Source organism: Silurus meridionalis, chromosome 21, assembly GCF_014805685.1.
Source record: "Silurus meridionalis isolate SWU-2019-XX chromosome 21, ASM1480568v1, whole genome shotgun sequence".
NCBI lineage: Eukaryota > Metazoa > Chordata > Actinopteri > Siluriformes > Siluridae > Silurus > Silurus meridionalis.
In genome coordinates this window covers 17,434,751-17,506,839 of record NC_060904.1, presented here as the reverse complement: position 1 = coordinate 17,506,839, position 72,089 = coordinate 17,434,751, and the positions used below count along the sequence as shown (strand labels likewise).

The 72,089-nt window shown below is 41.2% G+C and overlaps 3 protein-coding genes across 4 annotated transcripts; all 3 read left to right on the top strand.

Moving 5' to 3' along the window:
• The first annotated feature begins 3,527 nt into the window (after positions 1–3,527).
• mtmr11 (myotubularin related protein 11) lies at positions 3,528–26,412 on the top strand. Its single transcript, XM_046877610.1, has 17 exons — positions 3,528–3,935; positions 10,976–11,045; positions 15,482–15,618; positions 15,829–15,898; positions 15,979–16,118; positions 16,909–16,993; positions 17,387–17,534; positions 18,216–18,303; positions 18,401–18,489; positions 19,047–19,171; positions 19,517–19,595; positions 20,536–20,606; positions 21,415–21,587; positions 21,722–21,892; positions 22,090–22,305; positions 24,424–24,705; positions 25,247–26,412. Exons 1-17 carry the CDS (start codon positions 3,882–3,884, stop codon positions 25,655–25,657), a joined length of 2,409 nt encoding a protein of 802 aa, XP_046733566.1. The 5' UTR covers positions 3,528–3,881; the 3' UTR covers positions 25,658–26,412.
• Positions 26,413–35,143: 8,731 nt separating this feature from the next.
• sv2a (synaptic vesicle glycoprotein 2A) lies at positions 35,144–68,409 on the top strand. The gene is made up of 13 exons (XM_046833702.1): positions 35,144–35,299; positions 48,621–49,328; positions 56,545–56,725; positions 56,898–57,049; positions 58,184–58,321; positions 58,477–58,565; positions 58,912–59,022; positions 59,455–59,543; positions 59,868–60,032; positions 60,248–60,381; positions 62,244–62,447; positions 62,519–62,678; positions 64,073–68,409. Exons 2-13 carry the CDS (start codon positions 48,728–48,730, stop codon positions 64,254–64,256), a joined length of 2,208 nt encoding a protein of 735 aa, XP_046689658.1. The 5' UTR covers positions 35,144–35,299; positions 48,621–48,727; the 3' UTR covers positions 64,257–68,409.
• A 1,574-nt stretch (positions 68,410–69,983) lies between these two features.
• bola1 (bolA family member 1) lies at positions 69,984–71,762 on the top strand. 2 transcript variants are annotated; one of them, XM_046833701.1, is made up of 2 exons: positions 69,984–70,125; positions 71,142–71,762. In XM_046833701.1, the coding sequence occupies exon 2, from the start codon at positions 71,177–71,179 to the stop codon at positions 71,633–71,635; it is 459 nt and encodes a 152-aa protein (XP_046689657.1). In that variant the 5' UTR covers positions 69,984–70,125; positions 71,142–71,176; the 3' UTR covers positions 71,636–71,762. The 2 variants fall into 2 exon arrangements, with proteins under 2 accessions (XP_046689657.1, XP_046689656.1); XM_046833700.1 differs by lacking the exon at positions 69,984–70,125 and having other exon boundaries at positions 71,121–71,762.
• The last annotated feature ends 327 nt before the right edge of the window (positions 71,763–72,089 follow it).

Here is a 72,089-nt window from a genome sequence, read left to right as displayed (position 1 = left end):
ATACAGTGGTGTGAAAAGTGTTGGCCCCCTTCCTGATTTCTTTTTTTTTTTTTGCATGTTTGTTGCACTTTAATGTTTCAGATGATCAAACTAATTTAAATATTAATTTCTTATGAAACACTTTTTCACACCACAGCATGTTCACATCTCCTGCCTTGTCAGATGCCTGACTCAGGCTGCCACATACACACTGTACACTTTATACATTACAGTAGTGTAAACTGCTCTGTTTTGTTAAATGATGTACTGTAATATATTAATAGTTTAATACTCCTATACTGATTTCCATTCTTTATAGGCCACGTCTCGACTCCTGAGTGAAGTAGCGAGAACTTTGCATCAGTTTCACCTTCTGAGAGAAGTTTAACAAAAGCAGAAGAAATAGTTGGTTGAAGAAGAAGCAGGTACCAGGGGGAAATCCAGCACCTTTCTCTCGTTCCTTTATGAAAACTCTATAAAGGGGAAGAAATGAAGACGCCTGTGTGAGCGTTTCAATTTCTATTTCATTCTGCTCACTTTGTGTTATTATTAATATTTTATTCTTAATAGTCGTGGCTTTTGAAAATATCGGGATTAATATCGATATCGGCGATATTGGGCTTGCAAACCAGTAGGATCGCAAAGGGGCGGAAAAGTTCGTCGTGAACTTCATCTGGGGAATTTGGGAAACATTCCAAGTTGGAAACTTTTGGGAATTTTTTAATTGTATCATATACAAATATAAATATAAACATTTGTTTGGTCACAAGCTGACATGCATACAAACAGATTTCAAGAATGACATTTTTTTATTTAATTGTTAGTATAATTTATTTTAACACAAATGGATGTAATATTTATGTAATTGATATGAAAACTCGCCAAAAAGGACATTTTTGGGACATTTGGACGTGCAGGATTGTAGAAATGATGTGTATGTTTAGTGCCTGTAGGGGGCGTAGTGCCTCAGTAATCCTGCAGTAAGTGTGTGCATGTGATTAATGAAAGTGCAGGTAGAAATTAAATCTGGTTGTTTTAACTAAAAACTATCCTGCAAGATTTTCAACAACGTTGAAGTTTATTCCCGTTAATTCCCATGAAAAGGTTGCGGTTTGGAAATTCCCAGAGTTTTCCAAACCTACAAACACCTGGTATTGTTTGTTTATATCTCATAAACTGCTGAATTGTTCTAAGTGTAAAAGTTTGCACTGTTGCTGCTGATGTCAAAACTGTTCTGTATTTGTGTCTAAGATTAAAATCCCACCTGTAATCCCTAATCCCGGGTTTAATTCTGCGCTGCTCAGAGGAAACTCGGGTTTGTCCCCCGGATTTAATCGGCCATGATAAATTCTCAGTGAGAGTGTGATAAATTAGTCATACGGGCGCTGATGGTTCGGGGGTCAGTTTTCATTTCTTTTGACTTGGCAGGTATCTGTTTCAGTGCAGAGCTGAAACAGTCTCACAGCAACCAGATCGGATCGAACCTGGACGATCACTGAAGCCGTGCTGCTCCTGAGAACTTGCAGAACTTCTACGTTTCTGGGCTCCAGCTGCAGTGAAACAGTAACGAGGACAGAAGTTAGAAGTTCTGCTGAATTACCTGTAAAGAATCTGAGGTGGGTGAGGGTTTTGGTTTACGCATTAAACATTTCACCGACTTCCCAGTTTGTTTCGAAGTTCACAAGTTCACTCCATGTTGTGCTGGTGTAGGAGAAGAATCAACGATGGGATGGGGTGATGAAGGGGGTGGTGGTGGTGGTGGTGTGATTTAACCGTGCCAATGCGTCTTTATCCCCTTTGTATACAACACCTGTTTACAACTGTTTTTTTTTTATTTCATGTTTTACTTTTTATCCGTTTTTAGTTACAGTTAGTGTAACATTAGAGGGACAGTGCATGTAGGACGTTTTGGAGACAAGGTGAGGGAGGCGAGATTGAGATGTTTGGACATGTGCAGAGGAGGGACATGGGGTATATCAGTAGGAGAATGCTGAGGATGGAGACACCAGGAAGGAGGAAAAGAGGAAGACCAAGAAGGAGGTTAATGGATGTGGTGAGGGAAAACATGCAGGTAGATGAGGTAAAAGAGGCAGATGTAGAGGACAGGGGCTATGGAGATGGATGATCCGCTTTGGAGACCCCTAATGGGAGAAGCCGAAAGCAGAAGAAGAAGAAGAAGTTACAGTTAGTGTTTTCAGGTTTTTGCTTGCATTATGGTGGGTATATAATATTTGGCTCTTCGTACAGGTGAGCGTTCTTATGTTCCTGGATGGTTTCTAGTAGGTTCTGGTTCTAGATGGTGAATCAGGATCAGCTGTCTTCGTTCACGTCCATCGTTGCTGCGCCGAGTCGCTCTGTATTTTTGATTAAAAGTATAAAAGTTTTTAAAAGTATAAAAATGTAAGAAATTCCTCCTTTTCCTGGAAAAACCTTTAAACCAGGCGTCCACAAACACCAGGCCATGGATCAGTTAGTACTGGGGGAAAGTTTGTAAGTTTTATTTTATTTTATTGATGGTCATGGTCTGGAAAAAAAGAGAAAGTCTGTGCCAATTTCCTGCACTTGTTTCCGGTCAGTTCTTTTTTTCTGCTTCAGTAATGGAAGATTGCACTGATTCTGCATGATGCCGAGTTCAGTTACATTTTCATGAACAATAATTAAATAAAAAAATCATATTATATGTTCATTAATCATTAGCATATTAACCTCATCACCCTGGGTTTTTAAAATATATTTTTAGTAGTAACATTTTGAGTTCTAAACCCCGGGGATTCTGGTTTTGGCGGGGATTTGAAATGAAGGAAAATCATGTGTTTTTGTGAGGAAATAAAACACAAACGTATAAATGGTTCACTGTTTTGATCTGTTCTGGTCGACCTGTTCTCATGAGGTCCAGCTTTTCTTAAAAGGTCCGCCTCTAAGTGTATCTGTGATTATTTGAGCTTGTGCAGTTTGCTACAGATGCGGGTTGCGAGCTCTGACTAGTGACGCTCTCTGATGTGAAAATGCGGTGTTATTGTACGCCTGCTAGACGGCTCCGGTGTCACCAACTCAAAATTTGATTGGTTAAAGCAACTGCTCCATTCTCATGCAGTTGAAGCTCCAGGTGTCTGCACTGGTGATTCTGAAAGCCTCAAGGCAGAAACTCTAACGTAAACAAACATTATAGGAAGCAGCACATCCGAGAGAAATGCTGTGATATGAAGAGACTATTGGGAATAATATAAAACAGGTTCATGAACAAAAATATACATTAAAGTGTAAGTCAGTGATTCTGATGGATTGTAGGACAGCTGAGAAGGTCTTGCTGGTCCTGACAACCAAGTGGTAGTTAGTTATGGACAATCGTCCGTCTCGCTCCGTGGAAAAATTGGCTTTGGGTGAAACAAAAAAACTTTGATGGAAAAAATGTAAAATATAAAAAGCGGACCGCTGCTTTAAACGATTCCGAAGCGATCGAATCATATAGGTGAATCGACTCGCTTGGGGTTTTTGATGCTCGCGCTCATCAGGCGCGCGCTGGCCCTTTAAGAGCGAGAGGCGCACGAGCCCCCCGTTCATTCCCTCTCCGGTGGCGTTTCGGTAAACATCACCATCAGCAGCAGCAGCAGCAGCGCGCGGATCTTCGGTGTTGTGAAGCCGGAAACCCGCGGAATAATCGCGAGGAACCTTGATGGAGCTTCGAAATAACCGCGTGTCTCTCCGCTGCTCCACCGAGCAGACAAAAGAGACTTAAACCGTTAAAGAGCGGCTGTGCTTCGGCTTAACCCTCCATACACACACACACACACACGCATGGAGCGGAGTGCTACATATTTACACCCAAACCCGTTACATTTTCTCGCCTAACCCCGAGCACAGAGTGTGTGTTCAGCTTGTGAGTGAAGAACCTCCTGAGGAACATGTTGACCGGATCGAAGACCACCTTCAAAGTCCGCCAGATGCCCGAGCTGAAGGTAAGAGTTTTATTTCCGACAAACAGAAAGACCTGAAAAAGCTGAGAAGAGCAATGTGAGTTTTCTATGAGCTCATGATGAGCTCTTCAGAAGACAGTGTTTTGGAGCCAAGGTTTGAGAACAATGATGCTCTGTACTGCAGTGTTTTCAGCAGAAAAGATCTAAATGTCCAGGTTCATGAGTCTGCTGTAAACCTGGGACTGGGATTAGAGCAGGATTTTGGGTGAAATATAAACACAGGCTATAAATTTCAATCTTTTCTACTCTAGAGGCTTGAACGATATATCGTTTATCATGATTTTTTTCTTACGATATTAAACCGAAATTTAAATTTCACACAATCATTTCTGTTTTTTTTTTTTTAAGTTCTCAGCATTCTTATAAAAAAATAAAAATAAAATTGTGTTGGAATAATTGAAGCAAATGGATCATCCAGGTCCGGTCCGGTGTCAGATTGGCTTTAGATTCTAACGTAAAGACAGCTGATGTCGCTCGCTGAGTTTGGCGTCCTCGTATCACGACGTCTCGTTTGAGACGAGACTCATTCCTCAAATTCCTCATGATCGAAGGTTGGCGTCTGCTGTCTTTCGGTTGTGATGGCAACGAATGATTTCTCTTATTTGTGAAAAAAAATCGGAAAAAAAACTTCAAAAGGAAATTATTGAAAGAAATAACTGATTTAAATTTCATTTCAAGAAAAAAACAAAAGAACGTTTATTGTTGGAGAAATATTCGTTTTTTTTAAATGTAAATCGATTTCCTGATTGATTAACGAGGTCCCTACGAGGTCATAAGAAACGCGTCCTGGTGTTCATTTCATTTTCTTTAAAAACGTCCTGTTTGTGTTTCGGAGCTTTATTTGTGTGAGCTGTTATTTACGTTCCCCAGGAGCAAGTCATTACGCTGCTCGAACCCCATGGTTATCTCCGAGTTCCTGCTGCGTCCATCACCGCTTTATTTCCACCCTGTAATCTTCAGTCTCAGGGTTAAACCCAGCCTCAGTTGCTCATTTCAGTTTGTGTGAGTGTGTAAGATTCAACATGTAACATCTCATTCCACAATTAGTCTCCATGTGCTGTTCTAATGAGCTCCACTCTTCTGGGAAGATGTTCCACTAGATTTTGTGGAGAATCATTCAGCCACAGTCTTGTGTTAGTGAAGTCAGGTACTGATGTAGGTGAGGTGAGGAGGCCTGGGATGCAGTCAGCATTCACGTTCATCCCAAAGCTGAAGATCTTCCACTTCAACCCATGTAAAGCAAATCTTCATGGAGCTGGCTGTGTGCACATGATGATCATCATGCTGGAACAGCTTTGAGTCTTCTAGTTTAGATCAGGGAAATATTTATGCTCCAGCATCCTACACTGTTCAACACAATTGTGTTCCTCCTTACAGTTTGGAGAAGAACCCTATATGGCTGAAACAGTCAAGTGTCCCAGTACTTTTGGCCAGATTTTCTCTTGGAAACCCCTCCCCCTCCCTTTCCTGATGCTTGCGTGCAGAACCATGATGGTCTCAACATCTGGCTGTTTCTACGGCAACCGCAGGCATAAAAAAAGGGAGCACATGATGTTGGGTTTTTATGACACGATTATACATACGGTGTTGAAAAGGAATTCCTGTGTGTGTGTTTGTGTGTGTGTGTGTGAGGCATTTTGCAGGTAAGACAGTAAATGAAGGTCACACAGAAGTGAGTTTTCCCCTTTTCCTTTGTCTTCGCTGCCGTATTCTGCCAACTCGAACTGCTCGTCCCATCATTTCCAGCCTGTGCAGTTTCTTGTTCTGCTTTTAGAAACCCAGAAATAGAAATCTGTAGCGATTTTGGCTTTTTAACAGCCCTTTTTATTTAGTTTTCCTGCACTGACAGGAACAAAAATGTGTTCCTCATGAACATAGACTGCTGCTGAGTTTTGGACTGCGATCGGTCTGGAGGTGATTTACATCAGTATTAATATTAAGCAGCAGTGTATGCGCTCACTCTGGTGCTGGATCGTATCTACAGTGACAAAGGGACTTGTTTGGTGGACTTTTTCTCCAAGTATAAAAATGTGAATTCGTTATCTGTTGTAGCAATAAGATTTCAGACATCTTCATGATGGGAATGAGAGCGGTCAGGGCAAAGATGTTTATAGCTGATATTAGAGATTGACCGATTCATCGGTTTTGCCAATTAATCGGCACTGTTAGTTGATTGCCGGATCTATTTGCAAAAATATATACCAGGGGTCCCGCGGGCCTTTTCTAAAAATAGCTGTTTCCTACTTTGTTAAATCATTGTTGATAATTAATATGAGAAATCATTAACATGATTAGTGTCTTCACATAGATGAATATCATTATTTATTAATAATAACATATAATAAAAGGTAAATTGAGCAAATTTGTTATTTCAGATCAAACTGAAAACTGTGTGTATCAAACTGGTAGCCCTTCACATTAATCGCTACCCAAGAAGTAGCTCTCAAAAAGGTTGGTGACCCCTGATCTATACTGATAGTTTTTCCGGGTTGCATTATGTAGTACGCGAGCGGCCTCTAGAGTGTGTTTTTTTTTTTTATTTTTTAAGACCTAAGACTTAGTGCTGCATAAAGAGAGCTATATTATATTTATTATTAATTATAATTTATTAATTAATATATTGGTATGTATTTTATTTAGCACACTATGATTTTTATTTTTTTTAATAATGTTCAGTACTATTTTACATGAAGTGTTTTTTTTTTATTAATATTTTTATTTTATTTTTTATCAATTGTCCATTTTAAAAACGGTTGAATAATCAGTTATCGGCAAGTACGATCCGACCTAGCTATCCATATCGGTAAAATCCACCATCGGTCCACATCTAACTGAACAGCATAAGACAATGTTTTTTATAAAATAAGAAAAAAAGTGTAAATTGTCAGCAGATTGTTGGAAGATATGTTGTTATATCAGAAATAATTATTGATTATTTTTTAATAACTTGCTGACACAGTTGTATTCTTCAGTTGTTGCCTGAATTCTGCTGATCTTAGCTTTTTTTGGAATCGTTTTCTAATTAAAGCAACGTTCTATTCTTTTTTTCAGCTCAGACAAGTTCTATTCGTGCTCATCACACCTTGGTGGTTTAATAAAAGCATCTGCTGGGAAATATTTTAGGTCGTTTTATCGGCTGTGGTCTGAGTAGTTCACACATCGAGCTGCCAGTGATGACAAGCAGCAGGCAAAATAGAACCGAAACCTGAAGTGAAGTACTTGTGAAAAGGAATTGATACTTGGGGGTTTCAGCCTGATCATTTTTTGAGAAGTTCAGGGGAAAAAAAAATAGTCTGATATACCAGATAAAGATTATTGTTTCACTGGTCACTAGTTTCAAATCTGCAGATCTATTTTTAACTCTTACCATGCACATGTCTATGTATATGAACAAGGACATGATTAGCATGTTTTGTCTATGGCTAGGCTACGTTAGTCTCGCTCTCAGCTGGCTCGGTCCTGACTAGTCTAAATCTCATTCACCATAAAGCTACAAGCAAATTAACCAGTCATGTTCTACTAAATACACAGACCAGGCAGGAATTTATGACCTGGATTAATACTTCGGTTTCGGTTCGGTTTTGTCTCAAAGCAGCTTTAGAGAATTTAGGAGTTAAGGTGAACGATGTGTATTTATCCCTGATGAGCAGCAATGGAGACTGTGTAGAATGTATCGCCTGGAATAAACAGAATATCAACATGAAGAAGAACGTCTACCAAAATAACATGAATATAAACACTGTATGGATCAGACAATTTTTTTGACCAAGAGAACCGTTTCAGATTATACGATCTGCTGGGTGAAAGTCTGGACTGATGCATATGGGATTGTCCTTATGTTTGCTTTCTGCTATTGTTCACTGTGTGTGTGTGTGTGTGTGTGTGTGTGTGTGTGTGTGTGTGTGTGTGTGTGTGTGTGTGTGTGTGTAAGTGTTGAATGTTTGGCAAGATTTGCTTTCTTGTGGCCAGAGATCAAGGCTAAGAAAAGCTACTGGTTTAAATATGACACACACACACACACACACACACTCTCCTGTGGACCATAACGTCTGACCTAAAAGCTGGCTTTGACCTTTATTCTGTCTGAATTGTGCTCAAATGAATCTCGTATAGCGACTGGAATGAATGAACGCGTGATGGATTTTGTGTGTAAAAGCTTCAGCCTAGGTGTTTATCCGCTCGAAGATCGACTGTTCGCTCAACATTTAGATGACGGAGAAAAGTACAGTTTACATTGGATCCAGGTGCACCGACAAAACGATCCTTTTCGCTTCGAAAAGCAAAAGCGTGACGCTGGTCGGGACACGCCTTCCACGCCACCTCTCTAAAAGCTTCTGTTACTGTTTATGGGTTCACAGTCTTGGAACTTTCCTCTCGTTCGCCTGCCAGGGACAACAAGCCGAGAGAACAGCCCAGTGAGGGAATAATCCCAGATCAACACCGAGTCGTTTAAGCAGCGTAAACATTCGTCTGGCAAAAGTTTGTGGACACCCGGGATATATATTTGTGCTCTTTTTTTTTTAAACATTCCTTTGCACATTTAGTCCATTTACTATAATAATAAGCTCCACTCTTTCGGGAAGACGATCCACTAGATTTTATGAAGATTTTGTGTAGATTCATTCAGATACAACTGTGTTGGTAAAATCAGGTACTGATGTAGATGAGGTGAGGAGGCCTGGGGTGCAGTCAGCGTTCACATTAATCTCAAAGGTGTTTAGAGTTCCATAGAAGATCTTTGACTCTAAACCATGTAGAGCAGATCTTCATGGACCTGGATTTGTGCACATTGTCCTGCTGGAACAGGTTTGGGTCTCAGTTCAGTTTGGAGAAGAACCACATATTGCTGGACAAGTCAAGTTCTCCTAAAACTTCTGTCCATCCCGTGTCTGTTATTTCTGTTCGGTTTAAAAGTGCACGTTGTTCTGGAGCTCTGAGTGTAAATTCACGCATGAATGATGTCTAACAGTCCCTGGTTTCATTTTTATCAAATGACACAATGTTCATGTGAGGTACCGATGAAGAACAATGGAGCTGCGTGCGGCGATCAAAGCCGAGGTCGTGTCGTTTCAGGAGAACAGAGTGTGGATCGATCCGCCCGGGTTCCTGTCTCGGGAACAAAGCTCGAGAGGAATCTGGTATTTTCTCATACACTAGCAGTACAAGACTCACTTCAGCGTCACCGTTACACAACAAGCAGCAGAGACTTTTTGCTCATTTTATCCCTTCTTTTTTTAATCAAATGATGTCATTTCTGTACACATCTGGAAATTGCTTGTTATAAAATATATAAAATATATCAGTACATTCAGAAAGTTTTCCGACCCCCTTTAATGTGTTGTTTGTTGCAGTCTGATGCTACAATTGTTCAGATTGATTTGTAGAATCAGACTGCAACATGTTCAGATCTCTGTACATTTTTAAAATTGCAGCTGCATAGGTTTTCTCAACCGCAGCTGCATAATAGGAACGAGACTCGTATGTGATGTGGTGTGATATTTTTTTATCACCTCTGTTTGATGTGTAAACATACAGGAAGTATTTTTGTGGTCGGAGGAGTAAAAACTTTTAGACGACATCTTACACACCTCAGTTTCTTCCTTTCTGTCATGTGGAATATTAAGTAATCGATATAAAAAATTGAATAAAAACAACAACTTTGTGCTCTGTAACACTTCCTTCCTGCCTCGTAATCATCTCACCGCTCTGATGATCGATTCCTGAAACACACTGTGCTTTGTGCTTTTCATTCCGAGAGTAATAAAGTGAGCAGTGTGAGCGTATGAGTGTCTGTGTTTATTGTTGTATAAACGTATAAATAAAATTTGAATTTGTATGTCAAGGAAACGAGTCGTCACTGAAGCATCGAGACTCTAAAACTGGAGACTCCTTCCATCAATTAAAAGCTCACCAAATGTTTTACAAATCCACATGAATATTAATAATTACTTTCCGACCAATCAGATTCAAGAATCCAAAAGCAATGGTGTGTAAATGTTGTCTATTGTGGTACGTGACGTAATCTCACACACACACACACACACACACACACACACACACACACACACACGTGTGCTCCTCAGAACAGGTTTTGTTTGAGAGTAGGAATCAGGGCGCAGCTCGGTGCTTTGAACAGCACATGAATGAGTCCATCGTTCTCACGCTGGATGAAGCTCCTATTGTTCTCACTCTCAGTGTGAGATGGAGACCGGGGGAAGAGGAAGACCTTCTCGAGCCTTATAAAAAGAGGCCATTGATCTGTCAGACACACAGACGTCCATTTTTCCCAGTCGAGAAGGGAAAGAGCCGAGCTCACGCCTGTGTGACTCTTTGTTTCCCTCTGCTCAGCTTTTTTGCTTCTTGCTGTTTTTGTGTTGTTGGAATCCTCGGAGGCAGTGGCCTTTTTACCACTAAGTGGAGCCACATGTTCTCAGTTTCAGCGGCTTCTGTGGAACTTCGCCGTAACTCTGCGTTGGCCTGCCAAGAATGAGTCTGGACGCAGAGCAGGAGACAGAAAGAGAACCTGAAACTTTATGTAAACATGAAGTAATGGGGGCGCGGTGTGTCGAGGGTTCGGACCTTCTCTCTGCTCCGAGCATTAAACGTTTATTTATTTATTTTTGTTTACATTTTATGGCATTTGGCAGACGCCCTTATCCAGAGCGACTTACAGCTGAGCAGGGGAGGGTTAAGGGCCTTGCTCAAGGGCCCAGCAGAGCAGCTCGATGGTGGTGGGATTTGAACCTGTGACCTTCTGATCTTGATATAGATAAATAACTAGGTTTATTTATTATGTTTAATGACTATAATATCAGTGATCTGTAGAGAAATCTGTCTGTCACTCCGTTTGATTTGAAGTAAATGAAGCCTGGAAATTATAAATATAATAAATATTATAAATAAATTGATGAAAGGGTTTACATTAGATTTTGATAAAATAATTCTATGATGTAATTTTTTATATGTGTATGATTTGATGGTGTGTGTGTGTGTGTGTGTGTGTGTGTGTGCTGCTCCTACAGGACCGAATCATGAACCAGAGCAGTGTTCGTGCTCGAGGCAGAGAGATGTTTGGTCTGTGCTGTTTACCAGGTGAGACTCCGGTCATCGTCTCGCAGTTCCACCCGTTTACTCACGGCTCATTACTGAACAATGGGAATTAAGCAGGTGGGATTGAGGTGGGGGAGGTGGTCTGAAACGTGAAGTTGTGTACGTGTTTGATTTACAGTACATTTATAGCATTTTGGCAGACACCTTTATACAGAGCAACTTACATTCATGTCATACACTCAGCTGAGCAGCTATGAGGTTAAGGGCCTTGCTCAGGGGCCCAGGAGTGGCAGCTTGTTGTGCCTGGAATGTAAACTCTATGAACTACAGATTCAAAGTCTAATTCCTTATTTACCAGCTACGACCTCAGCTTTCATGGCTTTCGGGGGGGAAAGTCTAACCATTAAAATCAAAATAAATTGTAAAATATGGAATCACTAACTTTCTTAATTAACTTTAAGATATTTTCATCGTGTGTGTGTGTGTGTGTGTGTGTGTGTGTGTGTGTGTGTGTGTGTGTGTGTGTGTGTGTGAGAGAGACAGAATGCACAAGCACCTCACCAGAACAGGAGCTTTAGGAGGAATGCAGGCCGTAGTCCAGACTCTGCTGAGCTAATCTTTAACCTTCAACACGTATTCAGAGACTTCTGCACTGCCAATAATTTACTGCTCACTCACACACACACACACACACACACACACACACACACACACACACACACACACACACACACACGAATACTCTTTCCTCTTCACGTCCATAAATCCTCAGTTGTAATTAGGTTTTATGACTATGGATGGTTATAACTTCTATGTAGGAGGGTTTAGGATGGAATGGTTATATCTGATAAATGCTGCTAAAAGGACTGTGGCTTCTGTAAATATCAGTTTAAGTGAAGGAGGTGTGGCTTCTGTATATGTCAATATAAGTCCTAGTTAAGGAGGCATGGCCTTTCCCCATCAGTTCTAATGAAGGAGGCGTGGTCTTTCCCCATCAGTTCTAATGAAGGAGGTGTGGCCTTTCCCCATCAGTTCTAATGAAGGAGGTGTGGCCTTTCCCCATCAGTTCTAATGAAGGAGGTGTGGCCTTTCCCCATCAGTTCTACTAAAGGAGGTGTGGCCTTTCCCCATCAGTTCTACTAAAGGAGGTGTGGCCTTTCCCCATCAGTTCTAATGAAGGAGGTGTGGCCTTTCCCCATCAGTTCTAATGAAGGAGGTGGCCTTTCCCCATCAGTTCTAATGAAGGAGGTGTGGCCTTTCCCCATCAGTTCTAATGAAGGAGGTGTGGCCTTTTTTTCAGGCCTTCTTATCTCTTAATTTTTTTTTTACTAAAGAAGCGCATATATTATATATACAAACATTTATTTTGAACAAAACTATTATTTGACTGCACCTTTGTTTTTGATTACAATGCTATTAGAAGTAGAGATACACACAGAAATGTCTCTCTCTCTCTCTCTCTCTCTCTCTCTAACTCGCTTTCTCTCACACACTCTGTCGCTTGTGAAAGCGGGAGCGCTCGTATTGCTCAGACATTACAGCAAGTAAAAAGCCAGCCAGCATTTGTCCTTATCTGGTGTAACACAGACGGACAGAAACCCAATCAGCCAGCAGAGCATAACGGATCACGAACGAGCTTTAGGATTTACTCAATACTCCTATTTATTTTTTCTCAAACAAACAACCACACAGGAGTCTGGTCACTTCAAAGAGGTTGTGGCTTGTGTACAGTCATCTGATCCATCTACAAGATCGGACACTCGCTTCGTCTTTTCCTCATCCACTTTCTGTCCATCTTCACCTCCAGATCTTCCAAGGAGTTATTGGAGTTTGCTGCTGCATTTCTGGATGTGCACACAGATCGAGTTCAAGGCTTCCATGTGATGTTCAGCAGATGTGCTGTGAACATTTTAAAAGCTGAACAAACAGGCAGGCTGCAGAGTGAGAACATGCGAGACTGAATGCATGCTAGCTTCTTTTTTAAGTGGAGAGCAGTATAAAGGAGAAAAAGCGAACTAGAAAACGTATGTGCACCATGTGGTGTGGATCAGAGGTCTGAAAACTCTCAGGCCGCCTAATAAAGTAGATAAACCAGTCATTTATTGTTCATCACTCACCACTGGCTTTGAGGATGGACGACTTGAATGTGTCATCCAGGAGCGTTTAAGATCTCAGCGCTCAGTGTTTGCTGAAGTGAATTGCTCAATGATGAGCCACAGTTTCTCTCTGCCATTTTCACAATTTAAGGCTTGTTTCTAATCATCAAGCCCATCGATAATTTCAGGTTTCAGGTTATTTGTGTTGTAGAAGACACTGTAGCTCCTCTTGATGTTTTCACAGAGCATCTCTTCACAGAGAGTTGATGAAAGCATTTGTTTGTCGTGAAAAATGTTTAGATAATCCTAATTCTGTGTCATCGTCCCATTTCCTGGGACAGTATAACCCTCATCTTACAACATTACTGTCACCTGGGGTCAGATTTTGGTATCAATGTTTTTCTGAGCATGTCGAGTATCGAAGCATCCATAGTTTAAACGTTGTGTCATATCCAGTGTGTGCAGATTCCTCCCTCTGCGTTCTTCATTTCCTCCGGGCCGACCTCACATCTGCCTCCCAGGATGGCCAAAGAATGTCTGAGCTTCCTAACAGGCATGAAAGGAAAACTTACGCGAATACATTTTTTCTTTTGAATGCGTCCTCAAAAGCTCTCTGAACCGCTGCATATTTTCCGAACACCTTCAGTCTGGATTTGGGAATGAACCAGCAGATCTTTTTCAGGCTCAACAGATGGTGTGCAACTTTTTGACTTTACTCAGAGGGAGGATTTCTTTTGGTGTGTCTTTTTATAAGGCTGCTGGTTAAAAAAAATTCCTCATAGCAGCGTCATCAAATTAAAGCAAGAAGAAAAAATGAAGGGGAAAATTTTCCTTTGAGGAAGCGAACGCTGAGGTTTTTCCTCCGAGCAGACCTTCAGAGTGACGTTCTGCTCCCGAGGTTGATGTGGACTCCTGATTACAGCCTCTGTCTGCATTACACCGGTGTTTATTTTGCACTTGTTTCTGTTGCATGTGACTCAGACGTTCCGACTGCTTCATCTCACCACCACATCACAGCTGTGTCAAAATGGTGACCTTTGAGACGCATCTTCATCTTAAGGGAGAGGGCGAAGTCAAGAGCGGAGGAACCTCGCTGGAAGAAGGCAGGAGATCAGACCTTCAATGAGCTCAACACCAGAAAATGTCAAAACTTGTACATGATCTGACTTCTGCACTCACCCTAATCGCTAAATTGACACCTGCGAACTTCACCCTCTTCCCAAAGATGAAGATACGGCTCAAAGGTCGCCATTTTGACAGATCCAGCGTGAATCGCAGAAGATGCTCGACACGCTTCAAAACGAAGACTTTAAAAACGCATTCCACAAGACCCTGGGGCGCTGTTCTGCTGTGTAAAGGGGACAATTCTGAAGGTGACAGTGTGGAAAGGTGGATAAATAAAGTACTTTCTTGTAAACAGAACTCGTCCCAAAACTTTTGATACCACCTCGTAAGTGTACGACACTTGAGAAGGAGACTCTCAGGTCTGCAACTTTATCGTCAAAAACAATATGGAGATCCTGAATGGTAGTCAATTCAATTTGCAGCCCACATGAGGGACCATGACGTCTGCATGGCTACCGAAGAATCACGAGGAAACAATGTTTATTACGGGTGAATACATTATTTGATTTTTTTAACCCATTAAAAAAAAACCAAAATATAAATCCTAGAAATATCATTTCAGAGATATCGTGAAGCTAAAATCGAGTCTATAAAAATTCCAGGTCGTCGTGAGATCGATCCCCATGTTCCGGCGCTGGAGAAGTGCCAAAGCTCTGGTGGAAAACTGTAAAGAAGGTTCAGTGAATCCGGGGAAGATTTCGTTTGATGTTTATGTTCCGTTCTTGAGGTCGTAAATAATAATACACGAGGTGGTTTGTTCAGAGGGAATGAACTCTGCTGCGTGTGTATGTGTTGTCCAGCTGGGCAGAGCAGGTTTCTTCTTTCTCCAGCTACGGCCCCATGAGGCGTAGATGAAAGCGCCCGAGACGGCGGGTTTGAACAGGAAGAGGCAGAGCAGCTCAGGGAATGCTCAGCGTAAACACAACCGATTGGAGCGTAATAAGACTTGGTATAAAATAAAAGATGGTGTTTGAGGAAGCGACGGTTTCCAGACCCAAGTCATTGCGCTCTTAACACGCGTTAGAATCTGGTCATGTGACCTACTAACGATCATGATCTTGGAGAATGCTAATTATTTTCATTGTGATCAAAGCATTATTTTGCCCCGGAATGGAGGTGGGGCAGGAAAAAAATCATCTCAGAACAGACCACACCCCCAGTGTTTATTGTTAATTGTGCTGTGTATGTGTGTGTGTGTGTGTGTGTGTGTGTGTGTGTGTGTGTGTGCGTGCGTGTGTGCGTGCGTGTGTGCTTTAGGAGAGTGCGTCCTCCAGAGAGCCATTCTGGTCAGGAAGAAGCTCTCCCCTAAAGAAGGAGGCGGCTGGCTGTCGGGCACGCTCTTCTGCACCCATTTTCGAGTGGCTTTTGTGCCTCAGGACAGCCCAAGATCAGACGTGAGTCGCCTTTCACAAAGAAACGTGTTCGAAGTGCAAACCAGTTTGCATGACTAGCGTGCGTTATGCTAAGCACTTTAACCTTTCTGTTCTTCTCGTTCCACATCCACGATGAAGTATCCGGTTAAGATAACGCTCCAGTGATTAACACTGATCTGTTTTGCCTACAGCATCTCTTCATCTGCTTTCCCCGTTTCCTCTTTTGTGCAGGACAATGCAGATCCTGTGCTTCTCGGAGACCATGACGTCGCTCTGGCCTCCATCGAGAAGGTCGTAGCCGGTAAGAGAGTCAGACATGAAACAGCTCTGATCTCAGAGGCAGAGGCAGATGTTTATGCTCTGGTGTGCTGTGTGTTGCAGTGGGACCATCCCGAACCAAACTGGTCACCCCTAACTCCTCTCTGAAGTTCACTCCCGAGGAGCTGGTGCTGTACTGCAGGGACCTGCGCATCATCTGTTTCCTGTTCGACAGACTCACTCCTGACGCTCAGGCTGTGGAGGTGTGTGTCTGTGAGAGCAGCTGAGCTCAACTAACTCACGCAAAGCTGTTCATCTTTTAATAACAACAACATACAACGTTTATCTGCAGTGTCCGTAGAAGCAAGTGTTTCAAATTCACACCCATGTTTTTGTTAAATACTTAAAAAAGCCTCCGTTGTGGCTGAACGGATTTCCTCAAAATCTAGTGGAACATCTTCTCAGAAGAGTGGAGCAGATGGAGATTAAATGTGGAATGGAATGTTTAAAAGAAGCACATAGCAATCTTATGCTCAGGTGTCCACAAACTTTTGTCTATGTAGTGTATCGAAGAAATATTAATAATAATAATAATAATAATAAAAATTAAAAAAGTAACAATTATTTAAAAATAAATATAATTTTTAATATATTTTATATATATATATATATATATATATATATATATATATATATATATATATATATATATATATATATATGAAATATTCAAATTGTTTTAATAAACAAGCAAATACTTATTTAGTAATATCAATTTTTTATACTTTTATAATAAAGGTATATTTTAGCTTTTATAAAAAGATCATTTCATTTTAATATTCTAGAGTATGTTAGAGTAAATATATGTAATGTCTGCATGAATTATTAAAGATATTAAAATGTATTTATTTATTCTAAAAAAAGCCTTTAATACAGGGTGAATGTGCTCCTTGTTAGACTCTGACTGTGTGTGAAGAAACAAGTTATTAAGGAAGCGAGAGTTAATTAACGCTTGTGACGACGTATTGAGACGTGATTTTTCATTCCCTGTAGATTACGTACAGCATCGCCAAGACGTACCAGCCTCTGAAACCGGGCACCATCCTGTCCTTCCAGAACGCAGCTTTGGGAAGCGTCGGTGAGTAAAAGTCCGGGTGATGATGAAGTTGTTGATGATTAGCAGGGATTCGTTCTCTGGTAAACCGGTTTGAAACAATCAGAACAGGATGTTTTATTCACCCGCCAGTTGGAGCAGCTGCGCTTCCTGAGTGCGCACAGATTGTCCTCTCGATCATCTTCACCCTAACATTTGGTATTCAAATAAAATGGTATGAATGTAAGTGAGACGAGCAGGTCTCCTCTGAGCAGCTTTTCAGCAGATGAATAATGCAGAGTAACATGACCTTCTGGCCTTTTATGCCAAGTGTGTGTGTGTGTGGTCAGGTTCATGCTCGTCGCACTGGTGCCTCTAAATTGTCAACAATCCATCTAATAGATTTCACGCTCAGTCTCTCTTCTTCACCCTTTACAGAGATGAAGCAGTTCCTGAGCAACCGGAGGCGCGACCCGAGCATGAACTGGTACGAGAGTGCAGCCGACTGGGAGCAGGAGCTGGAGCGGACCGGAGCCTCCGGCTGGAGGGTCAGCGCCGTCAATGACCGCTTTGAAATGTCCACCAGGTAACGAGCTAAAAAATTCAGCGTATACAATATAAGATGTGTAACATAATAAACGAGTCGCGTCTTTTCATTTAATTGGCGGCGCGTGTTTGGCGCCATCTGCTGCCAGTTAGGTAAATTGCAATATTACAGTGTGAGTGGTGGCCAGCAATAATAAGGATAATGGCTTAATAAAATACTAAATGTTCAGTACAGAGTCAGGAGAACTTCCAGTAAAGGTGCTTTTTACTGCTTCCACATGTGACAACAGCACAGTGAAATGTATTCCCTGTGATGTTAGATGGATGGGATAAAAGCACAGGGTCAGCACCCCATGGAGCACAAAGGGGTTAGGGGCCTTGCTCAAGGGCCCAAGAGTGGCAGAATGCTACATTTAAATAATGTTAACAGCTGTGTGTTGTTGTTGTTGTTGTTGTTGTTGTTGTTTTTTTAAAAATCTGATTTAAGATGTTTGGGGCATTATTTTAATTTATTATATATGCATAAATCCATGCAGTGTATAAAAAGAGAATGCAGAAGTCACATCATCATTACAATACTAAACATCTCACTGATTTTTCACAGTTCAGTCGAAATATAATCTTTCAGTAATTCTTTTATGATTCTGTTCTGCGAAACTCTTTCTTCTGAAGAACGGATTTTCACCTGTAATGCCTTCATGTTTGTCTTTCTGCTCTCCAGCCTGTCCAGGTTTAACGTGGTTCCTCAGAAGGTCCTTGACACCGAGCTGAAGAAAACGTTCGCCCATTTTAACGAGGGTCGCATCCCGGTGAGTGTTAAAGAGACCTCGTGGGGGGGCTGCAGGATTTTTACAGTATAATGCTGAATGTAGAAGTGCGGCGTTGAACCTGATTTGTTCTCTGCAGCGCTGGTGTTGGCGGCATCCGTGCGGCAGTGACCTGCTACGCATGGCCAGCTTTCAGAACAACATCTATCATGAGAAGGATGATATTCGGTTTGTAGCCTTTTAATGCACCACGTGGACGTGTTGCGATCCTTTGACCTTTGTGTTTTGCTGTTATAATAAGCTCCACTCTTCTGGGAAGTTGCTCCACTTTGTTTACATTCTGGACCCATTTCTGGATGTTTATTTTCATTAAACACCCAGCAGTGGTAGCTTGGTGGTGCTGGGACTTGAACAAATGACCTTCTGATCCAAGGTTCACTGCCTTATCCGCTGAGATGTTCATTAAGATGTTGGCCTGGGGTGCAGTCAGCGTTCACATTCATTCCAAAGGTGTTCAGTTTGGTTTAAGCTCTATAGCAGGAAATCTTCTACATCTTCCAACACATGTAGCACATATCTTAATAGAGTGGGCTTTGTGCTTAGGGGCATTGTCATGCTGGAACACGTTCGGGTCTCCTTGTTCAAGAAAATGTACCGCTACATCCTATACAACTGTGTGCCTCCAAAATATGTGCTAAAATGTTATTGATAAACCACGTATGTTGTAAACGTATGGATCATGTGTTTGATGGTAGTGTGTGTTCTTACGGTGGTGTCCTGGGCAGGAACCTGGAGCTGATCCTGTTTGGTGGACAGACTCAGTGCGTGGTGGTGGATCTCGGGGACGAAATGCCTTCGCCTGCGGACGTGCAGGTCGCACACACACGACTGCGCTCCCTGTGTCTCGGAGGTGAGGAATTTCCCACTCAGGCTAAACCATCTGCAGACAGGCTAGGTCCAGGCTAGGTCCATAACCCCTCACTGATCAGTAGAACAGAGTGCAGAGACAAAATACTGCATGCATGATGAAAAATGTACAGAAAGAATAATCCAGATGTGTACAGAGGATTGGAGGAGTTAACAATATGTCTATCAATATGTTTCCAAGTGTCCAAGAAGTGAAAAGTGATTTCAAGGACCATTACATCTGTTTCTATAGAAACAATAACTTATCATTTAAACAGAAATCCGTGATTTAGAGCTGCACTGTTGTCACAGAGTCTTCAACAGGATTGTGTTGACTTTCCTCTCTCAGATATTTCCTCCTCCGTGTCCGTGCCGGATGATAAGTGGCTTTCCTCTCTGGAAGGAACTCACTGGCTGGATTACATCAGGTAGGTGCGAGTTTCAGCGTTCAGCCGTGACTCTGCGCTAACCTCAGTCTCCCCGCGTCCCAGAAATGACTTCCTGTAATGAATTTCTCCCCGGAGTTCATCGGCGTTTGTCGCTAACCGAATTACGAAATGAAAAGCCAAATGGCTCCTGACAGAACCGTTTTCCAATCACGTGATGAGACTCGTTATATTACACACGGACGAACTGAACTAAACGAGCTGATGGGATTCTCTTTCAGTATCTTTAATGACCAAGCAGAAAGTAGAGTAAACGTTTAATTAACATCCAATAAACTATTAAAAATGGCATAAAAACATCTCTATAATCATGAATATGCAAATTAGGCACCACCTTAATTTACATATACAGCATTTGGCAGACGCCCCTTATTCAAACCGACTTATTTATTTATCTCAATCATACAACTGAGCAGCTCTGGGGTTTAGGGCCTTGCTCAGGGGCCCAAGAGTAGGATTTGAACTTACAACCTCGCACAGGGATGTACAAAAAGTGCAATATAAGACAAAATTACAGAGTGGTCTGGATGAGGTTATTAGATCAGTCGATCCTATAGATATACATTTAGATTGTAATATTGATAATGTACAGAATATTGATGACAACCAGGATTACGTTTGTTAGCTACATTGTTTCCTACAACATGAGAGGAAAAGCGTCATCTCGTAATCATAACAAGGCATCTTTAAGGCAAAGCCGGGCAACTTATTGAGTGACATGATATGACATAGCTCCGCCCACAATTATATTATGGTATGTATTATGCTTTAAAATGATTTTCTGTCTAAATGATTTTCCAAACTAGAACCAGTCAAGTGTAGTTGTTAAACGTGTGTGTGTGTGTGTGTGTGTGTGTGTGTGTGTGTGTGTGTGTGTGTGTGTGTGTGTGTGTGTGTGTGTGTGTGTGTGTGTGTGTGTTAGGTGCTGTCTAAGAAAAGCTGCAGAAGTCTCCTGCTTGCTCCAAAGAGGCCAAATAACTGTGGTTCTTCAAGGTACATCATCATTAGTAGATTATTGTTTTCAGATAGCAGAGAAGAGTATACACCCTCTCGTCTCGTCTCGTCTCGTTCTCACTAAATGACTCGACCCCTCTAAAAATGATGATTGGAGATTTCAGAGCTTGATGATGAGCTGTATATAACAAAATCTGAGTCATGTTCCACATCTTGGGTGTCGGGTGTTCCTCCAGAACAATGCTAAGTTAGACCATGCTAATTTTAATATCTTGGCACACTTTAACGCTGACCCTTCGGTTAGCCTTCAGAAATGGCAGTCAGTAAGAAGAGAAACGAGTCAGTTTTGTTCTCAGCTCACTCGTCTCTCACTCTGAAACCTGCTTATTAGATGCTTTATGAAGGAAAAATAAATCTGACATGATGCCCAGTGTGACCACAAGAGGGCGTACGGAACAAATTCATGCTCAAACACAGACATGCACACTTTTATATGCACACATACACAACCATGCACTTACACTCACTCACTCACAGAAATGCACACATGAAGGAACTAATACATGTGTACATATACACACACACACACACACACACACACACACACACACAATTACTATATACACTTACATAAATGCACACAAACACACATGCTCAAATACACTCGTACACATATATACAGGCTGAAGACAAACATTCCATAACTTTAAATGTAAAAGTACAAATACATGCATAAAAATGTAATTTGAGGTAATTTGGGGTCGTCTAAAAGAAAAACTTTGAACTAGGTGCACTGATGTGATTCTCAGTCTTTAACGTTGTGCTGATGGGCGTTGTGTCCCTGCAGAGCCCGAGGACCGGGACATGAACTGTGTGGTGTCCAGTCTTGTGCAGGTGATGTGTGACCCACACTGTCGCACCGTCTCTGGCTTTCAGAGCCTCGTGCAGAAGGAGTGGGTGATGGCGGGGCATCGCTTTCTCAGCCGCATCAACTACCAACGGGACAGCGACAAAGAGGAAGTGAGAAAAACACCCCACCATTACACAACCTCTGCCAGGAGGTTATGGCCTAGCTGTGTTCAAGTTGAGCCCAATGAGACCACTGAGGTCATTTTACAGTAAATACATGAGTGTGATTTGTGACGTGTGTTCAGGCGCCGATCTTCCTGCTTTTCCTGGACTGTGTGTGGCAGCTGTGGGCTCAGTTTCCAGCCCGTTTCCAGTTGACTGAAGCGTACCTGCTGGCTCTCCATGACAGCATGCAGCTGCCTCTGTTTAACACCTTCCTGGCCAACTGCCAGAGAGGTCGATGTCGCAGATCTCAGGTGCACATACACACACACACACACACACACACACACACACTTTAATTCAGGTCACCTACACACCACACAATGTTTTTTATACCACAGCACTGCTGAATTCTGGATTCTGCTTATTCAGACCAAAAGTGTTGATTGATTTTCTATTACAGCAGTGCCGACACTCATGAAGCTGTTGTTTATTATGTGTTTTTTTGCAGAACTTGTCCCCGAGCTACACCCCGGTAAATGGGCTAAGAGTGTTACCCAGAGGCTCGGCTGAGGAGGCGGTGGACCCTCCTTACCCCCCTGTGTGGGACTGGGCTCTGCAGTACAGCAGTCAGAGACTTGCCTTGTTCACCCAGCCCGTGTGCCAACCCGTCTCCCCTGCGGCTGCTCTCAACGGCAACCTCAACACCAACCCTGAGCCCGAGGGGGTGAGTATACAAAAGGGAATGTGGGTGAGGATACAGATGGACATGGGGGGTGGTATATGGGTGGGATTGCAGGTGGATATGGGGGGTATACGGGTGAGGATGTAGAGGGTATGTGGGTGATGATACAGGTGGACATGTAGGGGGTATACGGGTGAGGATGCAGGTGGATATGTAGGGGGTATGTGGGTGAGGATGTAGGGGTATGTGGGTGAGGATGTAGGGGTATGTGGGTAAGGATGTAGGGGTATGTGGGTGATGATACAGGTGGACATGTAGGGGTATACAGGTGAGGATGTAGGGGTATGTGGGTGAGGATGTAGGGGTATGTGGGTGATGATGTAGGGGGTATGTGGATGAGGATGTAGGGGGTATGTTTGTGAGGATGCAGGGGACATGTAGGGGGTATGTGGGTAATGATACAGGTGGACATGTAGGGGTATCTGGGTGAGGATGTAGGGGTATGTGGATGAGGATGTAGGGGTATGTGGGTGATGATGTAAGGGGTATGTGGGTGAGGATGTAGGGGGTATGTGGATGAGGATGTAGGGGTATGTGTGAGGATGCAGGGGACATGTAGGGGGTATGTGGGTAATGATACAGGTGGACATGTAGGGGGTATGTGGATGAGGATGTAGGGGTATGTGGATGATGATGTAGGGGTATGTGGGTGATGATGTAGGGGTATGTGAGGATGTAGGGGTATGTGAGAGAGGATGTAGGGGTATGTGGGTGATGATACAGGTGGACATGTAGGGGTATGTGTGAGGATGCAGGTGGATATGTAGGGGTATGTGGGTAAGGATGTAGGGGTATGTGGGTGATGATACAGGTGGACATGTAGGGGTATACAGGTGAGGATGTAGGGGTATGTGGGTGAGGATGTAGGGGTATGTGGGTGATGATGTAGGGGGTATGTGGATGAGGATGTAGGGGGTATGTTTGTGAGGATGCAGGGGACATGTAGGGGGTATGTGGGTAATGATACAGGTGGACATGTAGGGGTATCTGGGTGAGGATGTAGGGGTATGTGGATGAGGATGTAGGGGTATGTGGGTGATGATGTAAGGGGTATGTGGGTGAGGATGTAGGGGGTATGTGGATGAGGATGTAGGGGTATGTGTGAGGATGCAGGGGACATGTAGGGGGTATGTGGGTAATGATACAGGTGGACATGTAGGGGGTATGTGGATGAGGATGTAGGGGTATGTGGATGATGATGTAGGGGTATGTGGGTGATGATGTAGGGGTATGTGAGGATGTAGGGGTATGTGAGAGAGGATGTAGGGGTATGTGGGTGAGGATGTAGGGGTATGTGGGTGATGATACAGGTGGACATGTAGGGGTATCTGGTGAGGATGTAGGGGTATGTGGATGAGGATGTAGGGGTATGTGGATGATGATGTAGGGGTATGTGGGTGAGGATGTAGGGGTATGTGGGTGATGATGTAGGGGTATGTGGGAGAGGATGTAGGGGTATGTGGGTGAGGATGTAGGGGTATGTGGGTGATGATACAGGTGGACATGTAGGGGTATGTGGGTGAGGATGTAGGGGTATGTGGGTGAGGATGTAGGGGTATGTGGGTGAGGATGTAGGGGTATGTGGATGAGGATGTAGGGGTATGTGGGTGAGGATGTAGGGGTATGTGGATGAGGATGTAGGGGTATGTGGGTGAGGATGCAGGTGGACATGTAGGGGTATGTGGGTAATGATACAGGTGGACATGTAGGGGTATATGGGTGAGGATGTAGGGGTATGTGGATGAGGATGTAGGGGGTATGTGGGTGAGGATGTAGGGGGTATACGGGTAAGGATACAGGTGGACATGTAGGGGTATATGGGTGAAGATGCAAGTGTGGAAGGGGGTATATGGGTGGGTATGTGGAGCTGATCTGGGTCATTATTGCTTGTGTTGAGTCATTGGATGCTAATTACATTTTTTAACTGTCCTAGTTGGGTAAAGGTGAAGTTTTTAAACCAGGCCAGCTTAAAAAAACAACTGTTCCAAATTCAATTCCCTTTTCTAATTAAATTCTCAGCCTGATTTGAGCTCCTCGTTTTCTAGTTCAAGGTGTAAAGTAGCCTCTCAACTCTCTCTCTCTCTCTCTCTCTCTCCTCAGAGTGACAGCGCTGTCGGCTCAGTGTTCCTGCTCTCGCGTGGTGTCTTTTCCTGTCCTTCCAACCTGCTGCCGTGGAGAACCGGAGGAGGTTTGGGTTCCTACAAAAAGAGCCATAACAGAGCTCCATCCTGTGAAGGCCTGCCTGCTCTCGAACGCCTGATCAGAGCCGAACCATTGACCTCCGCCCTCCACGAATCCCACGGGCCTCTGCTGCCTCTGCTCTTGGGGCCCTGCGTGCACATCTGGAGGAGCTGCTACCTAAGAGGGACGCTGCATGCGCAGGTACTCACTTTGTGCTTTTTATAATAGAAATCAACTAAATGACATAGATAAATATGTAGAAAGAGAGCAGTGATTTGGGTTGGTGAGATGGAAATCAGTGTGATGGCTAGATTTAAGGGTTTATATCCTGTTGAAGTTCCAGTTGGAAAGCAGATCTCGCTTTATCAAAATAACATTACAGGTGGATGAAGTTGAATATGTAATTATCCAAAGACAGGTTTTATGAATAAAGTTATTTTAAAATGTCCTTATTATTATTTTATTATTCTTATAATTAATTATATGTATAATGGCATATATTAAGGGATATTTATTTGGATACTGGTATAAAGGGTTAAATTTTCTATAGAGATTGAAGGATATATTATAATACAAAAGGTCACAAATAGAAATGATGTTTAGCATGTACATTTTTGTGTAAGTTTATTAATTAAATGTAATTAAATCTGATTGACAGACATGAGAACATTTCCAATAAACAAATAGTTTCATATAAATTTTTTTGCACATGAGATCATGAGAATCATCTTTCTGTTTTCAGGCTTTCACCTACCCGATGTCATCTAACACGAGGCACCCGGTGGAACAGCTAGCATGGGAGGTGGAGAACCTGCGAGAACGTCTGGCCCAGGCCTCCACGGGCCGTCCTCAGAACCACAAGAGACAAGAGCACCGCCGCCTCGGCTCCAACCTCAACCAAAACGCCAACAATGGCACATTCCTCTTCTCCTCTTCCTCCTCTTCTTCTTCCTCCTCCTCGTCCTCTTCTTCCTCCTCCTCTTCTTGCTCTTCCTCATCCAGGAGCTCTCACCTGGAGAGCCCGAGCCGCATTTCGGGACGTTCTGGCTACAGCGATGGACCCAAACACACGTTCCTGTTCGGTCGCTCCGCCGCGGGTTCTAATGCCAAACTGCCCAAGAGTAGCGGCTCACTGGGGCACAAGCCTCGCTGAGCTTTAGGTAGGAGAACTAAACCATGTACATGGGGATGAAACCTTCTCACAGGACTAAGCGCTAGAAATATTCACTGTACACAAAGCACTCTACATTCCTTCTTTTACTTTACTTTCCATAATCAGCACACATCTGTGGGGTTGGGGGGAGTACAGCATTCCTTTACCTTTTTCTTTAATAGAATATACTAGTAGAGCATAGTGGTGTGGATTGAACAGTGCTTTGCATAAGTATTCGACCCCTTTTACGCTCCACATGGGAAGCATTGTGGTGGCAGCATCATGCATTATGCAGAATCGTGCCATAATCTTTCCATTTCTTCGAAATAAATCATTTGAATATTTTTATAACCAAACGCTGATTCGAACGCCGGTTGGTCCACATGATGCTGCTACAGTAGTGTAGGTTGATTCTGATTCTTAAAGTCGTGTACAGGTGTATTTATTTTCAGATCAACGTAATCACTTGCTCCACAAACTTCATCTTACTGCAGTATTACTGGCCGTTAAGTAAACATTAGTTCCAGGATCTTATAAGGGGGGTGAAAATGTATGCAAGGCACTGTGGCAATAGGCAACAGCATAGTCCTGGTAGTGCACCGTAGCTTTACTTATGGACATAAGGCAGGCATCTCTATTTCTCTGTATATTGTGTTTGTGTTATCATGTCCTCCCTTTTGAAATTAATGAAGTTCATTGCCAAATCTCTGCTTCTGAAGCTCAAAATATGAAAGTAAGTAAAGGGGGATTGTGTAGGATTTATGTTCTTATTGTCACCAATAGGTGGCGACAGTGTGCACGCAACTTTAAGGTCCATTAGGACTTAACCTAAATAACAGTAACAAGCAAGAGGATGAGGTGTGTGTGTGTGTGTGTGTGTGTGTGTGTGTGTGTGTGTGTGTGTGTGTACGACAAGGTACAATGCAAGGGGTGTGTGTAGTATCATACTTTATGTTTACTGCAGAATTAATGAAGAAAACAAATTTTGCATCATGTATATTATTTATAATATTCCCACGTCTGAGCTAACGTTCATTATTGTTTTACCACATATGGGTTAAAGAGAACGAGTCCTATGATCATGCCACGGCTCTGAGAGGGCATGTAAGGACCGTACCATCAGAGACAATTGTAGTTTATTATATTTGTGTATTTTTAAATTTTTTTTTTTTTTTTTTTTCTTTTTTTTCTATATATGTGTTTGTACGTACTGCACAAGTCTCGGGTACTGCTTTAAGGGCGTCTTCGTCTGTGTGTGACTTTCACCAGATTTACAAAAACCTCCATATATTTAATGATCTACAGAGGATTCCAAAAGTCTGATACAATCACTAAAAACAAAATATAAACAATGTTTTATAATTCGGGGGAAAAAGGCAGGAAATGTTCAGAGGTTTTTTTCTTTTTTTTTTTTTACCTTTTCAGGATTTTAGATTTTGCATTGTTTTTTGGTTATTAGTTACATTTTATAATCATGTTAAGTCCTTCAGATTTTCTTTAATCATCTACCACTGCCTGCTACTTACATTATTTGGACAAAAGTATTGGGACACCTGACTTCTCCCTTTTTGAGCCATATGTGGTTCTTCATCAAACCATTAGCACAAATCTGGAGGCTCACGGTTGTACAGGCGTCCTTGGACCCTCGTATGAAATTTTCCCTTCACTTGAACTTCGAGCCCCAAACCTGTTCTAGCATCACGATGCCCCTGTGCACAAAGCAAACTCCAGGAAGATCTGCTTTACATGGAGTTGGAGTAAAAGATCTCGTGCTATAGAGATCTGACCCTTAAGCGTAACAGAAGCTGACTTTACTAACACGCTTGTAGCTGAATGAGCACAAACCTCCACCAGATCTGGTAGAACATCTTCCCAGAACAGTGGAGCTCATTATGCCTTTAAATGAAAACTGAACGTGGAATAGGATGTTCCAAAAAGCACATATGATCAGGTGTCCACACTTTTGTCAGTACAGTGTAGGAAAAGAACGCATGATTGTAGGATTTTCAGTTGCTCTCAGACTTTTGGATTCTTCTGAACATTAAAACTTGATGTGATAAAGACTTGGTATAAAATGGTGCCACCGTGTGTTAATACAGAAGGTTGTGTTTTATCTGACTGTTGATGCGAGTTACTCGTGACTGCACTTGAACTCCAGAAGAAAAGGTACTTGTTGGTGTAAATCGTTACTAACAATGTGTTGTGGAAAATATCAAATATACAGTGCCCATGAAATAAGCGTCTGCCTGAGTTTATTTACTGCCACACCTTTTTTATCAGATGCCTGAACGTCTGCGCCCACAGACGTTCTTCCGCTTTGAGGAAATGCCCGAGTGCTCGTTCCTCCTACTTGATCCTCACACTTTACTGAACCAGGCTGAAAGAGTCGGAGAGTCGGTTTGTTTATGCTCCGGCGGTACAGGAAGGAGAAACTCATTTCCTCTTTTTCTTCTCCAATTTATATCAGCATTGCTCCCAGAACTTCGCTGTGACTGATCCCCGTTTTCTCGCAGATGAATTTTAAAATGGAAAAAAACCCTTGCACGATGCGACATTCGTGACGATTTTATTTCTGTATGAAAATAAACATCTACACCATCACCGTACAAGAAGCAGGAGTTTCATCATCGATATTTCAGTGCAAAATTCACTCAATACTGCGGTCCGGCGCACGGGACACGAAAATAACATCAAAACAGTCAAGAAAAAAGATCATTAACGACCGTTACCATGGCTACCAACACACGCGTTTGTTAACCAATATGATGTACTTTTTATCCGTTTAGAGTTGCGTGTATAATGTATAATGTAATAAGACCGTGTAGTTGCTTTCTAGCAGCTATAAACACTCGTTCCTGCACAGACCTCGCTTTTCTCAACAACAAAAATAAAAAATGGAGAACATGAGTAAAGAATGTGAACTCCTCCATCCTGAAGGTGCCTGAAAAGTTTCTCCAACTGGAGACTCCTTCCATCAATGTTTTTATCCATGTAAATATGGATTGTCCAGTTAAGACCCTGTGAACAAGCTGTTGCTATAGAAACGAAAACGTGTTAAAACGAGCGAATCGACACCAATCAGAACCCGGAATTCATCCGAATTCTTCGAATAATCGGGCGGAAACGTCCAAAGAGATACACGATCTTGTTTTACATGTTCATGGTGAACAGTTACACAAAGTTGTCACGTGTTTGTGGTGAGAAACGTCTCGTAGATGTTCTGAAAATTCTCCACAGATGAATCGATGGTAATTCTACAGAATCAGGTGACTTTGTGTGCAGGAGTTAAGAGTTTTCTCCTCAGCTCGCTGGATATAATACCAGGAATACCAGGATTGCAAGATCATTTCTGCAGTTTGGGAATTCTGAATGGGTTCTTCACAACATCCGTCTGCTGTCCGGTAAAAAAAAACATGTGAACGTTTAGTCTCTCTGGTCGTCTTTCTCCACGATCAGCCGTCTTTGGCTTCCGAGTGGAGAGTAGTCAAAGCCGTGGAGGTGGTGCAGGGACCTGCAGACGGGACAGGGGTATTCAGACAGACCCTCGATGTCCTCAAAAGCCATGTTGACGATGCGGACGGTGCAGGACTCGCAGTACAGGTGGCCACAGGAGAGGCGTCTGAGGCGGGCAGCGTAGGTGATGCAGCACTGGCAGTGAGGCTGAAGGTCCGAGCCTGGAGACAAGCTGCCGGTCAGAGAGCTGCTCTCCACACTCGATGGTTGGCTGGATCCCAGTTTCATGGATGACCTGAGGAGGGAAAATGTGTTGTTGAAACGATAAGGCTTCCTGTAGGTTTTTAGGTGTTGAAGGTTACACAAAGCTCGACTCCTTTGGACCATTGTTAGAGTCTGTACCATAGACACTGTAACTACACACTGAGACGCCGATGTTCCTGAGTTGTGAGGAAGCAGAGGTTGAGGAACTGGAAACCTGAACACCGTTCTTAACCCATTTTAGGAAAAAATATTCAAATTTATATTTATCTCAGGCTTTGAGTCAGGACTAAGATTGTGGTCGAGACAAAATAAGTCAAGACAAGATGAGATCTTGTAGATGAATATGAATCCAGCACTGGGGGTCGAACTGAAACCGGGTTTAAGGTTCAGTAAAGTCAAACTTGGATGAATGTTGGTTTCACAAATCACACCACTGTTTCAACTTGTGATATCAGTGAGGTGGTAAGAGGGTTTTTGCGACGTTTATGGAATAAACATGGCCAAGAACCACCTAAAAACAGGCTCAGGGGATCCATGAACAACCACAGACTAAAGGAGTGACCAGAAACAACCTACATGATCCTGATGCTTGTGTCTCGAAAAGAGAAAACCCGAGCACAGTACAGAGAAGAGAACCCAGGCACAGTTTATTTACAGAGTATTTATTTATTTAGGGGTCCAAGCACCAAGATATGAGCCTTCCAAACAACATGGCCACCACAGTTCTCTCATATCCAGCAGGTAGTTTGGTTTGAGCACTTTGGCATGACGTTTAGTGAAAAAGGTGTGCAGAATTTGAGTTATGGCCATAGATAAGGGGAGGGGTTACTTTTAAATTTTTATTTACATATTTAAATAGCTGTTTTTCAGGAACTGTAATTCTGACTCAGCTGTTTCTTCCTGCACATCTGTACAAGGTGCTGATTTTTAACAATGACGGAGTTCCATGGACACCATCAGCCAATCAGATTTTAGCAATGAACTGTTTTTACAAATCTTGCTGAAAATATTTACCATTTAATAGTTGTCTATATCGTGGGGAAGAATCAAATAGTTTGGGGTGATATTTGTGAAACCTTCTGGGACCCCACAGATCGCAGCTCGTGATTTGTAGATTGTGTATTTGTTTAATTATTTACTTTTATTTTGTGAATTCCAGAGTGTGAGAACGCCTTGTTCTGGAAGGTCTAGTAATTATTATTATTATTATTATTATTATTATTATTATTATTATACAATTTAAGAAAGAATTGTTCCACCATCACCATAGAAACTGCAAGAAAAGGAAAGAAAAAAAAAGACCACGAACACGAAGGGAATAAAGTAACCCCGTTCCAGATATCTCCTTATTCCCCTTCTTCTAGATGTAATGTTTAACATCGGCTACATGTCAGACCTGATGTTGGTGATGATGATAGTGGTGGTGGTGGTGATGATGGAGACCTGAAACTCACCTCTGAGATGAAGCCGGTGTTCCCTTTAAACAGTCAAAGCGAAGTGCGGAGAGAATCCTCCAAAACATGGCCATGCCTTTTTCTCTCATCACAGCGAGTAATCCTCCAGCTGTTCCGACATCCAGATGTGCGCTTACCCTTCGCTCACAGAGTGCGCCATAGAGAAAGAGAGAGGAGGAGGAGGAGGAGGAGGAGGACAGAAGAAAAGCTCAAACCGGGTCGTCGTGAAATCAGTTCACGGATGTAGAGCGAGAAAATTCCGGATTCAACCTTCAAAGGCGCACAGATGACAAGCACAAGTCAATACTGCGTCTCATTCACATCTCTCTCTTTCTCTCACACACACACACACACACACACACACACACACACACACACACACACACACAAATGGTACATTCCAATGATACAACACACACCTGAGAAGTTTCTATCGGTCTTTAAAGGCTCGTGCGTCCACATCCTGCAAACATCGTCATTATTCTCGGGTTTCTAGAGCGCCACCTATAATCATCAAGAGCTGATGGGTAAAAAAAATATATTCTGATCTGATCCTTCATATAGCCCATGTCCTGGAAGATGCGTGCCATGGCAACTCCGCGAAAACGCACCCGCTGTCTGAATTACGCGCTTGGAGACGCGGCCCCCAAATCCATATCTTTTTTGCGCATGAAGCGTCGGATCCTGATTCCGGCCCGAATCTGCGCCGCGGCCCACGCGCACTTATTTATAGCTCCTCGGTCTGCAGAATGTATAGCAGAAGAGGAACCTGTTCCACAGGAGCACTTCGAACATCTCACAATTGTTCCGTCTGGTGCAACCACTGACACCCGAGCTGAGAAATGGCTTCACTTCCTTTCTCCATACTGAGGAGTGCGTGCGTGCGTGCCTGTGTGTGTGCGTGTGCGTGCGTGTGTGTGTGCCTCAGCGTCAGTGCTGAACACTTTTGCCCTAAATGCGTGTGCTAGAAGTGAAGTCATTAATTAATTAATTAATTAATTAGCCGCGTGTGCGCGCGTATCCTGGCGCGCGCGTGTGTTAAAATGTAAGAAAATGAACGGAAATAAGTGGTTACGTTTCTGATAAGTCACGTGATTTCGTCCCCCCTCCGCGCCCTGGAACTGCGCGTGAACTCAGGTAGTGAATTGTGGTACGTGATAAGAGGGCATGTTTTCATTTGCGACGCGTGGTGACGTCGACAATTTGATTTCATGATTGCACTATGTGTGCGTGTGTGTGTGTGTGTGTGTTTGGGGGGTCTGTCCGTGTCCGCGTCTCTGACCGGAAATCCGGAAATGTTCTCAGTAATCTCTTGCACTCTCAGGACCTGTTGTGTTTGTAGTGTTGCTCTAAAATGTGCTCGAGTGTAGCTCGTGCTGAAGGTCAGTATCACGCACACATCCAGAAGGAAGAGTCACATGTTCAAATAAAACAAAGAAGAAAACAGATTGCAAAGTTTTCTGTGCTTCACACGTGACTCACTGATTCCCCCTGAGAACCTGCGAGTCTCGGAGAACCTGAATTCTTCTGGACACATCTCTCTCTCTCTCTCTCTCTCTCTCTCTCTCTTTCTTTGTTCATGCAGTAAAACCTGAATATTATGGTGTTTATCTGAAAAGTGATCTACTTCTGCACACACACACACACACACACACACACACACACACACACACACACACACACTTCTCTCCAAGACATTTGCACTGTGTGTCTGTGTCTGTGTGTGTGTGTGTGTGTGTCTGTGTGTGTGTGTGTGTGTAATTTACACTGATCAGGAATAACATTGACATTCTAACATTCTGAGTGGTGAAGTGAAGAACACTGATGATCTTCATCATGGCACCTGTTAGTGGGTGGATTTATTTATCAGGCAGCAGGTGAATATTTTGTCTTCAAAGGTGATGTTAGAAGCAGGAAAATGATCTTAACGATTTGAGCGAGTTTGACAAATTGTGACGTCTAGACGACTTGGATAGAGCATCTCCAAAACTGCAGCTCTTGTGAGATGTTCCTGGTCTGCAGTGGTCAGAATGTATTAAAAGTGCTGGAACAGTGGTTAATGCTGTGTGCTGTAGCTTTCTGATGTTAGAGAGTCAGACTTACACAATTCCTGTGACCGGTGCCAATAATTTTAGACTCCACAACAATTGTGGAGTGTAACACACACACACACACACACACACACACACACACACACACACACACACACACACACAAACTTGAATTAATTAGGAAGGAAACTTGAGAAAACGAAAAAAAAAACCCCTCAAAGAAATGCAGAAGAACCGGTGATGAAATGGTCGCAATCAGATGATGAAAGAAACTTGTTTCTCAGGTTGTAACGCAATTTTCTCAGCCGAACATCCAATCACATACGATATGCAAATGAGTATGCTAATAAAAAAATCAGAATTATCAGCGAAAACATTTTTCTTTGGAAAAAAAGCCTGCAGTAAAATAGAGTAACGTTTAGTAATTGCGTTTTCTTTATTGGGGTCGCAGCGCCACCTGCTGTTTTCTTCGACTTTATGATCAGATTCGGTTTCATAACATTTCATTATTTCCTACAAATTATACAAAGCTTAAACTCATCTAATCGAGTTATAGTGATATAGTAAAACTGTTGCACTCGGCTGAAGATCTCCAATGTGCCACACAGATCTACTATGTGATTCTAAAGTATTTCCGAGTGTGTTCATTGCAGGTGCTCATTACTGTGTTCCTTCATCACTGTTTTGATCTAAACACCAGATTTGTGTGAAATAACTTCTTTTAAAATCCTGACATCCCTCAGGTGTGTGACACAGCAGTGACATGCATGAAGCCTTATTTAAAACCCAGTCACATCATTTCACAGCCTGTTGCTAAGCAGTGTATGAGAGCATCATCATCATCATCATCATCAGCAGCAGCAGGTTGGAATTGAGCTGAGGAACAGCCACCCATTTCTCTTTTCTACACAAAAGACTCCTTATGAAAGAACCTGATGCGAGGTAAAAACCCAAAAACAGACCAGGGTTTAAGAGCCTTGACTTCACTCATCTTTATCGCTCCTGATTCATAATTCAGTGATGTGAAGTCAGAAGTCAATCACACACACTTTTGATCTGAGGCAGGAGGCAGTGCTGCAGGTTCTGGACACAAATATGTCATTAAACTGAGAGACACATGATTTATTATTGTATTTTTTTTTATCATTGTGGTCATGAAACTGGATAATAAAGAAATATCCACACAAATAAATAAATAAATAAAATTATTATTATTATTATTATTATTATTATTATTATTATTATTATTATCTAAAGGGCATATTTGAGAAAAATATGAGATTGGCTGTATGAGAAAAATCTTATAACACTGGTGGGGCAACAAACAGCCAAATAGTAGTAGAATTATGATGATGATGTTGATGATGATGATGATGATGATGATGATGCTGATTAGGCTTATTATGCTATTCTAACTCGTTATACAATACATCTTCCAGCTCTCATGAATGACCATCTGTCTGTCTGTCTGTCTGTCTGTATGTCTCTCTCTCTCTCTCTCTCTCTCTCTCTCTCTCTCTCTCTCTCTCTCTCTCTCTCTCTCTGTCTCTTTGTCTCTGTTTCTCTTTCCCTCTTTCTCTCTCTCTGTCCCCCTGTCTCTTTACTTGTCTCTGTCTGTCGCACTCTCTCTCTCTATCTCTTTTTATCGGTCTGTCTGTCTGTCTGTCTGTCTGTCTGTCTGTCTGTCTGTCTGTCTGTCTGTCTGCCTGCCTGTCTGTCTGCCTGTCTGTCTGGTTCTCCTTCAGCAGAGTGTTTCTGAAGGAACATCTGATGTGCATGAGACGCGTCTCACCTCCGTGATCAGCCGTGAGCGCGCGACGCAGAGCACACTGCGTAGGGCGCATCATCCGCGTGCACGCGCGCAGACCGGTGACGTTGAGAAACACACACACACACACACACACACACACACACACACACACACACAGAGAATAGCATGATAGCGTGTTCGCATGTTAGAATAACAGCACGTCACTAAGGACAGGACGTGACCATGGCATCACCATCAGCATCGCCATCATCTCCACTACACGAGAACAGCAAACTAGTGTAATCCTGCACTCAGTCCTAAATATTCACATCTACAGAACACAAATTGGTATATAAATAAAATATAGGATGGTGATGATCACATTATCGTGTAAAAAAGTAAAAATAAAAATGGATGTGGATTTATCACGGGTTTTAATCGTATCCCCCCTCTGTTTTGTGGCCGAATGGTACAGTCCTATGTTGGGCAGGCGGAGGGAGGAGGGAAATCTCGGTGTAGTAGGGGAGCGCTGTTCTCCTGTTACACGGGTAAACCGAGGACCCTGGGCATTAAACAGGCATCCCACATTCTGAAGAAAACACTCCTTTTTCCCAAATCAGTCTATCCTCAAGGAGAGAATAACGGAAAGACGACATAAAAAATCATCCAGGTGAGTGTTAATGAGAGGATGGGAAATGATCCTATAGGTATAAGGATGGCTATATATTATATTTTTTATGATATGATATGATATTATTTAAATAATAAAAATCTGCCCTTGAAATGAGAATAGAAAAATAAAAATATTTGGAAATAAAAATAATACTAATTGTCCCTTATGTACTATGGAATGGTCCTGAAAGAGGCGAATCCTCCTGCATGATGTTCTTTATTCTCTAATTCCGCGCGTTGATTCTGCTCTCAGAGCGTCGTGTCTTCTGCATGCACCTTCACACACCTTTGTGATCGAGGGAAAGATTGAAACAGGTTGTTTTATAATGGTATTAATTGGAAACCGGTCTGAGCCTCGCCCCTTCCTTCACCTTCGAGCTGGGGCACAATGTCGAGCTGACAGCCCCGAAATGATGCTCTATTGTCCAGGAGTGATCATAACGGCGTTATAACACGTCATCACACCCGCATTCATTCGCGTGTGTAGCGTGGAGGGAAAATGAGCTTCTTCTTTTTTTTTTTTTTTTTGCTGGTCGTCATGACGCGAGCAATGACCTTGCAGATGATAAAGAAGAAGAAAATGAAGCTGATGGAAATGGCAGGAGAGTGGGATTTTTTTCTCCATGGATGCAAAAAAAAAAAAAAAAGGTTTTGCACCTGTGTGAACAAAAGACACCTGGGTTAGTGATGGAGTGGAGATGTAGAGGTGTGGAGATGGAGTCAGGATGCAGTCACGATTCATGGGCAGTTTGGAGGAGGAATATTTGCCCTGTGCTGTAGTGGCCCAAATGAATGCAGTGCATGTGAATGTTAACTGTTAGCGTCACATCATCATGAAATTGCACCCTGGGATGAAAATACACTGGTTTATCTCACGCTTTTCCATAAAAATGATTACTACAAAGCGAGTGAATCACATTTGCAACTTCATTTCAGAAGATTTTTTTCTGAATTAAACCCAAACGAACCATTAATCGCTCTTAAAGGTCTTCATTGTAAGTTTAAATGGATAATCTGACATTTTTGCATCATCAGTGGTCGATTTAATGCAACCAAAACCAGGTCTCAGGGTGTGAACTGTGCTATGATGCTCGTTTAAAAATCAACCAATAGGAGGCTGACGAGCTCACGGGGCGGATACAAATACACTAGTGTTGATGGTGATCAAAAACTAGACCTGCTAAAGATCCTGTTCCCTGCGAGCTCAGAGTCTTTCTAATTCTGTGAGCCTTTTTTTTTGCATGAGAGGATTCCTAAATCTCTTCGATCGATGGAGGAAAAAACCCGAAATGGAACGTTTGATCGCAGGTCTTCCATCGAGGATCTTTATCCAATAATGTGCTGATTGTGATGGTGGGTCTGTCTGGTGGTCAGGGTCCGAGCAAGCTGAAGAACAAACAGAATATTGTCAGTGTGTGACAGAACAGCTATACACACATACTCGTCTTGATCATTTCCGCATGTTATTGTGAAACCTTTGCTTTATAATCGATTATTTCTCATCAGTAAACCCCAGTCTTCTCACATGTTTGGAGCTGTGTACGTTATCTGTAATCTCTCCTATGGTAGATGCTCTTCTCTTCGCTATGTTTATGGAAAATGTTACATTTCCACACATAGGAACCCTGAATTACCTTACACATGCTCCCACTAAACACTTGTTCCAAACATTGATCTAATGGGCTCTTAGCGAACTGAAGCATCCAGTTGTTCTGCAGCTTCATCCACCTGCTTGGTCCAAACCCCTATTGAGACATTTCACTAATAATCCCAGCTGTGGTGCTCATTTTGATGAGATTCCTTGCCGTCTACTTTCTCCGGGCTGCAGCCCTATCGACAATGTAACCTTGAGAGGAACCCTCGGAGGAACCTTCAGGAAGCCCTGAATGGTGGAACAGTTTTACGGCTAGGGCCGTTCTGGATTTATCACTTGCTCCAGACGGATCCTGGGGATCATGTGACGCGCTTCCAGTCTGGTGTTGATTAAAGCTAATTCTGTCATGCTCTGCGTTCCGTCTGGAGATGTGATCATGTGTGGTAGATCAGATCATTTGAATTGGATTTGTACAGTAGGTAACCACGTGAGATATCAAAAACAGAACCGTGTTTGCTCTTAGAGGTGTGGTTTAGGGCCGTCAGAATGAATCCATAGCTGGATGAAAATGAAGAGGTTCTTTGTTAAATTCACAGCAGCGATTGCGTGATGGTCAACGAACTTGAGAATTGGATATTTGCACCCAACGAGTCCCAACAAAAATCAGTGAGATCTTTCTAGTACCATTGACCTTGATGTGACCTTTTATATGTGTGCTCTGTTTTCAGGTAACAGAAATTGCTGGATGGTTCATTTCAGACCCATAAATTGTCAGTATTTAAAGAATGTTAAAGCAGTTTCATGTTGGTAGAATTTTCTAACACATCAGGAAAAAATCGACAGCAGCAGATTTTGATTAAGGTGGGCGTGGCCTGGGCTGAGTCCTGGGCTTAGTCTTTATGATTACAGCAGCAGATCTTCACCACAAATCTACAGCATCCAGGTGAGATCATTTAACCTTTGGAGCAGGAGGTGATTCAGTAGCACAGAAGCTTCTCGAGCTGTGGTAGAACTATAAGATGAATCGGGCAAAAACAAAAATGCACTGCCCCCTGAAGTGCAGAACGTATCAACACTCTGGAGGAGTTTGTTGTTTGCCGCAGGGCCACGAAAACGTCAAGAAAACGCTGAGCATTTTCAAAGAATCCCAGGAGCTGCTGAGCGTCTTTACAATACCGATGATTTCTTAAAGCATTCTAAACCAGACCCCTGTGTTGATTTCAGAATGAACTCACAAAGAAAAGTTGCTAAACAAAATGTACGTAAAACACAGGGAATAAATCAGTAGCCTGGGCACCATGGATAAGCAGATTACGTGTCCAGGCTATTAGCTGTTATTCATTTTCTCACAGGATTAGTCGGGTCAGTAGGCAGGAAGTCACCAGTGATGTTTTTTTTTCTCCTGTTCAGCAGTCAGAGGAAGATAAAACCCTGCTCATTATTGCCTTTTTATTATTTGTTTTAATACGCTGTGCATTTGACTTTCAAGCCGCTTGATTCCCAAATCCACCGCACACATCAGCACATTTTTATCACACTGATTGTTTTCTGACTGTAAATAATAGACTGTAAATGTAGCGACTGTTTATATTTTAGGGATATTCGTGCTTGTGGAAACGGCGACAAAACCGAGCGCGAAGACGCCACATGAATCCGTGAGAACATGAAGATCTTTACTGTATGATTTGAAGCAGCACTCGGACAATTCGTAGCTGAAACAATAGCGACGTGCGAAGTCTTTTCTGACGATTGACAGAAGAGGTGATAATCAGAAACAGAAAAAAAAGAAAAGGCTAAATTTTTACTAGTAAACTGTATATTATTATTTTATTGCCTAAGCGACGCCATTTTAGAGGAATGTGTTATGATTGTGCAATATGCAGGATGCTGGCGATTTTTCTTTTCTCACAAATTTATTTATAAAAAGACACGAAACATTTGAAATGATGAAATGTTTATTTTACAATATTGTAAAATACATTGAAGATGTTTTCAAAAATATTTTGATTATTTAGGGGGCGGGGTTTGTGCACATACTGTTTATATAACGTCATTTACAACAGAATGTCACAGAAATCATTTCATGAGTCTATTTATTGCTCTGATCTCGATACCTTTTACCGTCCTCGTACCTCCTGTTGTTCTGATCCAGCAGATAATCTGGTCTTCTGATAGCCAGTTTGGTCTCAGAACCACAAGGATTTAAAAAAACAACAACATGCCAGTCTTTATTATTATATATTAACACAAAAAAATTCAGTTCCAGACATATTTCCTCCATCTTTTATTTCCACCCCCACCTGTGCACACACACCTGCCGTCAGCATCGTGCCCAAACACGGGAAAAGCCATTGTGTGTCTTTGTTTAGAAGGTAAATAACTGCTGTGAAGGCGAGGTATATTTGGTAATTCAGCTTATTATTCAGTTTTTTATTGTAAAGCTTAAAATGTCTTCTTCTTCTCATTATTATTATTATTATTATTCAGGACCTAATTTTGTGGTATTAGAAATTCATACACACTTCCTCACCCTCTTCCTCTTCCTCATCTGGGTGACACTGAATACCCACTCATTACAGTTTCATTATTGTTGAGGTTTTCAGCTGTTCCCTGGTAGACACTTGAAAGTAGAACCTGTTCCTGGTCACTGTGGTCCTGAGCCGCAATGATTCTATTAATTCCAGTCCAAATCCATCTTCATGGTTCTTAAATTTAATCCTCCAGAGTATCTCCATGGATCTTTAGACTGTTTGAGTGATACAATCTTCAGTGGCAGCGAGTGGTCTCCATTTGCAAAGATCTCCATTCAGAGGTAGGATGAATGCTATGAATGCTATCTAACTAGCCTAGTTTGATTGTTAAGTTTATTATTCTCAGTGTTGCAGATGAAATAATGATTGATGAGAAGTTTGCTTGATGAAAAGCTGGCTTCAAAGCGTAAAGTCACATCATTTTGCAACATTCTCATCCACCATGTTTTATTGTTCTCACTGGCTATGGGGCGAAAACAAAATGGTTAACGTCACACACACTGTTGTACCTCCATGACCGAATAAGGTCTTCTTGCACTCCTACAATGCTCTGAGCAGGTGTTTTTGGTGGATAAGATGTGCTCTATAATCCTAACCTGGGCCATTAGAATAATGTTTCATCAGAGCAGAGGCTCGTCAGGGTCCTGAGCGTTTCCTGGGATGCGGCGAGGCGAAATGGACGTGCTGTAGTCGCGATGATGGAGCGAAGGTGTCCATGGCGACAGCGAATACAGAGAGCGATGAGAGACGAGTGCTGTCTCGAAATGTCCTCTCTCACTCTCTCCAGGAACTCATGCTGCATTCTAGCAGGTTACCATGGAGTATTTAGAGAAGTCATGTGCAGGTGTACAGTAGCTTAACAGTGTTGATGCGTAAGATGGTCTTTAACCAAACAGAAAAACAGAAAAGAATAGATTTTGTCATATTGCAGGAGGTTGTATTATCTCCCAGGTGATGCAGTGCCATTTAGTCTTTGTATCTTTAACTGTTTACATTTTTTGAACCAACTAATGCAAGAAATGTGTATTTTACTTTATTAAAAACCAATGTCCTACTTTTAGACATTTCTTTTGCATAGAATTCAAATGCACAATAGATGTAGTTAATCAGCACCTTTGCTACTAATGATGTTCTAGCAGGCATTCTAATTTGGGATTAGACAGAACTCGAACTATCACTAAGTTTAAAAAGGAGTAAGAAGGTCCATTTTCTTCTTTCGATGAGGTTCAGGAAATTCAGATGATGCATCTTTCTGTTGAATATGTTGAGTGAAGATACTGTTCCAAACACAAGATGTTAAATGGAGTCACACAGTAATGCTGAATTGATACAATTTCAGGACAATGTCTAAAGCCACAGGACTGCATCTCCCATCAGCCCCTCATGTCACTTGACACTGAAGACTTGCACCTGATTCCAATTCACATCTGATTAGCACTTGTATACAGCCTCGTTCTTCACGGCATTTACTATCTGAGATTTGTGCTTCTGCGGTTGTTGGCGATGGTATTTTGTGTAGGTCTTGGCTTTCGTTTGTATTTTGGAATGAAATATTATAATCATCGACACTTGCGTCTACGTTCACGCTCATTACAGGACACAGAGTAAATCCAGACGTGGTACTCAATTCATTCTGTGCTATTCAGACTGCAGACAAACAGCAAACCGCTTCTATTGTGTGTCCTTTTTTTTACAGCGTTATTGTTCCATCTCCATCAGCTCTTCATTTCGTTTAGATTAAAGCAACAAGGCAGCTAAAAACGACTGCTAAATCATGACCTGGTCTTCGCTGTCATACATTAATTGTAAGCGGTTTATTTGTATTTGAGTTAAACAGAAATATGAGTCAGGACTGTGGCATGAATGTTCCGATATATATATATATATATATATATACAGTACAGACCAGAAGTTTGGACACACCTTCTCATTCAAAGAGTTTTCTTTATTTTCATGACTATGAAAATTGTAGAGTCACACTGAAGGCATCAAGGGCTATTTGAGCAAGAAGGAGAGTGATGGGGTGCTGCACCAGATGACCTGGCCTCCACAGTCACCGGACCTGAACCCAATCGAGATGGTTTAGGGGTGAGCTGGACCGCAGAGTGAAGGCAAAAGGGCCAACAAGTGCCAAGCATCTCTCTGGGAATTTCTTCAAGACTGTTGGAAGACCATTTCAGGTGACTACCTCTTGAAGCTCATCAAGAGAATGCCAAGAGTGTGCAAAGCAGTAATCAAAGCAAAAGGTGGCTACTTTGAAGAACCTAGAATATGACATTTTTCAGTTGTTTTACAATTTTTTGTAAAAAATATAATATATATATATATATATATATTTTTTTTTTGTATGAAAAAAGAAAAAGTTTTTTTATTAGAGACGTTACAGAACATTAGATTTCGCTCGGTTTATTTCAGTATGCGGCTCGGGATGATGAGTTTGGGGTTATTTTGTTCCGACAGTGTGTTGAATAGAGTGCGAGAACGTGGGAATGAGCAGAGCAGAATCAGCAAGCGTGGACATTTAATAATGACTCAAGAGCTAATGGGCTCAGTGCTCAGTGCTCGCTGAGGAGAACTGCTCACACATGGAGACTACTTTTATTGTTGTAAGATGCTGTAAGATGATTTCTCCTTTATTAGCATTACATATTGGACTAGGTTTGGGATTATTGTTGTGTATGACCAGACATGTCTGCAACTTTATTTGGTAGATATTATTAACCTAACATGCATAATTATACAATTTTTATAGTTTATCAATAGAGGAACGACAAAAAACATTTTGCTGAAATATAAATTCTGAACTCACGTCAGGAAAACAGCAACAGAGAAAATGGAAATGTACTTGTTATCAACAACAAGCATCAACAGACTCTAGCTGAGGCACACACCTAGACAGCAAAAGAGTGGGCTGGAATAGACAGGAACTATATTAAGACACTTATAGCAAGACTGAGCTGTTATTAAAGTTAGTGGAGGTGGAACTTTTCTAAATCAGAAAATGAAATGGCATTGCAGGGAACATTCTTTTGTACAAGTGAATGGAAAGAGTGCGGTTAGAACAAGGCCACTTTTACCCCGTGTTTAGACGTGTACGTGTCATTGGGCAGTTGTTATAGAATGAAGGGGTTAGGATTAGGGTTAGCAGTTGGGATTAGGGTTAGGTGTAGAGGTTAGGATTATGGTTAGAGGTTGGGATTAGGGTTAGGTGTAGAAGTTAGGATTATGGTTGGAGGTTGGAATTAGGGTTAGGTGTAGAGGTTAGGATTATGGTTAGCGGTTGGGATTAGGGTTAGGTGTAGAGGTTAGGATTATGGTTAGCGGTTGGAATTAGGGTTAGGTGTAGAGGTTAGGATTACGGTTAGAGGTTGGGATACAGATAAGTGTTAGGGTTAAGAGTAAGGTTTGGGATTAGGAGTTGGGAGTTGGGATTATAGGTAGAGTTAGGGGTTTGGGGTTAGGGATTAAGGTTAGGTGATAGGGGTTTGGGTTAAGGCTTTAGTTTAAAGGTTTGGGATTAGGGGTTAGGGTTATGGGTAAGTTTAGGGGTTTTCTCAGCTTGATTTGAATTTTTACTCTCTAAAACTAAAACAATTCACAGACAATTGTCATTTTTGATCTATTAAATAAAATCTTTACTATAGTGGAAACATGAATTATCTCATAAATATAGTGGAACATGCTCAGTTGGATCCAGAGTTCCTGTCGGTTTATTACTTTTATTCTTTAAGTGTTTAGTGTTCTGATATACTGTATGTGAAACATGTACAAGGTTCAGGTTGTTTACTGCCACAGACCAGTGTCTTCTCTTTCTTTCTAAAATCCTCTTCCATGTGTGGAATAAACAGGACCTTCAGGATGCAAGAGACATGATAACTTTATCACAAACAGTACGCAATAGCAGCTATAAACAGTTGCTTTTTTAATCTATTTATTAAAGCCCTAAAACTGGAGACTCCTTCCAAGAATGTTCAGAAATAAACACGTCTCCTATTAGAAAACGTATTTACACCGTATGAACAATTTTAGGTTCTATAACATTTTGATTGTTTGCTCTACTGGACAAGCGCATTAAAATTAATATACACCTGTGATTTGTAACTGCTGTCATAGTTGCTGTCCCAAAACATTAATCAACACCTTCTAACCAATTAGAATGTACAATTTTGATTACATTGAAGGCTTTTTTTCAGTATGGATTAGAAGCAGTCTGTAATGTTACTTTGAAGGATGTTTTTATCCAGCTGTGAGGAGCAGTAGGTGGAGGAGGAGAAGGAGGAGAGGGAGGAGGACTAAAGGATGATCTGGATGGAAGGTTGGCATCAGATGGCGTGTGTGGGTGTGTGATTTGGAGCTGACGGTGGGAGATGATAGCGTTCAGAGCGGGGATGCTGTGACTCATCACGACTGCTAATGCGACGCTGTATAATGGAACTGGGTTCGCTGTTCCAAGTGAGCAATGGCACAGTTATTCATTATGTGCGTTCTTTATTTATGAAAAAAACTACAAATCTTCTCAGTGTTTCTCTGTGAATGACCGTGTAGCACCACAACCACACCCACACCCACACTGTAAATCTGTAAATCCTAAATCTCCAACAGAAGGATTATCCTTATGATTAGCTAGTTCAAAGCGAATAGTGTATCAGACAAGGTTAAGCTCTTCACCCTTTTTGGATTATCATGTTTGACATTTATGTGCTCAATGGAAGTCATTACATATTTGATACCATATAGCAAATTACATCACTACGGAGACCGAGGCGTGTCCTGAGAGTCACATAGAATACAGATTAACATGGCAGAGGTAGAGCTGTAACTTCCTGCACACACAACAAGAAAAGAATGTCGGGTTTTGTTTAATCTTTTGATTCATCTTTGTCTGTCAGAACTAAATAAATAAAAGCAAGTTATCATATTAGAAAAGTCGATTCAAAATCGGATCACACTGCATCGTAATATGGGTAAATTGTATCGCATGGCATAACTGCTTCAAATGTATCTTCAATGTATCGTATTATTGGCGATAAATCAGGATGTGAATCGCATCAACCTCAGTTATAGAGATGCACATCCCTATTATATACTATATAGATTATACAATATATTATAGATAACTTGATTCTTATAGTTTTGCTGTAAATACTGTATACAGTGTGTTGAGTACAGTTTACAAAAATCAGTGTACAAAAACCATTTACAAATTAACACACAAAATATGTCTGACCTGTCTTCCCTCTTAGTAAAATGATAAAATTCATTTATTATTTCACTTACAGTCTTCAAATTGATAGAGCAATATTTATTTGATGGTCTGGGTTAGAACCTGTATTTCCGTATTTGTCTGCTCCGGTGGGTTTTTTGTCCTCCTATTGGATTTGGCTTGAGTAAGCACAACTAAATGGGAAATCTCCCCCTGGGTTTCATCCATCTGTCCAGCAATGTGACAAATTTCCTTTACTCACTTCACTCACTCCTTCACTTCACTAAATTTAGCTGCGACTCCTTTGCTGTGGGTTTGGGGTCTCATTTCTAGTTGATTCTATGATTCTTACAAAGCTGGCATGTAATTTATTTTGCCTTTGCATCCCATTTTTCCCCGTGTGGCCATTTGCCAATTCCCACCTTCTGCCCAGTTCTCCTCTGGAGGGACAACAGCTACCATTGTAAAGGGGTGAAGGCTAACACATGATTCTTCTGAGACCCGTGCAGCCACCGCATGACGTTTCAAGTGTGAATTATCATTATGGCGATCTGGTGCGGTTCACAGCAGCTCAGGAACATTGTGTTTCGGTACTTTCAATAAAAATCACATGCACAGCAGATTTAAGAGCGCATTCACATCCACTTCATTTATTTAGCTTCGGGTCCGTGTGCTCCATGTTCGGGTTTTTTATTTTTTATAAGGGTGGGTTTTATTGATCTTCTCTCTTTTTGCAATTTTTTTCAGGAATTTGGCCATAGAAAGTTTTCTCTCTCCTTTATGTTATTCTTTTGCTGCTTAGATTCAGACTTGTTCCTGAGGTAAAAGGTGTGTGTAAGGGTTGGACAACATTAGGGACAAATTTAGCAGTGTATTCCAGGATGATTGGAATATAGAGACCCCTGGGTTACACCTTTACTCCACTTCTACGATCGGTTTCCTCATCTCATATTGGGCATTTCCTTGTCTTCTGCTCTCGGCTGAGCTCCTCTGGGTTTGTCAGCAGTCCTCGCAGCTGATTGATGCAGACTTTGGTGCAGTCCCAACACACACACACACACACACACACACACACACACACACACATACACCGTGTCCTCTTTATCATCTTGAAGTGTCGATGTCAGGTTGCCCTTGTGTAGCCTTAGAGTCTGTGAGAAGAATCGCTGCATTCCCAGTGGCACCATCAATGCAGCTTCAAAAAATTCGATTACATAATTAGGTCCTTCATCAGCGCTGAACAAGAGCTGGCACTGGCCCACCCCTTACACGATCGCTGCTTTACAATCGAGTCATTCCTAATGAAGCATGATGCTCTCTGTCTCTGCTCCTGGACTCCAGTCAGCCTGGTATACTCCCATTTGTCCTCATCACAGCTGCAAGTTTGCACCAAATGACTGGCCTTTATATAAAAAAAAACTGGGGTTAGGGTTAGAAAAACCTCGAGTGGAAATCTGTGCTCTTCAGGCTTGGGGATTTTTCAAAACAGCCATCATGTAGAGTTGCAGAAGTGATTTGACAGAACGGCAGTGTCGAGTAGTTGCTGAACTCTGGCTTTTACTTAGCTGCACTGAATGAAGTCTAAGTGAAATGTAAGCGTTCCACAGAGTTTGGCTCCCTGCTGAATCGTTAGCAAATAGAATGTCTGCAAAGTGCTGACCAACACGGCACTCTCCATCTCCACTGTCACACACATGAAGCCTTTTTAGCGAGAGGATTTTCAAAACTACGCACGTTTAAGGTTCCACGTTGTCAGACCTCGATCGATACTGATGTATTATGCATGATAGTTGCTGGCTTGACTTTGCTGCTCTGGTTATTGAGAGAAATCGATTCGAAGAATCTCCCCGCATACTCTACACCAGCCACACGTTTCCAGGGGTTCTGAAATACGCCTAAATCACAATTGAATTTGTTACTGTTTGTGTTGCCTGTGAAATTTTTTTTCCCTTAATGTTACGTTCTTGATTTAATGAACAAGAGATTAAATAATAATCTTCTTCTTCTTCTTCTTTTGGCTGCTCCCGTTAGGTGTCACCACAGCGGATCATCCGTCTCCATACCCCCCTGTCCTCTACATTTCCCTCGTTGAAGCCAACCACCTGCATGTCTTCCCTCACCACATCCATAAACCTCCTCCTTGGTCTTCCTCTTTTCTCTTTTTTTCTTGAAGTTTGATCTGTTAATGCTCAACTGTTTGGTAGAAAAGAGGAGCAACACAATATTAGGCAGGTGGTCATAATGTTATGCCTGATTGGTCTATTATACATAATTCTAGCTATCTGCTAAAGTTAGCTTCCTGCAGATGACATCACTGATGACCTCCTCATTGCTGTACAGGTTTCGGCTTCCTCTGTAATAAATAGCGACTCGTTAATGACCTGCATTGGATACGAGCGCATGCTGTAATTGTTCGTCTGCCGTGAGTTCAGTTCTCAGTGATACGACACTGAGACAGCTTGCTGAGCAATGCTTCTGCTGCTCAAACAGTAAAATGAGCAGCGCTCTTTGTATCGACCTTTTCTCCCATCGAGATGGAAGCGCCAATCGTTTGGCCGCCTCATTATCTCTGGGGACGCGATGTGGTGAGAAAGGTGAGAGAAGAAAGACCAGCATGCTCCCTCAAGCTGATGAGCTCTATTTGTGGAGAGGAAATCAACAGGGAGGGCATTCCACAAAGCAATTACCCCTGGGTGACAAGAAAGAGAGAGCAGAGCGAGAACGAGTGAACAAAGAGGCAGAAAACGAGATCTACAGCCTGTGCTGTCTCACGCTCTGTAACATTTCTCTATGAATGCATCCTTGTCTGCCTCACTGATGTCATGTCTTTATCTATATTAAGAACAACTCAGGCTTTGGATGTTCATTTGTCCAACAAACAACATATTCCCAACCGGGAGCATTTTCATTGCTGTGGTTGTTTCTGATGTAGCTGTCATGTTCTCAGCAAGTTCCTTAGAATACTAAAATCACAGAGAGAAGGAAAGAGGCAGCTCACAAGGTCACATGCAAGGCCTCAGTGTGTACCAGAAAAAAAATCCATGGCCAGTCGATGGTCCTGTGAATAATTAGAGCTGGGTTATCGCCGTGTCCCTCAGAGATTTGTTTCCACGCCTCGCAGCTCTTTAATAACCAACACAGACAGAACGTTTCAGAATTTCAATTAATAATCATAACCTTTTATTTCGCTCAAATCATCATGGATTGTACAGAATTAATCGGAATGCGGCTCCAGAGCATGAAGTCCTACAGGATATTGCTACACTGATTTAATTTTGTCATAATAGTCCTGCTAACAAACGGGCTTTTAATTAATACACTGATTGATAGCGGTGCTCGCGAGCTGTGCGCATCATCTGGCATCGGCGGCGGGCAAGAAATGAAGACAAACTAGGATTTAGATAAATGAAAGAATAAAAAAAGAGTAAAAATGGTCTTGTTTTTGGCTCTAGGTTCACTTGAAAGGATCTGGTACTGCACAATCGATCAAATGTTTAACCAATTAGCAATGAGATAGATTTTATTAATTGATCTATATCTATGCTAACATTAGCAAACCAGGTTGGCTTGCAAGCCTACTATCCAGCCTACTATTCTATAACTAGATCACACTGAGTTAATTGCTCTTGATTTGCTTCGCATCATGACAACGCTAACCCGACTGCTAGAGTATGTTAGCATGTTTTATTTCTGACAAAGAAACCTCTAGCGAAAAAAAAGAAAACTGCTAGCAAAAGTGAAACTACCACTAAAACCCTGGGATGTGTTTGAGGCGAAACTCTGATATCAGGGCTACTTACTAACTAGCACCTCTTCAATCCAACTCGCTGGGTTTCTTATGTGAAGTCAAATGAAAAGTTCCCGAAGCACATGTGCTTCTGTCATATCATTTCCCCTTCAATAAATTGCCTTTTTCGCATGCGGAATTTTATTTGCGTTTGGTCTGAGCACCAATGCCCACGTATTTACCCTTTGCGTAATTATGTTGCAGGTGCCGAGGGTTTTGAACTCCAAAAACTGCTCAGCTACATGCTAAGTGTCCTTCCCTGACATCTCTTTGTCACAGTAAGTGTTCGCTCCAGCACAGATCTCATCAACATGGACGAGGGCTACAGAGACCGAACGGCCTTCATCAAGGGCGCCAAGGACATTGCCAAAGAAGTGAAGCGGCATGCAGGGAAGAAAGTGGGCCGTCACGTGGACCGCGTGGCTGACGAGTACACCAAACGCTCGTACACGCGCTTCGAGGAGGACGACGATGACGATGATTACCCCGTGCAGGCCCAAGACGGGAGCTACTACCGCAGCAACAGCCGTGCCAACGACGACGATGATGCCGCACACAGTGACTCCACCGAGGGCCACGACGAGGACGATGAGATCTACGAGGGGGAGTACCAGGGCATCCCGAGACAGGACTCAGCAGGCAAGGCGGACGGCCAGGCGGGCGGAGCTGCACAGGTGCAGCAACGCGACATGGCGCAGTATGAGGCCGAGAGGCGCAAGGACCAGGAGGAGCTGGCGCAGCAATACGAGACCATCCTGCAAGAGTGTGGCCACGGACGCTTCCAGTGGTCGCTTTACTTCGTCCTGGGGCTGGCACTCATGGCCGACGGCGTGGAAATCTTCGTCGTGGGCTTCGTGTTGCCCAGCGCTGAGAAGGACATGTGCCTTTCGGAGCCAAACAAGGGCATGCTGGGTAAGTCATTTATCAGCTCATTTAAAGGTACAGGACCATAAAAAGCCAACAGCTTTACACATGATTGAGGAACAAAACACACTGTTTAATGTTAAAAACCAATTTGGCTCAGAACGTCATGAGTGCAAATCCTATCCTCACCAACAACTGGGCCCCTGAGCAAGGCCCTTAACTACTCAGCTGTATAACACAAATGTAATTTGATCTGGATAAGGGCATCTTTCTAACGCCATAAATGTACAGTAAATTTGTTCTTATGGCCTCATTATACTGTGGTTCAAATGTGGTTGTTACTGGTGACATTATGTTTCGGTGAGAATCTGCTTCATATGGTAACATTAGTGTTAGCTAGAAAGTTATTTTTGTTGTTATGGCAACATTATATTTTGATTAGAATGTGGTCATTTTGGTAACGTTATATTTTGATTGGAATGTTATAATTCTGCAGATGTAAAATTTTGGTTAGAATGTTGTCCTTTTTTTGCAACGTAATGTTTTGGTTTGAAACCTGGATGTTATGGCATTGTTATATTTTAGATAGAATGTGGTTATTTTAGCAACATTATGTTTCGGTTCGAAACCTGGTTGTGATCAATGCAGTATATTAATTCATTACTGAAATCCCACTCTGAGATTTGGACCTAGCTGACTAGCTTTGAGAAAGAGCAGCGACCACACATGGAGGCGTTTCCAAATGACATTTTATGAATATTTTGTCAGAACATGATGCAGGGACAGATTATTCTGGCCAGATTATATTGTCAGGAGTGTGACTGGAAGGAGGACCCGAATACAGGACACGACAGGGGAATAGTCAAATGGAAAAAGTTCAAAAACAAGCCAAAATTCAGGCACGGAAACTGAGCAATAGAGTGCAGATCAAAAACACAAAACAAAAAACAGTCCAGAGTTCAAACCAGAATGTTGGGAGGCAGAGCAGAACAGGGATCAGGATCAGGAACCAGAACAGGCAGGGTGGAAAGAATAATCTCAGGGGTTTAGGTTGATATTCTGGCCCCGAGTTTAAGTCTTTGTTGTCCTCAAATACGCGCTCTGCGAAACCGGAAGGTCCTTACATGTGTATAGAACTGGATATTTCTTATGAGATTGATATTTCAGGAGCACAGATGTTCTTCAATCACGTAGTATAATGTTATAATGTTGTGTCATACAGTCACAGCATATGTAAGTGTATGGATTGTTTAGAATTGGGGTATTAAGGTTTTATCTCTGGAAAAATGGACTGTTAAAAAACGATATTTATTGTAAGCAGAGTGAAAATGATGATTGTGTGTAGGGGTGGGGTGAGATTGATATTTTTTATGTTTGTATGTATTTATATGAATATTGAATTCACTACTGCTTCATGATGTAAGTGATCATCAAGTGATTATGATGCAAATGAGTTTAAAGATTTTTATTTGGCTGCTTGTGAAACGTATTTATTTCCCAGTCCTGTGTCAGATGAGCTCTCAGGCCGTAGTTAAAGGTGTATTCCTGCAGGCTGATGTCCGTTCCCATTTCTCACCCAGTACACCATCTGTCAGCTTCATTGAGAGGAGAACACTGAGCAGAGCACAGGGCTCTCTCTCTCTCTCTCTCTCTCTCTCTCTCTCTCTCTCTCTCTCTCCACAATGCGATGACGCATTCGGAGCTATAATTAACTGGCAGAAAAGGAAGCGTTTCACAGAGCCACGGTGCTGCTGCAGCGAGAAAAACGGAGATTACTTAGTTAATGTTCTCCAATACATTATAATTAAAACAGCTTCACACTCATTCACATAGAACCAACGTGTGAATGAAAAAGCGTGTGTTTTTCATGAGAAATTCACCTTTTGTTTTTCCTACTGAACACAATATCGTTACAAGCCTCATGTAATATTCATGATGAGGCAGCGTTTGTGCCATTGTCAAAAATGTCTTTCACGATACTGCAATTCATTATGAACCTCTGCCATCCAGTTCCATAATATATACATACATATATATATATATATATATATATATATATATATATATATATATATATATATATATATATACAGTATTCACTCAGCGTCCACTTTATTAGGAAAGCTGGTACACACCTGGATTCGGCCAATCAACTCATAATATCGTAGAGATCTTCAGCAAAGTCAGAAATCATGTGATCTCAGTGGCTTTGCTGGTTCCAGATGGGCTGGTCTGAGTAAAATCTTCTCTGGATTTCTAACACACAGCTCTCTAGAGTTTGAATAAAAAGAGAATAAAAAAGCAATCTAAGAGATCTAAGAAAAGAATGGCCAGAGCTCCAGAGCTGACAGGACGTCTATGGTAACTCAGATAATCACTTTTTGCATCCATGGTGAGAAAAAAAACATCTCACCATGTTGACCTCCACTCCTGTCAAAGCTAATTATATCTTTTATCTACAGAGGGTAGATTTAGGAACATAAATAATACGCTAAACTCATTACACCCTAAAAGCTTAACCCTGATGAGCAAACGAAACGAGAGAAACGAGAGTGGTGAGGAAACTCGCCGAGACGATATGAGAAGAAACCATGAGAATAAAAAATAATAAACACAGAGAACAGTAGTGCAGAAAGTGCTTTCTGTGGGTCACATCACATGAATTTCTGAAATTGAACACACACACACACACACACACACACACACACACACACACACACATCTACTGCACCGAGCTCGTTTAGGCTCGACTCCTACTGCTTAGAGATTCATTCGGCATATTACATCCAGCAGAAGCCGTAGGATTAAATTCATTATTAATTTGTGCTTCCAAAATGTGAGTCTAAAGAAATTCTTTATCAAATTAATGACTTATAATCTGCCTCCTGTTCCCTGGTGTTTCCCCGGTGTTTCCCCGGTGTTTCCCCGTGCTGCTTATAAAACTATGTGCTAGAATGTTATTTATTTGCTGAAATGCAGGATGCTTACATTTTTTAATGTGAAACAAGGAAATAAATCAAATATGATAAAATATAATGAACGACCTGAAAGTGACCTTCACTTCTTGTTCTCTAACAAAGCAAATCATAAGAACTGAGTTAAAGCAGTAACATTTGGGGGATGATCACAGAAGAAATTTCGTGTCTTATAAACTACTTACTTTCTTACTACTACTACATTCTTACTTTACTACTTACTAATCCTCACCTTCAGGAAAGAGAAAACGAGATGCTGGTGAGGGAAACATTATTTTCCTATAACAGCAATGCACAGAGGAAAGACGCTGATTTGGCAGAACCTTCGAAGAGCAAGGTACAGAGATGGAGCAGAGGGAGAGGTGGAGGAGAGGAAGAGATATAGAAGAGAGGAAGTGAGCAGAGGGAAGGGTGGGGCAGAGGAAGGTATGAATGAGAGGGAGATGAAGAGGAGAGAGAAAGATGGAGCAGGAGGAGGTACGAAGGAGAAGAAGAGATGCAGGAGACGAGGAGATGGAGGAGAGGGTGAGATGGCACTGAGGAAGGGATGAAGTAGAAGAAGACATGGATTAGATGAAAAGATAATGGAGAAGAGGATGAGATGGAGTTGAAGGAGAGTAGGAGATGAAGAGGAGAGGGAGAGATAAAGGAGAGATGAAGGAGAAAAAGAGATGGAGCAGACAGAGTGATGGAGGTGAAAGAGAGATGAAGTTGAGGGAGTGGGAAGGAAAAGATGGAGGAGAGGAAGAGATTGAGGCGCCTCGACAGTTCATCGAGCAAATTCCCTGCAGTGTGAGATTGTGTGTGTGTGTGTGTGTGTGAAAGAGAGAGAGAGAGAGAGAGAGAGAGTACATTTGCAGTACTAGGAAAAAACATACACACTATAAATAGTATTCCGCCCCCTCACTCCATCTATTTCTCCCCCTTTCTTTCTCTTTTTTTCACTCCCTCAGCCTCAGCCTCTCCAGTATTCTGTTCAGGAGACTCGTCTGTGGTTGTCTCTTGTCTACCAACACTTCCCCCCATCCCAACACACACACACACACACACACACACACACACACACACATTCTTTCCTTTTTTTCTGTCTCTAGCCCCTCCTCCCTTTTCTCCCTCTAACACGTCATCATAATGATGGAAGTAGCCCCGCCCATTAGTTGGTTACCGAGCAACCGCTTGGCTCTGATTGGCAGAAGCATGCAGTGTGAAGCTTCAGCATCATCATTATCATGAAGCAGGCATCACGATTCAAATGTGCTAATGTGCTGCTTTTTCTGCTCCGTTTTCCATCTCCACTGTTCATGTTCTGTTCACAAAGCAGTTCTTTTCTACAAATGATACTGAATGCTCAAATGTATATTTAATTTATATGATTAACAATTATAATTAATGATATATATTCTGTATATAGAATTATAATATAGAATTTATTATGTTTTATAGCATTTCAGAACCGTGTACTAATTTTTCGTTACCTGCAGACATCTTGAGAGGTGTGAAGGTTTAGAGATGTGCTACAGATCCTGTACATTAAAATTGTTGCTATTAATATTAAAGGCATACAGTACTGGTTTGGGGAACCAAAAAGATCATTTAAATTTCATCAAATTTGCTATGCTACTGTACATATTTGTATATAAATAAAAAAATTAATTACAGACCTGCATAATTCTTATTATATTTTTCTTTTCAGAATTGTTTACAGATTTTCTTATCAGTAACCGTTTCTGTTGAAAACCACTAAAAATAAATGAATTACTGGTTTAAGATTAAAAATGTATCAATAGTTTCCTTTTATTATTTCCAAAAAAGTGGAGCCCTCAAAGGTTTGAATAAAAAAAAAAAGGAAAACCAAAAATTTCCCTTTCAGGATGCATCCACGTTAATCCAGATGTTTTAATCAAAATTCCATATACACTGGCGTTTTTCAAACGTTTTCATCCACACTGTAACATCGCTATACTGTGTATGCGTCAGGTCTTCGTCCTGAGTCATTTCCGTCACTCGTGTCCTTTTAAATCGATAAGATTGTGAGTGAATGTGAAATTTTTTTAGAAGGTTGTACAAAGAGACATTAATCTCCACCAGTCAAACTGGATACAGCAGCTGCAGTATAACATCGTCCACCATCTTGAATGGGTCACATGACTAAAACTGCATCACCGATTCTTTTTTTCTTTATTATCTCGATTTCCCCCAGGCCACAGCACAGAGAAATGCTGTCTCTGTGTGAATGCAGGGATAAAACCTGAAGAAAAACCTCGAAGCGCTTTTTGATTGGATCTGGATTAATGTGGACATAATCTCAGAGGGGCTTCAAAGTAAAAGCGTAGGAACCTCTCACTCTCCAACCCTGAAGCTCAACTCATGCTTAATTCTTTAAAGCGTTGAGATATTGAGATATTCTAATCATGTCTTCAAAACCTAGACATCAAGAATGAGCTTCATCTACAGCAACAATAAAATAAACAGCAATAAAATAAACCTCAGATTATAATATAATAGTAATAATAATAATACAAATAATAATGATATACAAGAAGAAATTGAATCGTAAACAATCCGGGGCTGCTCTTGACATGCTGGTCAATTCAGACGCATGTCCATATTGCCCTCATTTTCCTGTTAGTAATTTCAGACGAATAACTGAATAATAAGCTGTGATTTTAAAGGATTACACTCTGTACAATTTGCTGCAAATCTGCAATTTAGGAAGGAGTGGAAAAATAAGCCGGGATTTTAACGTGTTAAAGAGGTTTTCGGAGCCGTATTCAAAAGATCTCCTGCTTGTTCGATTTCCTTTATATATGCTGGCTTGTGTACACAGTCATCAGATAGAATATTAATATTTAAACCGATAATCAAGTATATCATCACACTAGCTCAGTGTATAAGGTGCCAGGGAGGGCAGATCTTTCTGACATGTCCATCGTGTTTTAGTTCAGATCTGTCACGTGACTGACAGGAGGGTGTTGAGGGAACTGATCAGAACCACGGACAGTGGACAGATTATTGAGCCGTATTGAGGCTTATCTGAGAGAAAAGACTCTTTGCTGCATTGCGGTGATGGCTATCTCTCTCCTCTTCATCATCCCTGGCTCTCGTGGTCAAGGTGAGCGAATGACAATATGGTCAGCTGCCGTGCCAAACGAATTCCCAACTCTACACTCTACAGTCTGAGTCACCGGCACGATCCTTCCTGTAGCTCTCATTAAGGCTTAAGGACAAAATAAAGTGTGAAAAACACTTCACTGTCTTCACTGTAGGACATATAAACATAATAATTTACTATGCCACTATTTAAATTTACATACGCCATGATTTCAGAAAACAGCATTTTTACACTTATAACAGGTTCAGCAAATGATTACAGTTATAGTGTTAAACAAATATCAATCGTCCAGGTGATTCGTTCAGATCTAACATATGGTTTTGCCTCTATGGGCAGTAGTAAAAAAAAAAGATGCTCTGATTTGTACTTGTGACATTTACAAAGCACCGACACCAAAGAAGTTAAAACTATGAAAATAATAACCTTTTAGAAGAGCATTTATCTACTGCAGCACTACTATCCATAATCATCAACTGAGGTTAACCAATCAGGATCGAGACAATAAGAGAGCTCTGTGAGTGTGTGTGTGTGTATATATATAGCTCATACTACTGTATGAGTGTAAACGTTTTTTTTTTCCCAGGTTGATAATGGAGTCTTTCAGTCTTTCTTCTGTCTTTCGAAAGCTCTTGTGAGCAGATTGAGCCGCTCGAGTAACAACCTGACAAATGTGACTGGTTTAAAAGAAGCCAGATTATCAATAAAGCACTCAGGCAGCAAGACAGACTCTGTTAGGGATGGTGACAGATTGTCGATAGAGACGCTTTCAACTCACTGAATCCTGAGCTGTTGCCTGTGTGACTCACTGATGGACTCACGTCCCAAATCACACAATTAGAAGCAACCCGAGTCACATTTATGCAGAGCCATATTTCAGCTGTGTTCAGCAAAACTTCACAAAAATCCATAAAGCTGCTGTAATCTTCAAGTTTTTCTGTGCTGGATCAGGGTTTAAACTTTTCTTTTTTACATTAGCAGTGAGTTTTAAAATTCTTTACATACAAGTACACATCCGGTTCAGTTCAGAGACACTTGATTCCTTTGCTGTGTTTTAACATCATGGCCTCTTTCGAATTAATGTTCATATTGGTTGCTAGGCAACATTATGTTATGCCTAATTTAGCCCAATGCTCTCACTCTCTCTCTCTGTCTCTCTCTGTCTCTCTCTGTCTCCCAGGACTCATTGTCTACCTGGGCATGATGGTAGGTGCTTTTGTGTGGGGCGGCCTGGCTGATCGGATCGGTCGCAGGCAGACTCTGCTCATCTCTCTGTCCATCAACAGCGTCTTTGCTTTCTTCTCCTCATTTGTCCAAGGATACAGCTCCTTCCTGTTCTGCCGCCTACTCTCTGGTGTTGGGTAAATATATACCAACCAAGATGTGCTTGAAATAACATTACAGACCTTATTTACTCTGATAAAATTAAGGATAAACTTACTCAACCTCTGAGCTCATTTTATAGATGTAAGTATATAAAGTATAAAACTTTTATTTTAATGTTTTTTTTCTATCCCTACCTTCTGGTTTTAGAATTGGAGGGTCCATCCCTATAGTCTTCTCATACTACTCTGAGTTTTTGGCTCAGGAGAAGCGTGGTGAACATTTAAGCTGGCTCTGCATGTTCTGGATGATCGGGGGTATCTATGCTTCAGCCATGGCCTGGGCCATCATCCCCCATTACGGTAAATATGCAAACACCTAACATTACTGTCAACCCCACTATGGTACCCTTTAAAACTCTTTAAATATTGTATGATTGTTTATTGTTACCATTTGAAAGGTAACATATAAAATCATTAATGAAACCATCAGTATGCACACTTGTAGCTATGTTAGCACTTTATATACAATCATACAGCACTGTGGTAACTTTCAAACTCGTTGAAATACCCTCATCTCACTACAATGCTATGTATTGAAACCCTTCGAATACCAGTACCAACCCACTATGGTTACCACCAGGCATCGGCAAACAAGGCAGTCGCCTAGGGCGCAACCAACTGGGGGCGCCAGTGAGTGCCCATGCAGCGTTTACCTGTTTTTCTGCTGAAGTTTAATATACTGTTTATCATTACATACTTAAATTCACTCAATTTTGCAATGATTATTAAATGTGTTTAACCTTTTTAATGAAAGGTTGTGAATGATTTGTATGGTGTGGGGGTGGAGCAATGTTGGGGGAGGGTGACAATAATCTCACCTAGAGTACCAAACAATGCTAGAAATGGCCCTGACCACCAAAACCATTTAAAAACATTATCCTCACTGTGTGAAGTCTTTAAATATCATCCCACACAAAGAAAAATGTTAAAATTGTTCAAATACCATCATATCTCATTATGGTGATTATCCAATCCCTTTAAATACCACCATCCCTCATTATGGTGATTATCAAAAGCCTTCCAACAATATCCTTTTCCACTATATTGAATATCAAAACCCTTCAAATACCACCATCACCCATTATAGTGACTAAGAAAATTCTTTAAATAACATCATCCACCAATATAGTGACTATCAAAATCTTTCAAATACCTTCATGCCCCTCTGAGGTGAATATATAACTCTCTTAATTACCACCATCCCTCATTATAGTGACTATTAAAACCATTCAAACAGCATCCTCTCCTTATGGTAAGATGATGGAACAAAATTTGTACCTCAACAGTTATTTATACAGTGTCTACTTTAACCATCGTTCTCCAGTAGGACAACAGCTCTTTCCTCACCCTTTAAATCCTACCACCCTGCCATTATTCACAACTACACAAGCCTTCATTACTGTCCAATGGCAATTTCCCTTAATTCTTCACCAGGCTGGAGTTTCCAGATGGGCTCAGCCTACCAGTTCCACAGCTGGAGAGTCTTTGTTTTGGTGTGCGCTTTGCCCTCGGTGGCTGCCATCGCTGCTCTCAACACCATGCCGGAAAGTCCACGCTTCTACCTGGAGGTCAGTGATTCAACTCATTCTTATTCCATAAATAACCCAAACAGACTGGAGAGAACAGAGTAGATCAGGTCACTTCAAATCAGAATGATTTACTATATGATCGAAACGAGCAGAAAAAAATCCAACAAGCCTAAAGTCAAAAGACTCTTTTGATTCCAGAACGGAAACACGATGAAGCCTGGATGATCCTGAAACAAGTTCATGACACCAACATGAGGGCCAAGGGCTACCCCGAGAGGGTCTTCTCAGTAAGTACCAGTGACTTGCTCAGAAAACGAATGTTGGGAGAATTTGAAATGCTTTCAATATTAATTATGCAATCGTGCAAATGAGTTTCCATTTATCTGCTACTGGTGGAGATCAAAGTGCCACACATTATGTACATTTAAATTGGTTATATATTACATAATCAAACTACTGTTTGATGTAGAATTTTTTGTGCGTTGCCATGGATACTGCTACTTGGTTTGAGTGGAAGCTCAGGATGGGAGAATAAGCAGCGTTTGCGGTTTTGTTAGTTAGCGTTATGAACTTGTAGATGATCATAAAATGCTGTTCAGGTGAATAAAATGTCAAATGCTGTTGTACATCCAGGTGACCACCATTAAGACCGTGAAGCAGTTGGATGAACTGGTGGATATGGGAGATGATACCACAGCCTGGCACCAGCGCTGGAAGCTCAAGCTTGTTAATCTGTTTCATCAGGTACAAGAGATAAATGATTACCGTTACCAATCTGAAACTGATTATATACTTATAACAGCATGTACAGAAGTGTTTGGAGTTTGTAACATGGTCTGCCCACCAAGTTTTACTATGATGTGTAAAATCAGTGCATTAGTCTGCACTACAAACTAATGTAAAAGACTGTTACATGACACGAGATAATCTGACCAATCTGAATCCAGAATGCAGTACAATTTAATACATTTTATTGATGGTTTCAAAATTATATTTGCATTAGTACAATGGCAGGTCTTTCATATAGATATTAGAGTCCTAGCAATCCTGATAAGCAGAGTAGCCAAAAATATTAGCAGATAAATTATGCTAGCTTTTATGTTGCCTCTTCAATACAATCTGTGGTGTTTTAATATATCTGTACATTCTGAATATGGTTCCATTGTGCTTGTGTAGGTTTGGAGCAACTTCTTGACTGTTTTCAATCCAGAGTACCGCCGTGTCACCTACATGATGATGGCAGTCTGGTTCTCCATGTCGTTCAGGTAGACATTTAGAAGAATGGCGATCCATGAACGTTCACTACAGGATGTTTAGTATGATGTTAAATGTTTCATTGTTTAACACAAACATCCAAATTGCAACAGTTTAAGCTTCCAAATATTAAACATTATCTAAAGCTAGCAGTGCCATCTCACTAAATGTTAAGTGATATAGTGAGCTATTGCAAAAGCTTTTGGTTTGCATTTCGGATTTTTATTCATTTTAGCATAAAATAAGTTCCACCCACTGTTCTACCATTGATATAAATGATTAGCTTGTATCAAGGTGTCTCGTTTATCAGTGTCCTTCACTATTCTCCTTCACAGCTACTACGGCCTGACTGTGTGGTTCCCTGACATGATCAAATACCTGCAAAAGCAGGAGTACAACTCACGCACTAAAGTCTTCCTCAAGCAGAAAGTGGAGCACATGACCTTCAACTTCACCTTGGAGAACCAGATCCATCGTGAGGGAGAGTACTTCAACACCAAGTAAGTAGTAGTACTTATGAAGTATGAAATGCCAGACAAGAGCCCTAGTCAGAGCTGGTTTAATATTTGGATTTGGTTTGGGTCATTTCCAATATATTAATTCCACTGTGACTTGGATTCTGTTCGCAGCATTGTTTCATTATTATGCATTTCAAATCTCAAAGCTCTCACAGAATTTCAGAGAGCATGAAAACGTCCTTCTGGCTTTTTTGTAGGTTTTTGAATCTCAAGATGAAGTCCATGGTATTCGAAGACTCCCTGTTTGAAGAGTGTTACTTTGAGGACATCACCTCCACCAACACCTTCTTCAAGAACTGCACTTTCATCGCTACCCTCTTCTACAACACAGGTCAGAATGAGGGCTTTTTTATTTTTATTTCCAAGCACATCCATTTCTGCCTTTGGTTTCCCATCAGTATCCTAAATCCCCTTCAGGCTGCTGTATTTACCTGAAAAAATCACACACTGTAGAATCTAAAAGACCTCGATCTCTGAGGTGTACAATCACTGAATGGTGGACAGCCAGGCGATGCGTTCCACCATCAGTCAAAATGACCTCATTCAGTGAAAGCGTGCAATGCGGAGGGAAAGGTTTCAGGTATCCTAGCAACACTGTCTGCTTTTCTGTCTGTTCAAGAATGCCAAATGCGAGTGTTGCTGCTGTGAGAAAGCATCGAGTTTCATAGAAATCTGAGAGCATTCTTATCATTAAAGGGTGCCGTTTTCATGTTCAGAGGAGCTAACCTTGCTAATAATAACATAAATCTCACGTTATGCCAACGTTGATAAATTCTTGCTTATTGTATGTATATGTGAATACTATTCATTAGAGGTCTAATGCTTGACAAAAGTAACGGTTCAGGACGTACCTCTGTGTTTAAGACACGGTTCGGTTCATTGCACAACGTAAAATTGCTTGTCGTTTTTTTTTATTTTATTAATGCAGCTTATTATTATTAACATTTGTAAACATCAACAGTTTACAAAACAATTGTAAATAAAATGACTGCTTGGTTTAAATAAAAATAAAGTAGAATAAATCAAATTAATGCGATACACTTTTTTAATGATTAAATTGAGAAATTAATTAAATTGGTATAAAGTCCTTTTTGGGTAATACACATGTGTATATTAATGCGTGTGTTTTACATTTAATGTTTAATTTTCTACTTAACTGTTCTACTTATTTAATCATAATTTAGGGAATGATTATATTCCTTCCGTCCTTCATTCACGTGTACGTTACACCTCTACTATTTACAGACTTTTATTAGCTGGTCTTAATTTTAAAGCTAACAAAATCTACACTTGACTATCAGCTCACAGCTGCAAAACTAAATGATGGTCAAAATGATGAATTAAATTCATCATACGAAGTGTATTATAATGCCAATGTGGCCAATAATTGTTCAGTGATCTTATAGTTCAGAACATTGGTGCACTTAACAGGCATATGATGATCACCGATCCCTACTGATATTAGCTCTCATTTCTTGCCCTACTTGATGTTTATTGGCAACTCATTACACTTACATTTACATTCATATCATTCAGCAGAAGCCCGTGTCCTGAGCGAAGTTCTAAGTCTACACTGGTATGCAATTACAAACTTAAGATATCAGAAATCAAGAAATCAGCATACAACTCTGTTGAGAGGTTTTTTAATAACAGACAAAGCAAACCTGGAAAAGTGTTAGTTTAGGTGTTTCAGGAAGATGAAGGCCTTTACCCATCGCTTGAAGATAGCCAGGGACTCCACTGTTTAGACACCTAGAGGAAGTTCATTCCACCTCCTTTGTGCCAAACAGAGAAGAGCTTTGAGGTATACTTACCTCTTCCCCTGAGAAAAGGTGGTACCAGTCGAGCAGTGCTGGAGGATCCCAGACAGCGTGGTGCAGTGTGATGTGTGATGAGGTCTCTGAGGTAAGATGGTGCTGGTCTATTTTTGGCCTTTTAGGCAAGCATCAGTGTTTTAAATCTGATGCGTGCAGCTACTGGAAGCCAGTGAAGGGAGCAGCAGTGGGGTGGTGTGGGAGAACTTGTGCAGGTTGAACACCCGCAGCTGCGTATTGGATTATTTGCAGTGGACGAGGAAGATCTGCCAGCAGAGAGCTGCAGTAGTCCAGTCTGGAAATAACAAGAGACTGAACAATCACCTGAGCAGACTGAGCAACTCATCGTTTTCTAAATCGTTTACTTTCTTTCTTTCAGATTTGTTTAAGTACAGGCTGATCAACAGCCGCCTCCTCAACAGCACCTTCCTGCATAACAAAGAGGGCTGCCTTCTGGACTTCAGCGATGATAACAACGCCTACATGATCTACTTTGTCAGTTTTCTGGGCACTCTGGCTGTCCTGCCTGGGAACATCGTGTCCGCTCTGCTCATGGACAAAATCGGACGCCTGAGGATGCTGGGTGAGCGAAAGAGTTTCATTTGTTTTATTAGTGTGTGGTGGATGTCAGCTGAACATCCTGCTCTCCTGTAGCCGGCTCCAGCGTGATCTCCTGTGTCAGCTGTTTCTTCCTGTCGTTTGGGAACAGCGAATCGGCCATGATCGCCCTGCTCTGTCTGTTCGGGGGGATCAGCATTGCATCTTGGAATGCTTTGGATGTTCTTACGGTAGAACTTTACCCATCTGATAAGAGGTAAATTTGTTTTCTGTTGATCAAATTTCTGTCTTAATTGGATTAATTGATCCAGTTCTGGTTAATAATTGAAGGCTTATAAGATCATTATTGTGACCAGGTTTTTATTACAATAAACTCATATTAGATATAGTTATAAGTGTACTGAATGATTCTCAGTGGGTTTGGTGCATAACCACCGCAGTATCACCTCCTCTTCACAGTGCTCTAGGGGAAGGTCTGAAAATTCTCATTCAGTACATCTGTAATCTCAGCAGCCCTGCCACAGAGTAATAGACATTTGTATGAAGATGTGCCATGACTTACAGTGCCAGCTTCTTTGTGTCACACAGCGCCTCCTTGTGACTAGCTCAATATTCTTTTCTTCCTCCAAAGTTGATGATGATGGTGTTCTGTGCTATTAGTGCATGCTGAAGCCTTTTATTCTTCTATACATTTGTGTCATATCCTATGATTCGATAGGTGCCATCATCGTACACCCAAGTTTATTACCTCAATACCACACGTGTTATTTGTATCTATCTAATTGAATGATCTATGATTGCCGTGAAACTGCAGAAGACATTTGACTACTAAGTAACAATCTTTCCTGACAGGATTTTTGAGGTTTTATTTATGTCTCAGATGTTCTCCACTGCTAGTCTTAGCAAAATATATGCTAATCTGACAGGAGGTCTGACAGGGCTTTTGAATACATTTTCATAAATGTTGAGGATATAAACTGTTATTTTATGGTTGCTTGTTTAATTGCTATCCTGACAGGATTTAGACATTTAGCATATGCAGCTAGTTACTATAAACTTTCCTGACAGGATTTTTAAGATTTTTTCATAAATGTTGATCTAAAGTGCTAATTTTAGGATGCTAGCTTTATGCTCTCTTGATAGGGTTTAGAAGCTTATCTTAGTAAACATGAACAGGGTTGTGGCTAGTCACAAATGTTCTTCAATGCTAATCCTAGCATGATAACTAATATGTGCTAAACAGATTTAATTTGAGGTCATCAGTTTTTTTCACTGCTAATCCTAGCATGATAACTAATATGCAATAGCGTGCTTTAAGTCATGTTTATAAATACTAATAATCTCAATTGTTGATCGTAGCTAGCTAACTAACATTATCTAACCTGGTGGGATTACTGTAAGGATTTTTACCTCACTTTAATGGGTCGAGTTTGCTGTTTTATTGTTATTATTATTACGGATCCTATTAAATTTTATTAAATTATATCACAAACAGGTTATCTAATACTTACATTTGATACTTAACTGCTTGGTGTGATAGAATTTCTCATACCATTGGCTTTTTACGGCAATAATGTTGCCTATAAAGCTGTTTTGAACCAGGTGAAAGATTACATTAGGAACTCACGTCGCTCTTCATATTTCCCACAGAACTACAGCTTTCGGATTCCTGAATGCCCTGTGCAAGCTTGCCGCCGTGCTGGGGATCAGCATCTTCCAGTCGTTTGTGGGCATCACCAAAGCCGTGCCCATCCTGTTCGCCTCAGGCGCGTTGGCAACCGGCAGCTTCTTGGCCATGAAGCTCCCGGAGACGAGGGGGCAGGTGCTTCAATAGTGTGGCCTCCGTGCCAGCAGGTGGCAGCGTCGAATTAGGGTGAATCCCCCTGCAGTGTGATCCCGATCCCCAAATCAATCACACATTTTGTCAGATTTGGATTTATAGACGGTAAAAATATCCCCTTCATATTTAAAAAAAAAAAAAAACAACAAACATCTTAATCATCATCTCATCCATTCATCAGATCAAATCAGATCAGGTTTTACATAAAACTTTCACATTTGATTTGACATATCTGTACCATCAAGCGGCGCAGTCCTGACCCCGATAATCAGCATACTTAGGGAGAACAGAGGTCATGTGTGTGTGTGTGTGTGTGTGTGTGTGTGTGTGTGTGTGTGTGTGTGTGTAAACAACTGCCATTTTAAACACATTCCAGATTGTTTTATAGTTCGTGAATTTGTTAACCAGCCAGTGAAGAGTTTTTTGCCCTTTAATCTCGGTCCACGGCGTTACGGTGAGGTCAGCACGTGTCGTCAGTCAGTGGGTAGATCTTTTCTGCACGAACAGTGTTTGCTCAGTGTTTGGTCCTGGTTGTCGTCGGTGTTTGTTGGTTGTCGTCGTTGTTTTTCTTCTGCTCACGATGTCCTGAGATTAGTTTTTTTTCACGAGCGACTGTTGAAATCGCTTGAAAGGTCCAAGTAAAAATACATATATATAACTATCATAGCTACCTACAGAAAGGAATCTCTCAGAAAAAATTGGTTTCACTGGAGGCATTTGTGTACGATAAACATAATGAAGAGTAGCAAAATTAACAGTATGAAAAAATGTAAGGGCACCCCATCGACATCATCTCCGGTCCATGACGTGACGACCTACTGTGCATTCACGTGATTTGTGTTTCAGCCGTTCAGTAGTTACGACCCATCGTTCTTTTCCTAGGGTTTTTGGAAATTCACAATTTCTCGATGGAGAAAAAACAAAACAAAACAAAACAATGTTTCCTATTTTTCTTTTATGGGGAAGAAATGACAGAAAACCTGAGGGGGAAAAAAAACTGATTTAGCACAAGATGATTAGAAAAGACTATCAAAGCGTAATAAAAGGTTTAGGTTTATTTTGAAAACTGATGTAAATGCTGTATTGAATATAAATATACAGTTACAGTCTGTCTGTCCTGAACACACTAATAGCTCATATTCTATATATAAATATTATAAATATATTTAAGAGGAAAAACATTTCAGGTTCTGAAACCGGTTCAGTTTCCAGTAAAATAGTACCATAATGTCTTAGATTGGTTTTACTCGATGTCTGTATATATATATATATATATATATATATATATATATATATATATATATATATATATTTATTTATATATATTTATCAGTTTGCTAAGGTAATATTTTTAAGTAGACAATATTCAGACAGAACAAGTCAATAGAAATTGAATCTGCGCATCATGGTCACATCAGTGACGCAACTTTCCATACGGTTTTTTTTTCCTGTTCTTTCGACCATTATAACGGTGATCATGATGATGCTGTACCTGTAGGTGTATATATATATATATATATATATATATATATATATATATATATATATATATATATATATATATATATATATATAAATTTATGTGTGTGTGTACATGTGTGTGTGAATGTGCTTGCATGTGAAAACGTGAAACAAGTGTTCCACAGATTTGCCTTTATTTATTATTTATTTATAAAAGACTTTTTGGTTTTATAGCATTTTTTACTTTGGATGTCTGTAACTTCAGGGGCAGGGTGAACTTTTCTTTTAATCGTCGTTGACGTCGTCACAACAAAAAAAACCCCCGAAACTATTATAGATTTAGAAGCTTTTAATACAGAGAGAATCTACGGATCGTTTAGCAAAAATCCAACAAACGAACAATTAAATAAATACAAAATAAAATGCTTCGGTTTGCAGGTGACGCTCTTCTTCTTTACTGCCATTTTGTAGGATAGCAGCCATATTTTAGATGCACTCAGTATGAAAAACATAAACTCTATAAGAGAACTCTAAGAGGCTCTCCTTCATTTTCTCATCAAGCTCATGCTAAATTTCACGACGTCATCGCAAACGATTTTTGAAGCACAATCTGAGAACATCTCCAATCTGCTCTTGACCAGATCGCATTATAATCTGCAGTTTCTACTTCCGCTCCTCTCTCTCTCTCTGAGCTTCATCTACTGTTTCTAGTGCAAAAAGAAACAAACAAAAGCTTTTTTTTGTGGATGCCAGTATAAATCCAGAGAGGATTCACATCGTCATTTGTGACAGTGTTCATCAGCAAGAACAAGATGTGATAGATATGAAGCTTGTGGGAGAAAGAAACACTCAGAGCCAGTAGTACTGAACTGTACCTTATTGCTGCTTTACACTGGGAATACACTCATTTGCAATTTGCAATTTGTTCTTTAGTCACAAGTAAAGCTTTACAGGTAAACTGCATGCATTTAGGTATTAAAGGTTCTTCAGGGTACCACCTTCAGGGTGCGACACCCTTATTCCTGCACACTGGATGCAGCAGGTTCCTCTTGCGGGTTAATGCGATGTTTATAACGTTTATTTATTCATCCACTAAAATGTTTGATCCTGGGCAGGGTTCAGGAACGTATCTGTTTATTTTTCAGAAACTCGAATGAAGTTAAATTCATTACAAACCATATCAGTGCTTAGATTTACATTGTATGGCATTTGGCAAATGCACTTATACAGAGCGAAGCACAAATTTTTATTGGCGAGCCAGTCAGGAGCTCAGCAGGTCAGCGAAGGTCAAAAACCTGAACAGGGACCAACCACCTTTTAGGCTGCAGGCAGAAATATTGTCCTGCACTTATAATCTGATCAATGAGCACAATTATTAAGTCACTAAAAGATCAGGGGGAAAAAAACCCCACAATTTCGCAGACAAAATAAAGTGCAACGTGGGTGTTTAAGCAGGTCGTGTCCTGAAACTGAAGATCATGAGAATAAAAATCCAAAACCTATATGTGGACTAATGAAAGATGTGTGAAATTTAAGAGTCTAAAAAAAAAAGAAAAGAAAAAAGAACGTGTGAGGTTTGTGTACGAGAAGCACATCTACAACATCTCCGTCTGCGCTTTAGTCACTGCCAAGTCGGTGAAGCGAAACTTCTCAGCATCCACAAATTCACGGAAACGTTGTTGTACAGCGCGTGTCTTATTGTTGTTCTCCATCCTTCTCCACACTATGATGTCGATAGCGCTGTTGTACGCTGTCCAACTGCTGAATTAATCGATCTCAGTGACATCATGATCTATTTGTATGTTACAAAAATATATATATAAAAGTAATCAAGGTTTTTGTGAGTTTTGCCCGTTCAGGTTGTTTTGTTTTGTTTGTTTGTTTCATTTGAACGTCTTTTGTTACAGGGTCTTTTTGTATTTTTCCGAAGAAGAAAAAAAAGCACTCACTTTGTCGCAGTCGATCGTGTGTGCAAAAAGAAATCAAAGCAATAAGTGACTGATGTGTTTCTTGGCTCCGCCCGCTTTTCCCATTTATTACCCTGTACCTACACTCGAACACGTTTGATTATTGGGATAATGAAAGCACACTAAAACTGAAATTTGCGTAGTGATGAAAACATATTGAGAAAAAAATCGCTGTATAAAATCTCGCCTGTACAAGGCAAGTGTCTCTTCTCGTTCTCCAGATATACCACAGAACTTTTCTGATGCTTTTGTCGAATTCAGATGTATCGCCATGATTCAAATGTGATGGAGTTTATCACCTTATCATTGTACTGTGCTGTAGAGGTTGTAGTTGTTTGTATGTAAAAGTATAAATATGTGCAACTATAATAAAAAAAATCGTGGTAAAAAAAAAAAAAAAAGACAAAAAAAAAGGTTTAACCTGAGAAATCGAGTGCTGGTGTACGTCGTTCATTTCGTGCTTGCGTTGGATTTTTTTGTACATGGAAATGACGTGATCATTTAATATGGAGACTGTTTTAATGTGACGCCAAAATGGTTGTGTATTTCCGTGTGTGTGTTTGTGTGTGTGTGTGTGTGTGTGTGTGTGTGTGTGTGTGTGTGCGTGGACTTTTTCAGCCATGCTGGGAATTTTACTGCAACCACGCAGCCCAATCACGGCCTGTCGATGAAATAAAAACCTACGTATGAAAAATAAACCTGTCATGGAGATAAAATGATTTGCATTGCAGTTATTGACCTGAACAAAATGTATTAATTAGTCTAAAAAATGGCTATTTAATGAGGCCCTATAGACATTTTTGCCCTTGAATATACTTGATCTAAATTCTGTAAATAATATGCTAGATGGATTTAAAAAGGAGGATGAATCCAGTTGTACAGGTGAAGGAAAGAAAAACAACTAATTAGGAACACATGCACCTCAATATGCAATGATGAAATCAACCAGTCATAGCAGAAGAGATGAGATGAGGATGGGTTCCCTCTTGAGTCTGGTTCCTCTCAAGGTTTCTTCCTTATGTCATCTCGGGGAGTTTTTCCTTGCCACAGTCGCCACCGGCTTGCTCATCAGGGACAAACTTACTTATAAAAAACATATTTACTTTTAATCACCACATTATCTGTGTAAAGCAGACTATGATGCTACCACCACCATGCTTCACTGTAGGCAAGACACAATATTCTTGGTTCTCCTCACCAGGATGTCACCACACATGCCTGACACCATCTGAGCCAAACAAGCTTATCTACGTCTCATCAGACCACAGGACATGGTTCCAGTAATTCATGCTGTTGGACAGGTTTTCTTCAGCAAACTGTTTGAGGGTTTTCTTGTGAGCAGCTACAGAAGAGGCTCCTTTCGGGACGATAGCCTGCAAACCGACTTGTGGCAGTGTGTGGTGTATTGTCTGAGCACTGACGAGCGGATCTTCCGCTTCTGCAACCTCTAAAGCAATGCTGCAGCACTCATGCGTCTTGTTTTTTTTTAAACAGCTTCTGCACCTGACACACAGCACAAGGACTCGACTTCTTTGATGGACCCTTGTGAGGTCTGTTCCCAGTGGAACCCGTCTTGGAAAACCTCTGTATGACCCTGACCAATGTACTGTAACTCAGTTTCAGGGTGTTACTGATCCTTTTACAGCCACGGCATCTTTGTGGAGAGCAACAATTCTAATTCTCAAATCCTCAAAGATTCTTTACAGTGAGGTCCATGTTGAAGCTCCAGTGGTCAGGATTAGAGAATTGGACTTAAAGTACAACATTCGACCTGCTCCAATACAAGATACACAAATTTTTATGGTTCTGACAAGCAGACAAAAACATGAACATAATGAAGAGGACATGTGGGTTTGCATGTTTACATGACGTACAGCTGTTATCACTTAGGGTGTACTCACTTTTGTTGCCAGTTATTTAGACAATAATGGCTGAATATTAAGTTATTTTCAGAGGACAGTAAATCTGTACTGATATACAAACTGCTCATTGATACTCTAAAATATATCCAAGTTTCATTTCTGCAGTATTGTCCTTTCACTACATCTACTGCAATAGATTCTGAAATGTAAGTGGTGTACTCACTTTTGTGAGATATTGTGTGTGTGTGTATATATATAGATCTTCCTGCCCATGATTCTTGTGTGCATCCAAGCACATGGGCAGATTGTATGTACTATAACTTTTTTTTTTTTTTACACATTATACCTAACCAGAATGTTAAACTATGTTGACACTTTTGTTGATCAGATTCCTTTCATGGCCAGTAGGTGGCACGATTGCGCTTTATTTTTTGGCGCCGCAGCACAGAAGAAGACCCGCCCACGTGTTTCGTGTTTTGAGTGTGTGCCATTATTCGATCCGTACCGGAAACACGATTTGACAGTGTGTGTGTGTGTCGGTCAGAAGAAGCAGAAGCAGTGTGTTACAGTAAGGTAAGAGTGTGACCATTTATTTGCTTTATTTAAATATTTAGCTGCATTAAAGGTGTGAATATTAAAAGCTCGTTTTCAAAGTAGAATGAAATTACAGGAAAACTTCACCCTCAGACATGGGGTTTATACTGAAATATATGTGATGTTTGAAATGATTTTTGTGCTGATGCTTATATTTTTATTTGGTGGTCTCGCTCGCTTGCATGTGTCCCACTATGACGTCATGAAGGGTGCAGTGTCATCACTAAAACAGTGTTACAATGACATTTTAAAAAAGAGAGTCATTTCTAAAAGATACCAGCCACCGCTTCAATGTGTGCTCATTAAAACAAAATGACAAGTGTTGGAGTCCAGAGTGCAGTTCAGTGTTACGTTAAGGGGGTTGTGTTGTGTTGTGTTGTGTTGTGTTGTGTTGTGTTGTGTTGTGTTGTGTTGTGTTGTGTTCTGTGTGTGGGAGTTCGGATCATTTTAGTGACTCGGTTCTTTGAATCTCGTTCATCAAAATGACCAAATCTTTTGTTGAATCGTTGAGTTCATTTGATTCCTTTTGATCAGATATCAAATAAAATGTTACATTTTTCAAAGTAATGCGATGAATAGCGTATATGTGAGTCACGTGATAAAAAGAATGCATGACTTTGACTTGAAGAGTCGAGAGAGAAACGATTCATTTCTGTTTTCATCCAGTAAAAAAACGAACGAATCACTTTAAGACGACTCGTTCTTCTGAGTCACATTAAAGACTCGTTCTAAATGAACGACTCATCAGTAGGTATGAGTATAAAAGTAAAAGCTCTTCAGTAAAGCGCTGCTGCATTTCTCTCGTAAGGCAGAGGTGAAACAGCTAAATCTGACTGCATCAGAAGGCAGCTGAACAGCATTGTGGGTAATGTAGGAAACAAAAGTGATCTTTGACTATACTGCAGATGAACATGCAGGTCGTCCAGGGTGGATTTTTTCCCTCTCGTTAATGGAATCTCTCTGATCTTTATAAGAAGTTATAATCATGCTCGCAGGTCTGCTGTGGCCATCGTCTCCCTCCTCGCTCCCGATGCTGGTCCATGTCCGCCGCTTCATCCGTTCCTCCTCCGTCACTCTCTACTCATCTAGATCATCTCATCCCATGGAGGCTGCTCCCAATCGCCCAGTCGAAGCCTCCATTAGCACCAAACTGACTCGGGCTCTCGAGCCGGAGCACCTGGAGGTTCTGAACGAGAGCCACATGCACGCCGTGCCCCCAGGTTCCGAGTCTCACTTCAGGGTGTTGGTGGTGAGCTCTCGTTTCGAGGGCTTGTCCCTGCTGCAGCGCCACCGCCTGGTCAACGAGACCCTGAGTCACGAGCTGAGCACCAGCGTTCACGCTCTCGCCATCCAGGCCAAGACTCCTGAGCAGTGGAGCAGCAACCCGAGTCTGGACAAGAGCCCGGCGTGCCTCGGAGGGTCCAAACATGACAGAACCATGGCAGAAAACTCAAATCAGGACTTGACTGATCAGATACTAATTACGTGAACTTTCAACACTTTGACTGCAATCTAATAATTTGAATAGTTTTTGGAGAGCAGAGGTTTTCTGTACAGTAGTGTTTGAGCACTGTGTGATTTCGAACATGTCACTAAATAAAAATGTAAATGATGTATGTGGGTGTTTTTCTTTCCATCTTCTTGTGCTGTAGTTTGTAGCCTTCAACTGAAATTCATTTAAAGCATTTTTTTGTTGTAAAATAATTCATAAAATTATTCGTCTCAAAAGATTCCCTGTATGAGAAATAAATGTGAAATAAATACACCGTTTTCTATATCAGCTGCTGTTCAAGGACAAATCTGTAAACAGTAACGTGTATTAAATATCACAGGCTATAACGTTACTATATTTTTGAGATTCTGAGAAGAAATTAGTAGAGCTGAGAAAATTCCCATCAGGTTCAGTTTCTGGATTTTATGATTAGTTAGGTTTTCTGTAAAGT

What these genes read in the sequence shown, in the direction of transcription:
- mtmr11 (XM_046877610.1), top strand. Translation starts at nt 3,882, where the DNA reads ATGTTGACCGGATCGAAGACCACCTTCAAAGTCCGCCAGATGCCCGAG. An exon ending in TGGTCTGTGCTGTTTACCAG is followed by an intron (nt 11,046 to 15,481) that starts GTGAGACTCCGG and finishes TGTGTGCTTTAG; the next exon opens with GAGAGTGCGTCCTCCAGAGA. An exon ending in GAGGGACGCTGCATGCGCAG is followed by an intron (nt 24,706 to 25,246) that starts GTACTCACTTTG and finishes TTCTGTTTTCAG; the next exon opens with GCTTTCACCTACCCGATGTC.
- sv2a (XM_046833702.1), top strand. Translation starts at nt 48,728, where the DNA reads ATGGACGAGGGCTACAGAGACCGAACGGCCTTCATCAAGGGCGCCAAG. An exon ending in ACGCTTCTACCTGGAGGTCA is followed by an intron (nt 58,322 to 58,476) that starts GTGATTCAACTC and finishes TTTTGATTCCAG; the next exon opens with AACGGAAACACGATGAAGCC. An exon ending in GGAGAGTACTTCAACACCAA is followed by an intron (nt 60,033 to 60,247) that starts GTAAGTAGTAGT and finishes GCTTTTTTGTAG; the next exon opens with GTTTTTGAATCTCAAGATGA.
- bola1 (XM_046833700.1), top strand. Translation starts at nt 71,132, where the DNA reads ATGCTCGCAGGTCTGCTGTGGCCATCGTCTCCCTCCTCGCTCCCGATG.